Genomic DNA, 72,089 nt, shown 5'->3' on the forward strand with positions numbered 1-72,089 from the left:
CCTGCTGCAGGGACAGAGCCTTGATAATGTGAAAAATCCACCCCTCTTGCACCATTGCCTCCCCATGATATTAAGAAGCAAAGACTTTAATGCTCAGATGTATTTTGAATGTGGTGTGGATGCAAAATACAAGGAAAGTACCACAGCTTAATAGCTGATGTACAAGAAGGTACTTGGGGATTTTGCTGTATAATTGAACAATCCAGCTAGGCATCAAGTCACTATCAGATCCCAATATAATAACTTGTTTATGAAAATGCCTTTTCCTGAACATTAAGAAAAGCAAGTGAAATGCAAATCTCTCTTTTAGTACGTTCTTAGCACGGATTATGTTACGGCATGCATGTCTCCTGAAATGAATTGCATTGCTTTCCAATATGGATTTGTTTGACAAGTAAAATGACATCATATGCCCACTAGGATTTTGTTTAAAATGAAATCTATATTGCAGCTTTAATGAAGCATGAGTTTTGCTGAATTAACAACATGGAAACAGCAACCATGCAGCCGTTTTATTTGGTTTTTCACATTCTTTCAGGGTAGCAAAGTCCTATTGTGCACTATAGGGATACTGTAGGCTTGTTGTCTACTTGCATACTTGATGCTAACTCTGTTAGGCCTGGTCTACACTGTAGCAGAAGGTCAACCTAAGCTATGCAACCTCAGCTACATTAATTGTGTAGCTGGAGTTGACCTATCTTAAATCACCATCTGCACAGCGGGAGGTCAATGGGAGCAAATGCTCCTGTTGGCTTCCCTTATTCCTTGTGAGGAGCAGGAATACTGAAAGCAATGCAAGTGACCTCTTAGTTTGATTTAGTATGTCTTCACTAGACCTGCTAAATTGAACCCAGAAGATTGACCATAGCAGTGTCGATCTTTTCCTTAGTGTAGACTTTGTTCACGTGGGTCTCAGTTCAGCAACATGAATAAGCACATACTTGAAGCATTAGAGCAATCTCTTTAACCTCCACAGGACTACTTGTGCTTACAGGTAAGCATAGGCGTACGTGCTTAGCTCAGTTAGGACCCTGAGCCCTACAAAAAACAGTAGTTGTAAAAAGAGGGGAAAGGCATGTTTGCATGGCTAGCCTATTTTCCTTTTTTAACCAAAAATATTTCCATTACATAGTTTTCAAAGGCTTCCTCCCTGCAGTTGTTCTTTCACGTTAATTTGTGCAGTGGCTTGAAGTTCTGGACAGTGTAAGTCAGAATGAAGTATTGTGCAAAAATATGGGTGACCGAGGAAATGTCTGCATAGAAAATACTCACGTTTCACTCATTTTGATATATTTCTGGTGGTGTTTTGTTTTGTAGTTTTCAAAATAAGTGTATGACTGAGAAGGTGTGCTGGGCACCCATCATCCTGGGCACGTTAAAACTAGGGTAATTACATGCTGTCTGCCTAAATCCTTCTGTAATGTCAGGGCATGACCACAGAACTGCATTCCAGAGCAGTGTTCCCTGTACACTGTGTGCTTCTGTGGCCACTCAGGAGAGAGTTAAATGCTACCCAGCTGGTTAGCAGAGTGCCTACAACTAGATTTTTTTGTTTCTACTGGTGGTGCACATTCACACATGCATTGGTGCACATAACAAATTTATTCTGCACGTGGATGGAAAAGATTAGAGGGATTACTGCTCCAGAGACCACTGCAATTGGGTAGTAGTTGGAGTAATCTCCATATATTTAAGTAATGAGACATGAAGACCCTTCTGTCACTATTTGTGGAACTCTTCTCAGACTGGATGCCTGAGGGAGCGGGGGGGGGGGGGGGGGGGGGGGGGTTGCTGCGCTCTCAGGGCCTGTGGCACACAAATGGCTTGGGCTGGCCCTGTACTTGAGTTTCCAATATGGGCACCTCTCAAGCAGCAAACTTCACTTTCTTCAGCAGAATTCTCCTAAAGGAAGATATTTACAGTACAATTTCTTATTGCAATTTTCTCCTTTTATTCCATGTTCTAAAATGCCAAACATGGGTCCAGCTTGCATAAAGCAAAATGATTCTTCTGCACTTGCTTTCTCTAGTTATTTGATAGTCCTTTAACTATTCCTGCTTTACAGCACGATCACCTTTATTACTAATGATAGACTATTGAAGTGAGTATTAGTCATGTCAGAGAGTTAAAAACATGAAAGGGAGTTATCCCAATGAATGATTGTACATGTTGAGTTCATTTTCATCCTCTAGAAAAGGAGCCTGAGATGTTACTTGACAAGTATCTTTAAAAAATAAAAACAGATTTCAGAAATATCCCACACTAGGGCCACTTTCCATAGTCTGCCCTGACACAAATGTATCTTTATTTATATGTATTTTTCCTTCTTGAATGGCCAGTAGGCTTATCTAGCAAGGGAGACAGCTGCTCCAGAGCTGAGACAGACATTTTCTATTACCACGGCAAATTGGAGAAACTGGTGTTGTACCAGAATGTACTAAAACATGCCAAAATGAAGACATGTTTCTAAAGACAGTCAAGTGATTTTGCTGGACCAAGAAAAATGCTCAAAAGAAAGACTTGCTGGCAAATGCAAAACTAGAAAAAGACAATGGCTGTATGAACAAGAGACACAGATGGATAGTCTCACATAAAATTTCTGTATTATTTGGGGGAACCTAGCATTAGCAGCAACAATCTTATTCTGTATTTACATTTCAAATGCTATATGTTGCTTGTAAATTACTGCTAGGAGAAGTCAGCCTTTCCTTGAGTCTTTATTCACCTGCTGAATACCTGCTAAATAATTGATGCATTGCATACATAATGAAACTATATATTTTAGAAAGGCACATCTGTCTGTCTATTCATCTGCGAGTCCATTTGTTCAAGAACTTCTTCTAAACAAGAAGTAGGATCACCACATTTGGTACACAGCTTCCTCTTATCATAACTTCAAGCAAACCTGACACTTTGGTTGTGTCAGGAAGATGGGATGTGCCTGGAGTGGGATTGCTTCTCATCAAACCATAGAGGAAAGAGACAGAATCACCAAGCAGGTGCCAGAGGCTGGCTGGAGATGCATCTCCCCACCCCGAGCTGGGACTGCCCCAGCTCTGAGTCACTTGTTCCCTGGGTTCGCTTTAGGGAGGGCAGGGGGATGAAGCTCCCCCACCTGTGATTTGTACGGGGACATTGCTAGCTGCTCCGCTTCATCAGGGAGCGAGGGGAAAGCGCAGTTTGTTGAATTTCTCACTCTGCCTGGGGAGCACAAGAGGCAGATGAACCTGGACCAGTCCCAGCCAGGGCACATACACCCATCCCCTGGCTGTGCCCACTGCAGCTGCAGCAGCCATGGAAAGGCACTTCTCACTTGGCCCTAAGCTGCTGCTGTAAGAGAGGGCTGGGGTTATCCTCTCTCCCTGGAGCAGCCTGCGTACAGACCCCCTCATCCCCAGCCCCACCCCAGAGTAATGATTTAAATGAAATATGCACGTTTTCATTTTATTTTGTAAAAAACAAAAATTGAGTTGAGGACCTGAGAGAATGTGTCTGTTTGATTGAGAACTCCTCCTAAATGGTAAGAGCTAGGACCACTGAATTTGGTATGCAGCTTCCTCTTATATCTTAAAGCAATGTAAGGGTTTGGTTGTGCCAGGAAAACAGGATGTGCCTGGAAAAGGCTTGCTTTGGTGGTCCTAGCTCTTACTCTTTAGGAGGCATTCTTGATCAAAAACTCTCTAAAATATATTTAGGTTGAACCTCTCAAACCTGGGACCATGGATGTTCCTGGATCAAAGAGTCTCAGGAGTGGGAACCAGCCAGGAGTCCTGCAGGGGGCTGGGAAGCCCGTTCTGGGCCAACAGGGGCTGGGCTGGGCACAGGCTAGGCAGCCCCAGCCCAGCGAGGTCTGGGTGGCAGCAGGTCTGGTGGTGGTCTGGGTGATCCTGGCCAGGAGCCTCAGGGAACCCCTGGTAGCAGCGGGGCCAGAAGCAGGGTGAGGAGTCCAGACTCCAGAGACCCGTGGCTGGGCTAGCATCAGTGGCAGAGTGAGGAGCTGAGGAGCCCAGGAACAGAGCCAGTGGCGAGCAGGGAAGCATTGACCTCCCTGGTTTGGGACTCCTCAGGTCCTGAGAGTGCTGGACCAGGGAGGTCCAACCTATAGTAGATTAAATAGAAAACTCAAATTACATACATGAAGTAGACAGAAAAGAGAAATGCAGAAAAAAAATGTGCAATTGCTGTTGTTTCAAAAAAATAATGGTATGTGTGGTACATTTTTAAAACCTAAATTAAATGTAATAAAACATAATTGAGTTATAGGCCCGACCAATGCCACATTAATCTGGTAAGGCCTCATACAGAGTGTCAAAGACATTTCCAACTGAATGTATAATCATTCCTTCCAAGATTTCCAAGACTTCCTAATTCATAGGCATTTTGACTTAGTGCATTGACCTTTTCCTAGTGTCATTATCAAATGCACAGAAACTGCTCCCCTCTATCAACAACCTGTTCCTGACATGAAATATATTTGTAAATCTATGAGGAAACAAGGATAGAGCAATTCTTTAGTGCAATAAATTTTGTATTAAGTGAAAATGTTATGAGGCAGCAAGAATCAGATAATTTCATCCATTTTCAAATGACAAGTTCATCCTACCACATGTTCATACTCTGTTTTAACTTAATTATTAAAAGGTTCCCTACATTTCACATAATAAAAGAGAGCTGCACAGGGCCAACATCTGCTCTCAGTTATACTAGTGAAAACTCCAATTGATATATTAAGTCACTATTGAAATTAAGAACTTTTTTGGGGAAAACAACTTTCTGACATCACGTTAAGTAGGGAAGGCCATGCCTTGAGAGTTAAGTGTGGGTAGAATTTGGCCAAAATCTCTAAGATAAAGTTACTGTCTGAGGGTCTGGCTCATACTGCCACTGAAGTCAACAATAACCATTCCATTGTCTTTTAAGAGTATGGGGGTACGTCTAGACTACAGGCTTTTGTCGACAGAAGTTGTCGACAGATACTGTCGACAAAGCTTCTGTCGACAAAGAGCATCTAGACTACATTCAGTTCTGTCGACAAAGCAAGCTGCTTTGTCGACATGGTAGTGTAGATGCAAAGGACAGTTTACATGCAATAACACCTTCTGTCGACAGAACTCTGTCGACAGAAGGCGTTATGCCTCGTAAAATGAGGTTTACCAGCGTCGACAAAACTGCTGAGTTCTGTCGACATAATGTCGACAGAACTCAGCGGTAGTGTAGACGCAGGTATAGTTTTGTCGACAAAAGTCCACTTTTGTCGACAAAACTCTGTAGTCTAGACACACCCTGGGTCTGGCCCAAGTCTCTTTACACCTATGGCTTACCTCCATATCACTGTTCTCTGCCAAGCCAAAAACACAGGGGCTACGTTTACACTGGCATGATTTTCCGAAAATGCTTTTAACGGAAAAGTGTTCCGTTAAAAGCATTTTCGGAAAACAGCGTCTAGATTGGCAGAACACTTTTCCGCAAAAGCACTTTTTGAGGAAAAGCGTCCATGACCAATCTAGACGCGCTTTTCTGCAAAAAAGCCCCGATCGCCATCTTCGCGATCGGGGCTTTTTTGCGGAAAAGAAATCTCTGCTGTCTACACTGGCCCTTTTGCGCAAGTTTTTCGGAAAAAGACTTTTGCCCAAACGGGAGCAGCATAGTTTTTCCGCAAAAGCACTGACAATCTTACATGAGATCGTCAGTGCTTTTGCGGAAATTCAAGTGGCCAGTGTAACAGCTGGCAAGTTTTTCCGCAAAAGCAGATGATTTTGTGGAAAAACTTGCCAGTCTAGACACAGCCAGGGAGAAATCCTGGCCTCGCTGCAGTCAAAGGAAGTTTCCCGCTATCTTCAGCGTGGTCAGAATTTTACCTGTGCTTTGCAAATTAGGCAGAGGAATTTAAACAGGCCCTAATGTTAATATTCTATCGTATTTTCCGTTTTCAATGAAATCTTCTTTGACATAATGACCCCAGTTACTTTTTAGCAAGAGATGGGAGGGAAAAAAATCAATAAATATTAGAGTAGAAAAATGTTTCTAATTGAAATGAAACAAGGTTAATGACAGGATTTTTGGGTTAACAGGACATCTCATGTCCTTGATATACACAAACGCAATACAAAGACCAGCTTCATACACAGCAGTTCACTGATCCTTTTGCACAAAATAGTAACTGTAGCCTTGGCTGAATAAACCCACAGACTGAGAGCTGAGGTTGTGTTAGTTGCAGCAGGATTATTGTCTCCATCCCTCTCTATAGGCTTCTCCCTTAGGCGATGTCTACACCAGTGTTTCTCATCCTTTTTTTACAAAGTACCTGTCCAGGGCTATGCCCTGTCAGGGGTGTCGGCCCCCTCTTACTGGGTCTACGCAGTACCCCCAAAGTCCCAACGTAAAAGTCCGGGCCCCTCTATCAGGGGTTATACGGTATACAACGTCTCAAGGCAAAAGTTCAGGCCCCTCTACCAGGGTATATACGGTATAAGAGGCCTATTCCTCCTGGGAAGCCTCTCCTGGCCCCAGCCTTGGTTCTCGGGGGGGGGGGGGGGGCCTGTGTGGTAGGGGGACCTGGGCCCTCCCTCTCCACCAGGTCCCAGCCCAGGGCCCTTTAGGCAGGGTCTGTGGCTCCTGCCGGCTCGGCGGGGAATCCGGCCGATACACACCGAGCCACAATTTGCAGCCCTTGCCCTGGGCTGCTTCCTACACTCCCCGGTTCCCCTGGGGCCCCTTCGCCTCTGAGGCAGTACCTGCCGGGGTTGTGGACGCGCTCCAGGTGTCCTGGGTCGGCGGCTGCTTTCTCCGTGTCAGGTACCAGCGGCACCTCTGGTCCCAGCTGTTGCAGGTCCAACCTGGTCTCCTCCCTCACCCTGCAGCCTCTCCAACTGCAGGGCTCCTTCTGCCTTTATACCCGGCCGCTGCTGGGAGCATGCCCAGCAGGGTTGGAGGGGCGGGACTTCCTCTGCCAGCTGGGCCTGGGCTACCCCCTGTTCCTCAGTGCGGGGCCTGTCCGCCCTGTCACAGTACCCCTTTGTAAAAAAAAATAAAAAATAAAGTACCCTCAGTACCTACAATTTTCAGACACACAAAATCTTTTTCTACCATTGCAACACATTTGTTTAAACAACGTGATGGTAACTGGTTGGAAGAAATTGCCTATAGGCAATAAACTTGCCATCGTATTTATGATTGTGCAAAAAGGATAAATAAAAAAAATTAGATGAACATCATATAAATCCAATTTTTTTTATTCATACATATACATACATAGGTGTATATTTTTATACAAACATCAATGAACAGTGGGACCATGCCCTTCCCATAGAGCCAGGCACCCTCCAGCCCACCCCCCTCTAAATCCAATGCCCTTTCCCTCCCCCAGAGCCAGGCACCCCAAGGCACCCCCTAGCCCCCCTGCTCCTCCTGCAGAGTGATATGTATTTACACTAAAAATGTAAATTATCTAGCAACAGTAACTGATATGGGCACAATACTATCAGATCAAAAACATTTCATGGACTCAAAACTTGGTTACCCAAATTGCATACTTCAAACTAGCCCAAATTTGGGCACACAAACTAGAATCCTGACACAGTGACCTGGAACCCCCTGTGGGGAAGGAGCAGAGCAGTTGGGTGCTCGGAGGGGCTCTGCAGCCTGGCAGGAGCTCCAGGACCCACAGGAACTAGTCCCAGAGGGCAGGCACTGCTTCACAGGCTATTCCCCCCCTGTGCCGGCCGGAGCTGGCATCCCTGGCCCAGGCCTGCACCTGCTGTTCCGCGGAGCCTCTCAGCCCTGCTCCAATGGTCTGGGGCCAGTGGCTGAGGCCCGTCCCAAAGTGCACGGGCAACAGAGGAGCATGGGGAGCTCGCCAGGGGTGCCACTGCTGCTGCATGGGGCAGCAGCCAGCCAGACCCCACCCTATCCTCCACCCCTTGGGACCCAGGTGGTGGGTGGGATCCAGCCTCTGCTCCGCCGGCTTCTGACCCCAGTCCGGGTGCTGAACTGTGCAGCAGGGGCAGCAGTGATTCCCAAGCCAAGGGTGCTGGGCTTCCAGCAGGCCTTTGAAGTGCCCATTCCCGTATCCCAGCCCTAAGGAGCAAGTAGCCACCAATGCTGAGCTAGCCATGTGGGGCTGTGCACTCCGATCCCATTCCAGCGCCCCACTAGCATGGCACCCGGGGACAACTGCCCCCCCCCCGGCCCCACTCGCTATGCCACTGCCGCAGAGCCAGGCACCCCCAGGGCAGCCCCCCCCCCCACTCCCCAATGCCTGGGTCTTACCAGAGCTGTTGCCATCGCCACTGCTGCAGCCACACGCTTCTCCCTTCAGGCACTGAGGCGCCTGCGCGGAACAGCTGTTAACATCTGGGCTTGAACATTCAATTTTACAGGCACGTGTATTGAAGTGCTCCCCCCCCCCCCAGATTTCTCTCATGTACCCCTAAGGATTGAGACACATGGGTTGAGAAACACTGGTCCACACAGCAGAATTATTTCAGGATAACTGTTGTTATTCCGAAATAACCTAGTCCGTGTCTACGCGACAAGCAGTTATTTAGACATAGTAGTGAAATAATGTCAAGCTGGAGGGCTTCTTACTCTGACTCATGGTAACCCTCATTTTACAAGGAGTAAGGGAAGTTGGAGGAAGAGTGCTCTTTCTCGGGCTTCCAATTGTGTGGACAGCGCCAAAAACCAAAATAAGCTATTTTGACATAAGGTACTCAAGTGGCATAGCTCAAGTTGCATAGCTTATTTCGACTTTAGCACTGCTGTGTAGACGTGCCCTTAGGTAACGATGAGGGGCCAGATCCAAATGAGCATAGCTGGCAGAAATCAATTAAACTTTACCAGTATATGCCAGCTGAAGATCTGGCCTAGTGTTTTTTGATTCTATCATGTTCGAAAGCGGAAAGGCTGGGATTTCCAAGGAGAAACAATAATGGAGACAGAAATATGATCCATACTGCACAGCTAGATCCCACTGTTCTGCAGGGGGGGGAGGATGGTCAGAAGTGATGCTCTGAGTGATGTCCTGACCTGGTTGACTTCAGTGATATCAAACGTAAGCCTAAAGGAAGAATTACAAGGCAAGAAATGTTTGTGTCTAAACAAAACTTTCCCTTTCAGCACTTTCATGGCCCTATTTCCCTTTGCCTTTTGTTGTTCTTCTAGCTCACATAACTTCAGTTTTATGCCACCACACCAGGGAATAAGAAGCTGAGGCAAGAATTTCTCTGTTGCTAGCAAATGGCTTAAAAAAATTCTTAGCGTGGCAGCAAATCAGAGCCGTGAGATTATAATAGCAGGTGCAGAGAGATTTGAATATTCACAAGATGTAATAGAGGAATATCAGTTCTCTAATTATGCAGATCCCTGCACTCTGATTGGCTAACAATTAGGGCTGTCAATTGACCTGTGTTAATGCCTGTGATTAACACAGAACAGGCTTAACGTGTTAATTTTTTTAATGCATTAATTGCAGGCATTAATGCCACACTGCCCCTTTGAAGTGCCACTCCAGTGCTTCAAAGGAGCAGCACAAGGGGAGCTGGGGATCAACTGGAGTCCCCTGCTGATCCCCAGCTCTGCTGTTGCAAAGCCCCTTTGAAGCACCAGAGTGGCACTTCAAAGGGGCATTGCAATGCACTGCCCCCTTGGAAACACGTTACGTGGAGCCTGGGGTCAGCTGGGAACTCCACCTGATCCCGGGCTCCATGCAGCGCTGCCTCGTTGAAATGCTGCTGCAGTGTTTCAAAGGGGAGGCGCATGCGATTAATCGAGTGATTAATTGTGATTAAATTTGTTTAATCACTTGACAGCCCTACTAACAATGATTGTGTGGACCTTGTGTGACAGAAATCTACACATGGAAAAGTTATCTACTGCAAATTTGAGACAGTCTGTCTGCCTGTTCAAGAACTCCTCCTAATAGGACCACCAAATTCGGTATACAACTTCCCCTTATCATACGTTAAAGAAGTTAAGGATTTGGTTGTGCCAGAAAAATGGGATGTGCCTGGAGTGGGATTGCTTCTCATAAAACCAAACAGAAAAGAGACAGAATCACCAAACAGGTGAAAGGTGCTGGCGGTGGGGGGGGGGGGGGGGGGGAAGGGGAGGGCACTCCTCTTGCCATCTGGGACTCTCTAGCCCTGAGCCTCCCATCTCCCAGGCGCTATTTAGGGATGGTGGGGGAAGGCTAACCCCCCCCCCATTCATACAAGGACATTGTTAGTGGTTCCCCAATGTCAGGGAGGGAGGGGAAAGTGCACAGTTTGCTACATTCCTCACTCTGTCTGGGGAGTGCAAGGGGAAGACGAACCTGGACCTGTCCCAGCTGGGGGACTGCACCCCTCCCCTGGTTGTACTCACTGGAGTTGCAGTGGCCATGGAGAGGCACTTCTCACCTGGCCCCAAACTGCTGTGGTGACAAAGGGCTGGGGTAGTCCTCTCATTCCGGGGCAGCCTGCCTACTGAACCCCTTATTCCCTGCCCCTCCCCAGAACAATGATTGAAATGAAGCATGGGCATTTTCATTTTATTTTCCAAAAAACAAAAATGAATTGAGTTAAGGATCTAAGAAATGCCCTGTAAATCTCCTAGTTGACAAATAATCATGGAATGATTAGGCAGTACATATAACCATGGCCAGGGAGCAGGGAATCACATAAATGGGAGAAAATTGTGCTGACATTATCAGTAACTAACTGTTGGGCATCCCTAAACTCTGAGTGGCTGAGACACTTCCTTTTTAGCACAATATCAGCTCCATTTGAGCTAATATGAATACGTTATTAGTACTCTGTTGGGCCTATGGTGACTTAGATAGCACAATTATTGCTTGTGACTGAGAAAAATGCCATAGAGCTATATCAACAAAACCATCACCCTTTCTTTCATTACCAGAATGCATTAAGCAACTAGCAGGGTCTTTTTAAAAACCCTTTTCCACCACTAGATCAGCAGAAATGAATCATGCTAAGTGTATTCCGCACAGCGGATTGAGTTTTTATTTGTAAATTCCTGTGTCGAGATCAGCAAAAGTTACGGACATAAATCATGGTTTGAATCAGCATCTCTTGACGATTTTCTTAAACATGGAAATTGCTGGTACATTTTTCACTAAGGCAACTTAAAATGATTCCATGTATTCTGAAGTCCTCGGTTAAAATCTATAATCTATTAAAGACTGTCTGTTTACGCAAGACATGGCTGACCCTGTACCGGCTGTTCGTTGATGAGTGGCTCGCTACTCACTTCCATTGGTTCACACATAAGGATGTGTCACTCGAGTGAATTTGGAATGAATTAGGACTGTACATTATTGCCATGATTAGCTGTGTTTGTTACTCAACAGCTGTCCGGATAGTAACCCTGCCCCCCAAGAGTACAGTTCCCAATTGTTTGATAACTGATCCAAGAATGTCGAGGTCCTGCTGTACTCTGATCCAGTGGCCCATAGCAGATGCTCACTGGCTGTCTATCTCAGTATCTCTATCCCCACTCCCGTCATCCAGTGATCTAAGGCACCAGGGCACTGAGCCCTGCATTTCATCCTTTCTTTTCTTTTATCTTCAGCTAAAATAGATTCTGTCCCCTTCATTATGCCTAGGGCTACTGAAACACTTTTGACATACACCTGGGATAAATTTGGCTCTGTAACATTACCAGCACCAGAGGAGTTATGCCTGAGGTGAATTAGGCCCATTGTTACTGGAATTAGTCACAGTTAGGGTGGTATCAGGAAGCCCCAGTAGTGATTTGGGCTCTATTGCCTTAGGCCAGTGATGGGCAACTTGCGGCCTGTGGGCTGAATGCAGCCCATCAGGGTTCTTTGTGTGGCCCACGAGACATGTGTTTAATGTTGCCCATGCTCAGGGTTGCCAAATTCCGCTGGTTTCCATTCATCCATGTAAGTTTTTTTCCTATCGGTATTACTATAGTGATATGCACTTAAAGCAAGGGCACTTGAAGTGAGGTGCATGCTGATTGGTCACAACGTTGACTAAGAGAGCCATGCACTCACTGTGCATCCAATCAAAGTGCTGCTCTGGTTCGATTGGTGCACTCCACCAATTCTAGGTAGGCAAGCATAGTTAGAAAAACTATCCTCTCCCAGAAGATCATCTTACTTAAGACAATCTTGTGGCCCTCTTAGAGGGAGGGCCACTCAGGGGGCCCACTTACTACCCAAGGTTGCCCAGCGCTGTGTTAGGCACTGTACAAACACTGAGGGAAAGACACTGCTCTAAAGAATGTATTTTCTATCTAAACAGACAAATGGTGGAATAACTGGCAGGGAACAGAGGCCCAGAGACATTGTGATCAGGGCTGGCTCAAGCCATTCCTGTGCCCCGGACAATGGGCGTGCGATGCATGCATGGCTCTGCCCCTGGGTGCACGGCGCACGCGCTGCCCCACCCCCTCAGTACGCTGCGCACCTTACCGCTGCCATCAGGCACCGCGCGCCCGGGGCCAGGGGCTACGCGGCGCCCCTTAGAGCTGCCATCAGGCACCCCCCATAAGTTGGCTCCCCAGGCAGCTGCCAGGCTAGTATTTCCCCCCTGTAATCTAGTCTTGATTGTGATTTGCCCCAAACCTTAGTCCATGGCCCAGCCTTTAGTACCTTAATACAAAATATCTTCTTTCCACCTCTCCACTTCTAACTTTCCCATCTATGGATGACTTACTTCTATCCACTAGTGCTTTCCAGTAGAGGCAACAAACAATGTAATTGTCACTGACATGTTTCCTGCCCTGAGGAAACACATGAGGTAGATGTTCTAGTGTTCAGGAGTTTGCTTTAAATGGCTCTTTGCCCATGTATTTGCTTCTCTGGAGACTGCTGTGACTTACTGCATTGTTAAGCTATGGTATTGAGCAAACAAGTAAGGTGGCCATTATGGTGTTGAGTCTTTTTAACTGTACTCTACAGTTAGTGTAAAGCATAATTCAGTTTAACAGGTGCACAATCACCTGCCAGGCATCTGATACATTTCAGTTGTTTGACATTCCATCCAATTTCTTTGAATCCCAAATGATCAGATAACATCTGTTAAACCTCTTGGAATATTGCACAAGCACATGTGACCACTGAATTACTTCTGGCTATTAAAGCCCTTCAGAAGAAGGAATAAATCACAACATATCTTTTGAATAACCATCTTTGTTCTTGGAAAAACGTTCCCCCGTATTTTCTTATCTCTTTAAACTGCAGAAATGGAAACATGCTTAATGTATTATTCGTTTCCAACTCTAGACCATTCATTATTTGAAATGCCAGCTCTGTGGACCTTTCTGATTTCTAAAAATGTTTACAAATATTAATTAAACCTATGAAATCAGCTCACTTAATTTTTTGCTGAGCATAAGCTATACTAAACTATTGAGCTAACTACAGGTAATTTCAACTAATCTAAGCACTGATAAAATTCTTCAGCAGCTTCAAAACTTCATGTTGTATCATGTGAAACTCATGTGGTAATATTTGTGCCCATGCCAGGTCTCTGTTGTCCACCAGTAAGTGCCTCATTAGCCAGAGGTCAAGAACTGACGTTTGAACCTATTGCACACAGAAGGAATGTCTACCTTGGAAACTGTAGGTGAAATAACATAAAAAGAAACTGAAAAGCTTCTGTGTACCAGCTCATCGTATGGTATTTTAGTAGAGCTACAGATATCTTTCTCCCTGTGTATGCTTATCAATAGTATGGGTTCTTTTTTAACAGGAATCTATTATGTTCTTTAATGACTTACCATTTTAAGGAATTAAATGTACACTAAGTGGGAGAGAACACTAAGCTCTGTTTTGCTGACCAATCATTTGCCATAATGCAAATCGCACTATAATATTAGCTTTGCAATAGGACTGAGGCCCCAAACTGAATTAATGTATGCGCATACATTTTCAGTGTAGTAATAATTTGTAGTCTCTTAAAAGTAGTCTCAAATTTGTAGTCTCAAAAAATGAACTATAGGAAAGGCTTATTGAAAGTCAACAGCAATAATTCATTATGAGGTCAAGGAAAGAAGAGCTGTAGCTCAGATTACTTGCTTCATTCTTTTCCTCCCTCTCTATGATTTGTTTCATTGCGCTGTAGGAAGCCAGATCAAAAGATTTTCAACATAAATAGATATTTAGTTGCCACTTAAAACAGAGTTTATTGCAAACCTTTTCCACAGAGATTGGCTTCCCCACCCCTGACATTTTTCTTAATATATGCAGGTTCTTTAGGTAGTATTTGTGAGTTTGCCTGTCCCATGATGGGCATTTTGCATTTTTTTCACTGACAGTAAGACAAAGGGAAAAAACCCTAAGCTAATGTCTAGTGTTTATATCAACAGTGAGGTAAAATCCTGCCCTGTCCAGAGAGGCAGAACCGGGTTTATGCACCACTTACGGGCGCAAAATAGGGCATGAGAACTACTGCCAACTTTTACAATATCCATATCTAGATCACCCTTCACTTCTGCCTAGGGACTGACATAAACCAAGATTACTTTTGGAACCTTTGGTGCTTGCTAGTGGCTCCCATAATCATGGTTCATGCTGGAAAATGGTGATCTCTGATTCCAGGAAAAACAAGCAAAAAAACCGGGGGACTTACCAATTGGAAAAGCATGAATTTGACTTGCATGGAGATGGTCTGCTTCTCTCTCTTGAGTGTTTGAGTCAAGGAGTGGCAATGGAATGTTTACATAGTAGTCTACCACGAGCTAGAGGGAGTCCATAATTCCTATAATGATTCTAAGCAACCAAGCTGGTTTTACTGTTAAGACTCCAGTAATATTGTAATATTTAACTTTCTATCCTGCAAAGACAACAAAGGTTATGTCTAGACTGCAGGCTTCTTTTAGAAGAACCTTTCTTCGGAAGATATCTTCCGAAAAAAACTTCTTCTGAAAGACAGCATCCACACACACAAGCACATTGAAAAGTGATCTGCTTTTTCAAAAGATAGCGTCCACACTGAATGGACGCTATCTCACATTTAAGCTGTGATTACTATGGACAGAGTGGCCACCGGGGCACCTGTGCTTTTTCCTCTTTCCTCTTCCTTTGAAAGAATTCACTCTTCCCAGTCCACACACACCTTTTTCTGAAAGAACTCTTTCGGAAAAAGGCTTATTCCTCGTAGAAAGAGGATTACCAACGCCAGAAAAACCCCTCTGTTCTTTCAATTTACTTTCAGAAGAACACGATTGCAGTGTGGACGTAACTCAGGTTTTGTCGGAAAAACAGCCATTTTTGTCCTCTGTGTGAATTTAATGAGCTGCTGTCACCTGAGCACATGAAAGGGCAGGATCTGGCCTTATGGTTCAGTGCTTTCCTTGTGACTCTTTTAAGTTATAAAGGGATATTCAGAAAGGCTATGTCTACACTGCAACACTATTTTGGGATACCGGAGTATCCCAAAATACTTATCCTGCATCTTCACAGCAAGCTTGTTATTTCGGGCTCACTATTCCAACATCCCTGTAAACCTCATTCCATGAGGAGTAAGGGACATTTTGGAATAGTGGATTATTTTGAAATTTGGCACTGTGTAGACAGCGCCAGATTACGAAACAAGCTAAATCGAAATAGATACGCAATTTGAGTAGCTCAAATTGCATATCTTATTTCAAACTACGGTGCAGTGTAGACATAGCCAAAAAATATATCTGAAACAAAATCTGTGTTTTGCACTCAAAAGAGTACAAAAGCCATAAGATGTCCTTGGCACGGACACACTGCTCCCACACTACATGAGAACCAGTGGCACTCTTAAAACCTGATAGCTACAATAGGTCTCATAGCATAACGCCCTCTGCACTGCACAATTATTTCAGAATAAGCTATTCCGGAAGAAATAATCTGAAATGGCTTATTTCAAAAGAGCACGTCTACACTACAGGGAAGCCTGGAAATTAGTCCAAGGCAGGCTCCCCTAAAGTGGATTCACAACTTCAATTTAGAGCCCCAGGAACCACTGGGGAGTAGTTACTCTGAATGGCCTGGGGGAAGAGCTATTTTGAAATAGCAGCAGCAGAGCATCCACACTACTGCTATTCCAAAAGGGTACGTCTACACTAGTTCGAACTAGGGAGGCTAATGAGGGCGACCGAAATTGCAAATGAAGTGCGGGATTTAAATATGGAATGAGGTTTAACTGGTAATTCGAAGTAAGGGGTTTATTTTGGAATCGTCCTTCTCTGCCGCATGTAGACGTGGGCAGTTCTTCTGGGCTAGTCAATTTCCAAAATGGCAACCACCCGGAAACATGCTAATGAAGCGCAGGATATTTAAATCACGCATTTCATTTGCAATTTCGGACACCCTCATTAGCCTCCCTTGTTCGAACTAGGGGCCTAGTGTAGACATACCCCAATAGTTATTTTGGAAGAGGCATTATTCTTCATGGAATGAGGTTTATAAACGTCGAAATAAGGGCATATTTACACTGCACTGTTATTTCAGAATAATTATCATTATTCTGAAATAACAATGCAAGCGTTTACATGACAATTCTGTTATTTTAAAATAATATCAAAATAACAGGCAGCTTATTCCAAGTTCTGTAAACCTCATTCCATGAGGAATAACTTTTCTGAAATTGCTATTTTGAAATAGCTGCAGTGTGGACGCTTCACTACTGCTATTTTGAAATAGCTCTTCACTGGGACCATTCAAAGTGACTACTCCCCAGTGTTTCCTGGGGCTCTAAATCGAGATAGTGTGTCCACATTAGGGCAGCTTGCCTCGGACTAATTTTGAGACTTCCCTGTAGATGCTCTATTTCAGAATATATCTTCCGGAATAGCTTATTCTGAAATAAGTGAGCAGTGTAGACATACCCTCAGCTGCCCAGTATTATGAAATTATTTCAAAAAAATAGTAGCCCAAAGTCTGTGACTCTGTAACGCTGAAATGCTGGCTGTTCCCTCTGGGCGGCGCTGTTGCCTCCTGGTGTGGCACTCAGCTGAATTCTGCGCCGCTCAGCCGGGCTGCCACGGGAGAGCAAGCGGCACAAGCGGTTGTTTGGGCGCCACGGTCCCCATGCAGCACCTCCAGGCTGCATGGGGAGCGTGGGGCCCAAATGGCCGCTTGCTCCCCTGCGGTGGCCTGGCTAAGCGGCACAGAAGTCAGCCGAGCGCCACCGTGGGAGGCGAAGGGGGGCGGATCGGTGACGTGTGGAGTGACAGCAGCTCCAGGCCCCGCCCCCGGCCATGAACGTCACCGCTCCACCCCCCTTCGCCTCCTGCCATGACGCTCGGCTGACTTCTGCGCCACTCAGTCAGGCCGCTGCGTGGGAGCAAGTGGCGCGAGCAACCGTTTGGGCTCTGTGCTCCCCTTGCAGCACGGGGAACGTGGAGCCCAAACTGCCATTTGGGCTCCGCAGTCCTCCGAGTGAGAGGCAAGAGGGGGAGGAGAAGAGAAAGAGAGAGACAGAGAGAGAGGCAGGAGGTAGAGGAGAGCTGAGAGAGAGAGGGGGAGGCAGGAGGAGGAGGAGAAAGAGAGAGAGAGAGAGATGGAGGGAGAGACCGGAGGCTCAGGAGAGATCGTCGTGGAGGAGAGACCTGAAAATCCCGTCTTATGATGGGCTAATTGGCTAGTTTCAAAATAAAGGGCTAGCTGTGTGGACGCTCGCATAGTTATTTTGGAGTAATGGATGTTATTCCGAATTAACACTGTTGTGTAGACGTATCCCTAATGGGGATTTAAAACAATGTAGGCCCCCTCATACATCCTTCCACTATATGCAGTGTGGGCAACTTTTGTGATTATTATCATGAGGTTTGTGATATTTGATATGTTTCTTAAAGCTGCAACCCCTGGATTCATGAGATTGTGTGAGAATCTGAACTTGTATTTTTTAAAATATGGCTTTAGCCATTGTGGTTATGGAGAGAAAACATGGACACAGGACCTGGTTTCTCACTAATGAAGAACAATAAAATGATCCTGGAGTTATTTTATAACAGTATGATGATTTTTCAAATAAATCTTATATTTTTAAATAGTGGATGCAGCTCTGTGCGGTGCAGCTTCATGATCTGCAGGGGTCACACAGAGAGAACCTGGGATTCTTCACCTCTTGCTCTCCCATTCACTTCCCTTCCATGGCAATTCTGCTCCCTTTTGGGCTGTGCATAAGCACTGGAAGGAAGGGGAAGGGTTTGCCCCATTAGAATAGGTGAACTCATGCCCTTTATTTCTTCTAATGTTGAAGTGAGGTATTTCAGGTCTGATTTTCCAGGGTGTTAATCAACACCTTCAAGATACTGTACACTCTCTACTCTGTGATTTCTTTGGGAGTTGAGGGTCCTCAGCATCTGCAGGATTAGGCTGTGAATGAGTTGCAAAAATGGGAATGTAAATAGATACATTTCGCCAAGCCAATAACTGCCATCCTGCACCAGGCTTGTAAGACAATGTTTTTGTAATGGATCTCTAAGGTGTTTTTCTGGAGACCATGCTGCTACCAGGCTAAGCTAATTTGGAAATAACCTTCAAAGAGGGCATTCCTTTAAAGAGGAGGCAGCCAAGATCTTACGTTATGTTTTAATTTCAGTTTTGTCAGGTATCTTTTGAAGTTCCTCTTTCTAATCTTTGGTGCTAGAAAATCATCAATGTAATGCAGCACTGTCTTTTATCTTTTTAAAGCCAGGTGATCTTGAACTTCCAGGTTTTATTAACAAGTCCAGCAGCAATGAATTAAATCTCTATAGCAATCCTAAACAAAATTGCCTGCTGATGCAGTGTCATTATAACTGTGTTGGTCCCAGGACATTAGAAGAACAATATGGGTGAGGTAATATCTTTCATTGGACCAACATCTGTTGGTAACAGAGATGAGCTTTTGAGCTTACACAAAGTTCTTCTTCAAGTACTGATATGTAAGTATTTATAAGCTACAGGTACGCATTAATACTTACAAAAGACAATGTCTGCATACATGTACATGGGGAGCAGATACCAAAATGTTAATTATGGGATTGTTAAAATAGTTGATGATATGCCATCAGTCAGTCATGAAATAACCTATCAAATGAAATATTATTAGAGTCATATAGCTAATCTCCTATAAACCCTGGAAATTTTATGCAAAGGTGCTATTATTTTAAATTAATTTTTCATCATCTTTTGCCATCTTATTATTTCACAAGTGAGAAATCCATTAAAAATCCTGCCAAAAAGTATATAGAATGTTTAGTTATCTAGCATTGAGACATTCACACCATGGGAGCACCTTGCTGTCCCCGGGAAAAAAGGGAAAAGTGCCATTGTGATAAAATATTATTTATCTATTTCATTAAGACTTAGGACACTTGTGATGTTCACATTTATTTTGTGTTATATTTAAATGAACCAAAAGGCAACATTGTACAATAATTTTATAAAAGAAAATCAATTGTTACATGTTACATTAACCAAATGCCCCATTTAAAAAAAAAGAAAATCCTATAAACTTATTCAGGGACAGATCCTGTTCTCTCTCTCTCTCTCTCTCTCTCTCCTTACTCACATGCGTAATCCAGCTGACTTCAGCGGGACTCTTCTGCCTGAGTAAGGGGAGCAGGATTATCCCCTTCCCTCCCAAATATAATTTCCCTTACTTACAGTTTCATTTCATAATGTATATAACAATTTTATTTATAAGGCATAAATATGAAAAACAGCTCAATATGCTCATCATTATTTTAATTGAGTAACACTGTCTAGTACACGTTATTCAATTACACCAAGGATTACCATGTACCTATATTTTTAATTTTTGTAATACAAAAGTCTATCATATAGTATACAGTATATAATAGTCTGGTAACTGGTTCACAAAGTTGGCCACAATATTCTTGCAAGTTAGTATGGTCAAAATTTCACCTAATGTATATTCTCTATGTAGGACTGTACGGATCCATCCGCCATGAATTGCTGTACTTACAGAATCAGAAGCTGGGTAAAACCTGCTAGGGCTCATTGCATTATGTTAACTATTTTAAGACAGTAGGTCTTAGCCAGATTTGTAACAGTGCTGGTAATACAGATACAAATGCCTTGGTTTCTAAATTATCACTTTTTATAATATGAATCTCTAAAGGCTAGGTGACACCCAATGAAAAATGCAGCCTTCTGTTAACATTCTGCCTCCATCTCTGTAGCATCTTATTGCAAGGAGAAAGCTTGATATTAGAAAAGCACCTAAACCAGAAAATTTGGAAATGCACTCCTGCAAAATGCAGGATCCAAGATTAAGATTAGGGGCTGACCTTTATAGGATATACATGGATGTGACACCCAAGCATATATAAGAAGTTAATTGGCTTTTTTTTGCTGAAAGATCAATGATGGGTGATGGTGCTTCTCTGCAAATAAAACAGCTCATGAACAGTTCTCCAACAAGAAGAAAGACTGATGCAAATTTTAAATGGTATCTATGCTTCTCCTACCATTCACTTTTTCATTCTCTTTTATTCAAACACCAAAGGTAAAGGTGAGTGACTATCCACCAGCATTGAGCAATGTGAATGTAGCACATCTGCATAACCATGTTGGGAACTGTTTCTAAATAAATCAAAGTATCCTATTTCTGGGTACTCATTGTGAAAAGTTCCCTTTTTTTATATAGGAAGGGCAGGAGCACGTTACTTCCTGAAAAGATCTTTTAAAATTTCTCTATAGTCCTGTTTGACTCAAGATAAATATTGTATAAGTATTTGTTTTATTTAGGGATAACAAAAATAGTTAATAAGTTAAATAAACTACTTATGCTATAATTTGAGTCTTTGTTAACCTGTAGCCCAGATTCAGGCTAAAGCACTAAGTCAATGTTTCTAGCAGGACATGCTGACGGAGTGGACTGCTTGCTGTACAATTGAATCACAATGTTATTCTTTATATTCATTATTAATACTGAAGCTAAATAACCCCTATGTAGAATGTATTGCATTAATAGCAAGTTACCACTAGTGCTGAAAAACTGTGCCCTTAATATAAGTGCTCAGTAGCCTGCTATTTGGTAAGCACTGAAACTGTAAAGAAGGCATGTTGAAAATAACCTACATTGGTTACCTACTATATTGTGATTTCATGTTATGGATTAAAAATATCAAAATTAAACAATTCTATTAATCTACATTCTAAAAGGCACGAAGACTTGTGACAAAATTATAACTGTTCAGATTACATTCACAAGAACCATAACAGAGTAATAGGCATCACTTGGATTTGCTAGTTCACTTGGCTGGAAGGAGTGAAATCAAGACATTTTCACTGTCTGTGGCAGTAAAGAATGCCCTTCTGTCAGGGAGCTTTTGCCAGGTCTTTACAAATGTTATTCCTGTGTAAGACACTGAAACCCCTGTTGATTGCTTTAAAACATAATCTTTTTGGTCTGTAGCACATGGCACTTCACCTAAGTCCTCGATAATAAAACGGGTCTCAGGGCAAGACCAAGTAATAAAGAGCCCTCCTTGAATCTGAACATATGAATGAGTTCCTTTCATGATCACACAATGTGCTTTCTATCAAATGATCAAGGAATACATACAAAACAAATAAAATACATTCATGTTTGTTCACATTGCAGGGAGCTTTAATATTTTCATTGGCTCCCTAATGAAATGCATATAGAACATTCCCCTCTATACAGTGCAACAGAAAAGTATCCATATCTTCATTAAATGCCACATGGCTGAGACAACATTCCTCTTATGCCTGCATCCTCAGCGGTTTCCAATCTTGTAAAATGGTATATTGATTTTTAAAGGGGAAAAACCCCACTTCTAAAAATGCACCAGATTTGAATTGATCATAGCTCTGCCAGGTGTTTTGTTACTTAAAAGAATACTCTTAAAAATGTATCTTTGTCATTTACTCTAGTTGCCAGGATATCTCAGCACATTCTTCCCCAGCAAATGGTTACAATTTTGCCACAAGGTGTTTAAAAGACAGAATGAGATATCTGGAATTTATGTACACAGTTGGAATTTATGTGGCTGCCACGGAGTCATGATTTCATAGTACAAATGGGAACTACAATGACCAGGATAACGGTACAAGCTGCAGCCGCAATCAGGGCAGCTATTTTGCAGACCTTTGCTCTTCTGAACTCAGCTTCTTTGCGTTTTAATAAGGAATCATAGCCTGGAGTATAAATATCTTCCATCCAGTATTCTAAGTTGTTTGGATTTAAAGATTCTTGAGTCTAAAAGTCAAAAGGAAAACAAATTAATTCTCTGGGCTGTCTCAAAATAATTCAGACTGGACTGAAGCTTTCCAAAGTTGGTATGAATGTACTGTAGAAATAAAGTCAGGTTATGCTGCTGTCCCATTGTCACAATCTTTCCTGTTCCCAATTTCATGAACTCACTGAAACAGATAACATATTCACAAGTCAGAACAACACTGTTGCTCTAAAGTCTCTTGTTTATTACTGGCTTCCTGGAAACTTCGTTGGGTGTAAGCAAAACTTCTTTAATCCATTGATTAATGGAAGTGCTCATTAGTCCATTACCATTTGTGAGATTATTAAAACCTACTTTATGGGAAAATGTTTCTTAAGAAGCTCATAAAATCCGAGATAATGCTAACCTCATTGCTAGGACCTGCATGACATGAGAAGTCTCCTCATCTTCCTCATACAATTTGTTGCATGGTATTCTCTAGGGATGAATAATACATTGTACATAAGGGTCCAAGTATGATAGGAGGTTTTTGTGTGTGTTTATTTTAGAAAGACACATCCATCTTAATGTACCACACAGGGATGTTAAGATCTCACATTTTTCTCTTGTCCTTTAAAGCCAAATGATCCCCTTTACAGATAGAAACCCACAGAGAGTACCAAACCAAGACAAAAGTTACCACAGAAACTCCAGCATACAGAAATGTCTAGACTTAGGCTATCTATCATGGGAATCTTCAGAACCATGGCAAATCCTATCTATCTATATCTATATCTATATCTATATCTATATCTATATCTATATCTATATCTATATCTATATCTATATCTATATCTATATACTGCAACTGTCAGAGGAGAAATTTGATACAACTTTGATACAAATACATGGCTCTTCCATGCTATCATGCAGGGCAGAGTGCCTACCCTCCAGCTTTTACCTTTTCTGCTCAGTTACAGCCTCCAAAATTATGTAGATGCCCAACCGTACTTATGCTTGCTCAAGATTTCCACAGACTTGGTGGTGAGGGAAGGAGGAAAAATGGGCATGCCACATACATTCTACTCCCACACATCACAACTGCATGATCAGCATTCATGGATGCTTTTCTGTGCCCCAGTATGTGATCCTCAGAGCACAACCTGTATGTTTCATTGTCAGTGATATACTGTGTTCATTGCTGATGTTTTAATGGTTTGATTGCCGTTATGTTTCACACTATTCTAATAGTACCTTTACAAACTACTAGACTTTGCCACTGAACCATTCAGGGTCCATCTACACTACAAGCCCATACCAAGCCCATTCCAGCAGATTTGGATTCGCGGAGCTTGGGCTTCAGGGCTGTTTCTTTGCAACATAGATGCCCGGGCTTGGACTGTGGGTATCTGCTTGGACTGCAGCGTACACATGCTCAGAGTTTCTTCTAAATGCAATCTGATTAAAGGAAAAGGTGAGAGCTAGCACTGACTGGAACACAAAAAACAGGTTCGTGAAAAATTGCAAAATTCTGTGTTTCCATTTTGCAGGGTTCAGAATGGAACAATGGATATGGATATCGAGAGCCATATCCATATGGATATATTGTGTGTGTGTGTGTATGTAATGAACAAATCCGAATTTCTTTTTTCCCTTTCCTTTCCTTTTTGCCAGTGAGTGCAATGAAATGAATGATGTCCAGGTTTTTTGGTGGCACCAACTTAGTCATTTTTCTTTTTGCTATACTGTAATTTTCCAAAGTTGAGGAAGTTTTGCAAAGTTACAGAGTGGCAAAAGGAAAAAGGGAGAAGCCCTACACATTATTCCTTCTATAACACATAACCATAAAAAGGAATAAAGAGGGCAAAGGCAGGAAGGTGAAAACACAACACATTTCATCATTTGAAATTTAAACATTTGATGAAAAATCAAACAAAAATGAAAGCTTTTTATAAAAGTTTTAGATTTTGAAAAAGGCCTCTCTTGTTTGATAAATATATAAATAAATATATTATTTTCAAATTTCGAGTGTGATCACCATGGTATATTTGTACTCCATTATAGGCCTGATCCAAAGCTCACTGAATTTAATAGAAAGACTCAACCTAATCTCAGTGGACTTTGGATCAATCCGTTCATTGGCTAATTCAGGTATTGTAGCTAGTGTCTGGAAACTTTCTCCTCTCATTTACTTTATGCAGGGTACATCTACACTTGCACCCTAGTTCGAGCTAGGGATGCAAATGTAGGTGAACAAAATTGCTAATGAACTGGGGATTTAAATAGCCCACGCTTCATTAGCATGATCTCGCCGGCGCATTACGCCTTACTCCGCTCAACAGCTGTTCCGAAAGTGAAAGAGTCTCCGGGATGCGTTAGTTCGAACCAAACCACTTGGTTTGAACTAACGTTACTCCTCATTTTTTACTGTTGAGTGGAGTAACGCGCCAGCGAGATCATGCTAATGAAGGACGGGCTATTTAAATCCACGCTTCATTTGCAATTTTGGTCGCCTACATTTGCATCCCTAGCTTGAACTAGGGTGTAAGTGTAGACCTACCCTCAATGAGTTACTCGGTCTGTGGAAAAAGTGATTTTACAGCAGCTATAGCAACAATTAGACAATTAAAATCAAGTAACAGTTAACATTATTAATGGAGATCTATCTGTCAATGCCGCTCTGCCAAAAATCAGACTATTGGTGCAGTTTGAGTTTGTGTCGTTGCACATGCATACTATATTGCTCTGCTCTGCCTATTTCATTCTTCTTAACATGTAGGATATTGAAAAATGAATGTGGCTTCAGAAAGTAGGATTCTTGTCTATTCCTATAACCTGGCTCCTCATGAGGCTACCAGAGCAGTGGGATTGCATGTATACCAAACATATATTTCTCATTGTAGTCTGAAAACAATGTCTTGAGTGGTCACGCAAGTGAGGATATTAAAGAGTACTGAAGCCTTCATTTTATAGAGAGAAGAGGACTGACACATTTATAAGGCTCTAAAAGGCATGTTACACTAAAACAAAACTGTGCTGGATATTCAAGGCAACTAATTTTGGACCTACCAACCTTGATATTGACCTGTCACTGACCTTAAGAGGAGGAGGCACTAGGAAAAAAGCCCATTACTGTTAATCAGCTCTCCTTTCCATTTCATTGCCAGCCATAAGAATGTTCATTAGAACATAATGTATTTACATTCGGTTCTAATAAAGTCAGCCGCAGGGAAGAAAACACACATCAGTGTGTATTTGTTTCCTTACAATTGTCAGTAAGCTTCATTACCGGGTCTAGACATGGGCTTTGCAGGGCAGACAGAGTAATCTGACAGTTCTTTTTTGGAGATGGAGGAGCATGTTATTGCTATTGCAGCGTGGAAATACAAAGTACACGTGACTGTCAAAATATAGTGGCTGCTATCTCTGGTATGCTAAGATCACTTAATTAGCCTTAAAATAGCCAGAGACAGCTGGTAGACAACTCTCTTTGTATAGGGGAAACTCTCTGATTGCAGAGTAAGGTCCTATGCCAGTTGACACTGCCCCTCCCTCATCTGGCACATTTCAGGGATAATTTGGGGGTGAGTGTTTGGTGCTGGGGGAGTTCCACTGTGCCTGCCACTGCGAGCATAAAGCCTATTATGCCACTACTATGGCCAGTGGTGAAAATTTAGTGACCCTCTGCTGTTTTAAATTACACAGGGGCCAGGCAGCCAATGATCACAGAAACAAAAACAACTCCCCATGACCATCATTCTGTAAAATGAGAGCTGTCTAACTCTTGATGTCAGACTGTGTAAGGTACATGAAGTGGTGGCATTCTTAGCCCTCCATATGGGGAAGCAATCCACATTTTGGACTAAAAAATGTTTATCACATGCGTTTGACTCACATAAGAAGTCAGCTTGGATTTCATGAAATGGTCTGAATGGTATTTTATACATTTCTCTATGAAACTAGAGTTCAAACATTTTCTTGCTAATTACATTTCAGTCATTTTTAATGGGAGGTAGGATCAAAATTTGGAGCCAGATTTAGAATATCTCGAATTTTGAGAATTCTTAGTTCTGTAGTTTTGCTTCAGTCTGCTATGAAGTTAGGGATTATTTGCCTTGCGGATTTAGATTTCAAACACCCCCAGGATCTGAGAATGTTTAAATCCATGTTTAGATTTTGGACCCATGACCTTTAATAATTCACCCTGCTCTTTTTGGTTCATATACACAAGTCTAGAGTTCATGCCAGTAGTTCTCTAGCAAGATATATGATGCAGTCTTCATGCATCGCAGATATTGCTAGAGGACAAGAAGCAATGGGCTTAAATTGCAGCAAGGGAGGTTTAGATCGGACATTAGGAAAAACTTCCTAACTGTCAGGATGGTTAAACACAGGAATAAATTGCATAGGGAGACTGTGGAACCTCCAGCACTGGAGATATTTAAGAGCAGGTTAGATAGACCTCTGTCAGGGATGATGTAGATGGTGCTTGGTCCTGCCATGAGGGCAGAGGACTGGATTTGATGACCTCTGGAGGTCCCTTCCAGTCTAGTATTCTATTTTCATACTTCAGAAGCTATGACAATAATGTTCAATAGAAAAAGAGTTTTCAAATGTCTTTCTTAATTATTTTTAGTGAATGTCATGCTCGTGAAGGCTGGACTGACAGCCCTACATGCTTGTTCCCTGTGTACAATATGCACAGAACAAATACAATAGAAGCAGAAGCAACAGCAACTTCTCTGTTCCACTGTATCTTACTAATGCACATCAAAACTGACCTAGAATAACCAATATTTGGGGGATAAATGCTCAGTTCACTCTTTGTGTCCATTCATTCTTTAGCCCTTCTTGTGAGACTACTAATGAGGTTTGAATGGTGGTGACGGTGGTTTTATAGACAACTGTGAGGATTCCATCTGCTAGGAAATCGACAGAGGCCACCAACTATTTCAAAGGTCACAGAACAGTGGTTGAATGTTAACAGTTGTTCATCACCACTGACCTGGGGTGGATCTTGACCCAGCAATCTAAAAGTTGAAGGCTCAACTTCCTGAGCTATCCAAATCCCCCATTAAATAAACATTCTGGTAAAGATCCTTCACAACTGTGTCACTAAAACGAAACAAACAGGACTCACTTGTAGATCCAAAGCTGCAAGCTTGCCTTTCTCTCCTGAGTTCCTGGTATATTCTTCTATGGTCCATGATGGCTGGGTACGTTTAACTTCAGCCAGTTCTGTCAGCCTCATGTCTGTGTAGAGTGGGTTGCTTTTCATCTGTGACTTGAGTGATGCTGGGTAGGGATGAGGACTAAAGACTTGTTCAATCAAGAAAGCATCCTTTGGTTGTTTAGAGAGTCTATGTGGCTGTGGGATTTCATACTGCCTGTCTGCCTGCAATGAGGTTCAAAAGAATTTCAGAAAAGAATTAGGAATGTGGGGGTTACATATGAGAGGCGAGAGAGATTTTTTTCACCTCTACAGCTCAAGGCTGCCTAAGCCAGTGGCTTTCAAACTTTTTTTCTCATGACCCAGATGAAGAAAATTGGTGATGCCCGTACCTCAACATAATTTAACTATAGTGTGGGCTCTGGGGTGGGGCTGAGGATGAGAGCTTTAGCTCTGGGGGTAGGGCAGGGCTGGAGCAGGTGGGGAATTACCAGTCAGCAGTGCAGCAGGAGTACTAAGGCAGGCTTCCTACATACCCTGGCACTGCCAACTACACTGTGCCCCAGAAGCAGCCAGAACAGGTTCTAGCCAATGGGAGTGCGGAGCTAGTGCTCAGGGCAGGAGCAGTGCATGAAGCCATGTGTGCTCTCTTCTCTCCTGTTCCCCCCAAGAGCCAAGCCTGTTGTCGGCCACTTCTGGGGCACAGCACAGTCTGCAGTGTCAGGACAGAGAGGTAGCCTGCCTTAGCACCCCCACTGATCACCCTGAAGTAACAAGGTCCTGGAGGTTTTTCGCCTTCCTCTGTAGCATGGGGCACGGGTCACTTGCGGGAGGATTCTCTGCATCTTGGGGTCTTTGAACCATCCTTTCAAGGACTTCAATATCTGAGATATAGGTGAGAGGATTATTCTAGCAGTGGGTGGGTGAGATTTTGTGGCCTGCATTGTGCAGGGGGTAAGACTTTATGATCATAATGGTCTCTTCTGACCTTAAAGTCTATGCGTCTATGGCTGTGTCTACACTGGCAAGTTTTCCGGAAAATCATCTGATTTTCCGGAAAAACTTGCCAGCTGTCTACACTGGCCACTTGAATTTCTGGAAAAGCACTGACGATCTAATGTAAAATCATCAGTGCTTTTCCAGAAAAACTATGCTGCTCCCGTTCGGGCAAAAGTCTTTTTCCGAAAGACTTTTGCCTGAAAGGGTCAGTGTAGACAGCATAGTTCTGTTTTCCGCAAAAAAGCCCCGATCGCGAAAATGGCGATCGGGGCTTTTTTGCGGAAAAGCACGTCTAGATTGGCCACGGACGCTTTTCCGGAAAAAGTGCTTTTCCGGAAAAGCATCCTGCCAATCTAGACACGCTTTTTCGAAAATGCTTTTAACAGAAAACTTTTCCGTTAAAAGCATTTCTGGAAAATCATGCCAGTGTAGACGTAGCCTATGAGTCTATGGGTATGTCTACACTCCCCCGCTAGTTCAAACTAGCGGGGTAATGTAGGCATACCGCACTTGCAAATGAAGCCCGGGATTTGAATTTCCCGGGCTTCATTTGCATAAGCGGGGAGCCGCCATTTTTAAAACCCCGCTGGTTCGAACCCCGTGCAGCGCGGCTACACGGGGTTCGAACTAGGTAGTTCGAACTAGGATTCCTATTCCGAACTACCGGTACACCTCACAACCCAAGCTCCTGGAACTCCTCCTATATCCCAGTTCCCTGCCCCAGGTCACAACTGCCTCCTTCACCCAAACTCCCTCCCAGACCCCACACCTCCTCCTGCACGCCAATTCCTTATCCCAAGCTCCCTTCTGCACCCAACGTCCATACCAGACCCCCCACCTCCTCCATTAATAAGGAAGAATGTGGCCCTTGACTACTTTCCAAATTCTTGGAGTAGCTCCCCATCAAAAATTATTGCCCACCTCTGACTTACAGGCTAGATACATTTCTCTGGGATGCTTTTGCTGTAGAGAAGACCAGCTGGTTTGGAAAGTCTTTGGATTAGAGGGCTGTTTGAAAGAGCACACGCTTACCAAAGGAACTTTGCTCCCTGCACTGACTGAAAGGGAAGCAATGCTTTCTATACCAGAACAGTCACCTTTATACCAGACGTTCCACTAAACCACTCTCCATTCTCCCCAGTAAGTCTCTTACACGTACACCCCAATTGCTCCAATAATTTCTCCTTCACAAGCTATAGCAATGAGTTTCTGACTTCTGAAGAAATTTTGCAAAACCCAGCAGCCTTGTCTATTGGGCCCTAATCTCTGTTAAATACAAATTGCATAGGGGGAGGAGCCAAGATTTAAACTGAGCAGCAATCTGAGGGGCTACTGAACCGGTGATAGAATTCCCAAAGGTGGGAGTGATTAATTGTTAGGAGGAAGGAACTGAGTCCTACTGGGTAACTGCAAAGGAATTGCTGCATTGTTGCACTCTAGGCAATGGAGACTTAATATACAAGTTACACGATGTGTAAATGACTGTGAAAGTCAGAGGTAAAAGGAAACGTAATCAGTTTGTATCTTAGGGTATGTCTACACTACCACGCTAGTTCGAACTAGCGGGGTAATGTATGCATACCGCACTTGCTAATGAAGCCCGGGATTTGAATTTCCCGGGCTTCATTAGCATAAGCGGGGAGCCGCCATTTTTAAATCCCCGCTGCTTCGAACCCCGTGCAGCGCGGCTACACGGGGCTCGAACTAGGTAGTTCGGACTAGGTTCCTATTCCGAACTACCGTTACTCCTCGTGAAACGAGGTGTACCGGTAGTTCGGAATAGGCACCCTAGTCCGAACTACCTAGTTCGAGCCCCGTGTAGCCGCGCTGCACGGGATTCGAAGCAGCGGGGATTTAAAAATGGCGGCTCCCCGCTTATGCTAATGAAGCCCGGGAAATTCAAATCCCGGGCTTCATTAGCAAGTGCGGTATGCATACATTACCCCGCTAGTTCGAACTAGCGGGGTAGTGTAGACATACCCTTAGTGAACACATACTAAGACTTCTTCTTTGGAGAGTCATAGCAAGTCACATCTTTAGCTGGTTATCTTTTAAATATTTATTTTTGATCAAAGATACTAATGTAGGCTTTTTACTAGATCCCTTTTAAATAAGGGAGCATTTCAGATTATCACAATTCTCCTTATGCTCTTTTTCACTTATTTAATTATTCTGGGTTCTTATACACCCTGGATCATGATATAAATGGCATTCTCTTATGAAGCTGTCATTCAAATCCGTCTGTTTCTAAAGAGCTGGTTACCTTTGGGAACAGCTTGACCATTTCATACTGTGCTATTGCTAAAAAAGTATAAGTAAGAAATCATTTAGTTATGATAGCTATAAAGACTGGTGTAATACAGCAAGCAGAGTACAGGTTGAACCTCTCTAGTCCAGCATCCTTGGGACCTGATCAGTGCCAAACCAGAGAATTTGCCAAACCATGGCATTATTGTCATTATTGTCTAGAAGCATTACCAACACTTCCACTACTTACTGGGCTCTTAGAAGACATTTAGGGGTAAATTAGATCTAAATAACAGCACAGAATGCTAAGATCCAGGGTGATGGCTGTAAAAAACTTCATGGGACCATGGGAAACTTGGCCACACCCATGATAAGTGGACATCCAGCTAACTAAAATCATGCTGGACCATGGATGTTGCCCATAGCAGAGAGTGCCAGACTAGAGAGGATCAAACTGTACTATCAAACCCTGACACTTCATATAGCATCAAAGATAGTCATAACTAGAGTGGTTATTTTTTTAATGATTAATACATGCGTTTATATAGAAATTACCTCTTTGGATTTCCTGTGCCAGTCCTTATTTTCAACACCACCTCTGTCTTTCATCTCCTCTTCCGTCATGCCAGCCTGATTGGTATATGAGATAGCTCTCCAGTCTCGAGGAGAATTGGAAATACTTGCTATTTTAGATTCGGTGGCACTGTTCTCCTCTGTCAATGACCGTGAGGACCGCCTGGTAAATAAACTTTTTTTCAAGGCTTTTACCCGAAGACTTTCGCTGTTACTTCCACTGGCATCAGAACAGCACCAGTCAGGGTTGTTCTCCAACTTGCCACCGTGAGTAGTGTTGTGACACTGAAATATCCTTGGAGAGGTGCTCTCATCTGACTGAACCTCACTTGTCAGGGAATTAAGATCTATTTGTACACTAACCTTTTCTGGCTGCTGAATTTTTTGATCCAACTTGTTTAGTTTTCCCAGGACTTGGGAGATTTCTTCCCTGACGCCCGACAGAGATTCTAGTTTCTTTTCTATTTCACCAATCCTGAGAACTAACTTGCAGACACTAGTTTTTAGTTCATCCTCTGTGTTGTTGATATCAGACCTGAGCTTATTACTAGAATTCCCATTTGTTATTTTAGTTAAATTGTGCTCAGGTGAGCTTTCACAGTCAGATTTACGCACCTGAGAAAGTGATCCTGTGCTGTTATAACAGGAAGACTGCATAACTCCTGTAGAATCACAGATGCTCATGTCATCCAGAAACCGGAAAATGTCACTTATGTCATCGCTCACAATTTCAGAGTCATCATCTGATTGCTTTAGACAATGTCTCTCTCCATACTTAGTTTGGCCTGGAGTACACAACTCCTTGCATTTTTTGTGTTCCAACCCTTGTTGCTCTGTTTGTGTCCCAACGCTGGTTGTTTTGTCAATGCTTAGCAACTGAACAGAAGTACAGTTAATGCTTTTATCCCTAAACTTTTTGATTGGCTCATGTTTCTCCATGTCTACAATGGAGGGAATTTCCTTGGGCTTGTGTCCATTTTGTTTCACGGCATAGTTAGCCTGCATAATCTGTGTTTGATCCTTGGGACTGAGATAGGTTTGGTGCCTGTCTGTTGCAGGAAAACTTGGTGACTGATTGTTTGCACTCTGATATCGCTGCTTCTCTTCAGCTTGCTTCCTATTGAAAAAGGATCTTTCAAAATCAGGTACTTCCTCTGTGTTTAAGCTCCAGCTTTTTGCTGGCCACGCAGTTTGTTTACTTGGTTTTCCTGCCCATCTTTTTGTATCTTGGGACCCAAGTATAGTGGTTGGGCCAAAGTATGTAGAAGCTTGGAGATCATCTAAGCTTTCATGCTTTACTCGTCTTTTGTCTGGCATAGGAGAATAAACTGGGTTCAAGTACTGACTGCTGTATGGCATTTCAAAACTATGGTTGAAGAAACCCTGTTTGGGGGTTTCTTTCCTGTTCTGAGGCTCTCCATGTCCATCTTCTGGCTTTTTATTGGGTGGCATTAAATTTGGAGATATAGTGATAAGATTGTGGAAATCTTCCTTGAATATATTCCTTTTCTGTACACATGACTGCAACACAAATGGCTCATCATTAGAAATAAAAGTCTCCTTTATAGCTGCACCGATAGGTAATGAGTCCTGGTCAGAGATTGATTCATTCTCAATGTTCATTGGGAAATATGTGCTCTGCATTTCGCAGGGCGGAGAGTTGACAATGGAATAAGATGCTAGTGCCTGCAGTCTATCGAGTGAGGCAGCACGGCCTTTCATTTCCTTATTAACTCCAAGCAAAAAGTTAGGTTCTGAAGTAGGTACAAATTGTTGACAATCTTTACAATCCACCTTCCTGCATTTGGAAGATCTTCTAACTGAATAGCCCCTGTTAAACTCTCTGTCTCTCAGGTCACAATTAGTCACACAGTCCACTACGCTGCATATTTCCGTGTCAGATCTGCAGGACTCAACTGATTCTTTCTTCCTCATTTTTTGTCGTGCAACAGGGAGTTTTTCCTTGGCCACTCCCCCATTCATTTGTATGAGGTTGAATATTGTTACGATATCTGCCGCAACCATGATTTTCTTTGATTGCTGATTGTTTACAGTGCATCTCATTTTGTCTTTGAACAAAGTTGCTGGGAAATTAGGATCCAGGCAAGCAGTGTAAAAGAGCACACTTCGAAGCTTGGCCAGCTGGGACAAATCAAATCTTGCACACAGTGACTTGCAGAGATCCTGATAAGAAACGGTGTTTTGCTTGGTATCCAACTCTTCCAGAATTTTCACCAGGAAGATTGAGGATTCCTGGTTGGTCTCCATGCTTGATGTGTGTTAAGTTTTCTTATTTAGCCTGAAAACGGTACTCCAACTCTGCAGTACACACAACAGAAAAAAAAAAAAAGATGGTTAGTCACCTGAAGATCAAATCCAGGGCATTCTTTCAACCATGAACAAAATTTGACTAACCAGCCATGCAAATTTAGGGCTAGGTTGTGCAACCTGTCCTCAGCTTGGTGAGTACCTACACGTACTCCCAAAGGTTGGGCTCCTGGCCCTGTTGAAGTAAATGGGAGTTTTGTCATTGAAGTCGGTTGGACCAGGATTTCACCCGAAAAATCTCATTGACATCAATGGGTATGCTCTTTTGTGAACGGTCACCAACATGAGTAAAAGTTGAACAATCTATCCCTAAAATAGCAACACAAGCTACACAGAGATGAGAAAGCTGCTGACAGAAAATCATAACATATTTGATAATGGACTTTATCAACATGGCTTAAGAACCTGTAAGAGGCAGTTGAAAGGTTCAGATGTGACTATAATTCCAGTACTTCACTCTTAAACCAAAGACCAGACACCATGTTACCTGAAGCAAAGATGGTTCCACAACCTTAACCCAGCAACACTCAGGAAAACTCAGGTAAACAAGCTCTGACATGTTGGAAGGAACTATCTGGACAGTTTACTTGAGCAAATAATTCCTGACACTGAATTGTGTATTTTTATCAGCTCTTTTGGTGCTTTGCAGAAACGGGTTTTCCCACCTTTGAGACTCAATGACTATGAATTTAAGATTATACCATCACACTTGCAAACCTAGGAAAAGATCACTTCAGGAAAAAAAACATGGAATAACTTCAGAAAGGGGAAGAAATGGTTTAAAAATATATTCCCACTAAATCTTGAAATCCATCCAGGAAATGAGAGATGGCTGACTGCCAATCAGCTTAGATTTGAAGACTGGACTATTTCAAGGGTAGAGAATGTCCTTTATTGTGACATACTACTAGAGAAACATAGGGAATGGAGCCCCATTTGCCATCCCTAAATGGCAGGTGAGCAGTAGAGAGTGAAAAGGAAGTGGACACTTATATGGACAACCAGAATAACCAGAGTTATAGTAGATAAAACTTACAAGCATATTGGGAGGTATATGAAGCCTTGTGCTTTCAGGTCCTAAGCCAATTTCTAACTTAAAGGGGGAGCAGATTATTCTAAATCTGCCTACTCTTTGGTTTCATGCACCTTCTTCTGAATATTTTGTGCTGACATACCAGACTAGATGGACCATGGATGGGTCTGATCCAGTCTGGCAACTTCTATGTTTGGTCACTATCTTGTATTCTTATTTACAGGAACAGCAAAAATATTGATCCTTCCCCAAAGTGCTATAGTATTTCTCCATTCCCTCTCCTCTAGCCCATCCCTTAAAACTATTAACCATATAAACTGCTTTGTGCCTACCCAAATGGCAAAGCATCAAAGCTATGAAGTCAGGTTTGTGGTATTTTTCTGTTAAATTATCTATAAGAAAGTCATCTCCCAGTCAGAACTGTCAGGACTTTTGAGTGCTGCTCTGGAACATGAAATTCCTTTTCAGTATCGTAGCCTTTCATCTTGAACTATTACACACTACTGATTGCTATCAGCATCAGAAGCCAGGGTATGTCAGCATAAGTAGCAAATGCTGCAATGGCATCTTCCAAAGGAAGAGTCTACCAGATTGCCTTTATGAATCAAGTCTACATTCCAACTTGTTTGTTGATTTAATTATCACCTTCCAGCTGGCCCCATATGCTGAAAATAGGGCAGGTGCAATACATGTCAGCTGTCCTGCTGAATGTAAATCTTATTTTCAGAGACCAATAGGCCTCAGGATTCTCCCAGGCTTCTAATGTTTATATGTTTGCTTTTCTGAGCTGGGTGGCAAAGACCGACATTTTTATATTTCTCAGTGCTACAAGAAATATGCCAGGATCCATCTACAGCACAAATGAAGTGTGTTTGTGTGTGAGAGTGTGTGTGTGTGTGTGTGTGTAGGAATACCTGCATTTGCTTTCATTTAGCTGGTGTGGGTAACAATGGAAGTGAAGAAGTGGCAGTGTGGGTTATGTCATGGTCTAGCTATCCCGCAAGCTTGCCAGGGACATTGGGTTCCTGGCCCATGCTCAGGACCATACTGAGTGCTAGCTACAAGTGCACTTTCATATGGGTGCAGATGAACCCTTTTGGCTACAGGAGTACGTCCCTTTGCTCTTCATGAGTGTGTGCTCCATGGCAAAACCTCTTCAGCAACTCTTCTCTTTATTCCTCTGATGGGTCATCCTTAGAAAGTCAGACTTTTGTGAAGTGCTGTGCGGGGCCCAAAGAATTCACGTGGAGAGTTTATTTCACATGTAACAGTTGAGGTGAGGGGAGAGAAGGTAATCTCCAATGGAAAGCTGCCTTTTCAAGAGGCCATGAGGACACCTGGCGTTGAAAGTCAAATATGGCCACGCTGCAAATCCGCCATCGCTACCAAGAGACTTGAAATGTGCCATTTTCACCACCAACGCACAAAATGCCAGCACCTTCAAGAACTTTGCAGCATTTCTGAAGCATCATGTGGATATGTATTTTCACATTTAAATACACAGAATACACCCCCTGTTATGCTACTGCCTTGTCGCCATGCAGGCCCCTGCTACAGATTCATTTCCCTCCCAATGCATAAAAGTAGTGAGTTACTAATAATAAGGTGCTTGAAAGTCCCACTCTACTTACTCCTCTAGCCTTCTGAATATATCCCATATACTCTGTATTGACTGAGGCAAGGTATTCAGGGTAGAGATTTGTATATTTGTCGGGAGCTACACGGCACAAAGCTGGCACTTTATTATTATTAGAATAGCACCAAGGTACTGGTTTCCTCAATACAGATGACCAAAGCCAAAATTTGGTTCACCAACCCATCCTTCGGTACATACGCAAAGGCAGTGTATCCTAGTGCATACAGCAGCTGACTGGGCCCACAACACCTCTGTACTATTCCCCTCTTGGGTGATGTGGGGCAAGCCAATTTACCCCTGTAACGATAGTGGCTCATTTGTAAAGTGCTTTAGATAAACTGACAAAACGTACTGTAAGTAATGTGTTGTTAATAAAATCAAAGTTTGGCCTGGTTTTCATACCTCCACTGAGTTCTCAGTGCTTAGCACCTCTGATTATCCGGATACTTTTTGCAAGGTTAGTACAGATTAGCTTAGCTTTAGACATTCAAATAATAACATTCTGCCTAAAAGAGAGGTTGCAAAATCTGACTGAGGCTTTCCATAAATGTGCACTGTCTAGGAGCTAGAACATGTCCTCCTTACAGCCATATGAATAGCCTTCTAGCGTATTCTGGAACGATTTTTCATATAGTCTGAGATAATAAAATCAGGCAAAAGAATTTGGGAACAAACCACATCTCTATTTGGTGTTCATGTTTTAATAGCATGTTAGCTAATGTGTGGTCTTTGTTAAAGCAGAACCCACCAGTAACTGTGTGTAGCACCTAAGAGATATTTTTTTTGGAATGACACCCAGAAAGCTGTCAGATCCAAGTAACCAAGCATTTGTTCACATATTGTCTTAGTTGTTCATTCATTCTGTCTCAAGACAGAATGTAGAATACAATTGTATAATATATAATATGTATATCTTTATGTGTGTGTGTACTGTATAATTGTATAAGATAGACATGCAGCTATTTAAAGGATCCAAAATATGTATGAGAAGATATTTTAGACTGGTGCTCAAGGGTTATGAATCAGTTAAGCCTCTCTGGTGAATCTATGTGTATGGTGGGTCAAGAGGTAGATTGGTTTGGTAGTTTATTTTCTGTCATATGGCCTCTGACCAGATGGGCTACTTAACATTTAATCTTCTATTATTTGATCACATTAACTCTGGGAGAGTGACTTTGACCTAGAGAGCTTTCTCTCCTAAAAGTCAGTTTTCTCAACTCTAATAGCACAACTATCCCATTGTATAGATACATATAGTACCATATGGAACTATTGGTCAACGGGGGCTGAATCTCAGTATGTTAAGATGAGCTCCAGGCTTATCACAAATTAATCCTTTCTTACCCTACACAGAGAAGCACTGAACATTTCTCCCCTGTTAATGTGAGGAAAAGTGTAGCTCATTATTTTAAGTGTTGAAGGCAAATCTTTGAGTATTAACGTTCCATCTTCCATTCCCAAGACTACTTTCTATTCCACAGTGGGCGCAGTCTGCCTATTTTCTAGTTTTGTTGGGACTTAATTCCTCCATGTGATTTCTCTCCTCTGACTTCTGCCCTTCTGGGAAATCCGTATACATTGGTCTTTGTCCTTCCTATTAGAGGAGCCAGAATATATTTCTCTTCTTCCTCATCTCTCAAATAAGTACTCAAACTCAGATGTTGCTGACTTAACTACAATGGAAATTCAAAGTTTAAAGTTGATTGTTATACCAGAACCATTGCTGTTTCTACAACTATATTCAGCAGCACTTGCACATGTAAACAAATCTGCCCTCTGTTACGCCTGTAAAAGCCCATGTCCATTGTGTCAGTGCTTGACTGTGGCAGACACATCTCATATGAGGCTTGACATAGGGTCCCACCACTGTACTTTCATGAATAATTTTCAGATAGGAGGGTTCCTTAGCTGAGCCTGAATTATGCTCACTTACTGACAATCCAGACATTCTTTTCCAGCTATTTCCTTCCTTCTTATTTGTGTTCCTGACATTTGCTCTGCCCCTTTTCCACAATCCACAGCAGGTGCAGCTAATACACAGATGCAGTTGCTATAGTCATCATTTTCCTCTGCTTTTGATTTGCTGATAGAAAAACAGCCCTCTTTGATTTTGTATAGTGACTAATGGGCCACTCTATAATACTACTGCAGAGGTGATAGATCAATAGAAAGATAGAGGGAGTAATTGTTACAAAAATTCACACACATTGAGCTAGTTCCTGCAGTGCTGGAGAATATTAATTCAACCCCCACCCCTTCCCACTATGCTGTTTTACTGTTAGTCTGAACTCATAAATCTTCAGTTTGTCCAAGTGGTGCCGGATCTAACACATACTAGAAGGGCCTGCACCCAGAATGCTGAAGAGGAAAGTAAACTGGGTTTTTTTTTCCTCTTGTGCTCACAAACCCATCTTTGGTCACAGCTTTCAGAAACCTTACAGCACAAAGCACCTCAAGCTGCTTTTTCAGCTCCTACCCCTACACATGCTCTGGGGATCTGATACCTAGAAAACAGTACTACAACAGTTAGTTGCTCCTTTCCTCCATCCACTCACAAGACCAAGACCTGCTCACAACCAGCCTCTGACACATTGGTCTCATCTAGACTGTCACCTTGCGATTTCAGCAGCTAAGCTGACTCCCAACCATTCAGGACAGGTATGAAATTCTCTTCTGGAAGTGTGCTTAGCAGAGTGATTTTTATTCATTCCTCAAGATCCCTAAGGGGGGTGAAAGCCATACAGCCTGGGGAGAAGCTAAAGCTGTATTGCTTGGAGAGAGTTGTATTCACTAGCTTTTTTGACCAGAGTTTACTGCAATTCTGCATAAAATAAAACATGTTTGCGTAGACTACGATACACGGAGCATCCTCGCCACAAATCTAAGCTGGGGCTGGCTTTGTTTTGTTTTTTAGATGAGCTTGGAAAGAAGTTGCTGATTTCTTCACTCTGCTGTATGAAACAAGCCTTACAACCTACTCCATTTACAAACCTGGTTTCCCAAAGGAAGCAGATTGTGCTGTTTTTATGGATGTTGTACAACACTCGGCACTTAGTCAACCCCTGCAAAATTCAGCGCCTGCTGAAGCCTACCAGTGCATAAATTAAGTTTGAGCTTGCAAATATAGCCAGCATTTTCTCTTGGCTGTGTCACAGCTCAAGTTGAACAATGTTTGCCATTTGATACAGGATTTTCCTTATACAATAATGCTCAGCTTCACACTTACATTGCTCAGTTATGTAACTGAAACCCTGCGCTCAGTGTGACAAGGAAAAGTGCAAATTATCGTTAAAAAAATGGAATGAACTCCTTGATGTATGGCTGGTTGTGTTTATCATTCATCAATCATTGACAGCATCCACACATGTAGAATTACTGTCCTGTCAATAACAAATTAAAACTCCTCCAAGTTAATTTTTTTTCTGGTGATTTGCGCCCCCCAAGGCACCCTTGCAAACAGGGACAGACATGGAAATAGCCTATCAAGTTAAAAATGAGCCCCAGAACAATTCACACTGTCTGTGGCCCGTCTGGGTTTGGCTTGTACGTTTTGCAAGGCTCAGAGATGACAAGCCGACTTTGCACAAATTGGTTTGCAAGTCCAGTGACGTCCACTTCTCTAGCCCGGAGTCTAGTTCTTGTCCCTCTTCACACACACACCCACACACACACACAAAAATCCCCTTCTATTTCCAATCCTGAGCTCTCCTAGCTAGAGACAGGGGCACCTGGCAAAAGGCAGAGTGGTGGGAAGAATAATCCCGCCATGTGTCAATAGACTGATTTGTAACGGGTTCAAAGTGAAGTGGTCCCCAAAGTCAGCTTGAACACTGGGACTCTCTTTCCCTTACAAGGATGCCTAAAATGCTACAGGGACACCGCAGGGCTCCTCGGCTTGTTATTTAGACTAAGGGCTTCATAAGCCGTTGATCCCAAGCAGGAGAACGGAGGCGGGGGGATAAAAGTAGGCCCTGGGGGCTACCCCCTGAAACCTTCGCCCCCACTTGGAAACATCTCTCCTGCTCCAAGAAATGAGAGCTGGGTACCTCTCAGCTGGAAATAGCCGGGATCAGCCTGGCTGGGCAATATGGTGCTGGGGGTGGGGGGAGGGGCTCGGTCTTTGGGCCCCTTCTTCTTCCTGTCAAGTCGCTTTCCCCTCCATCCCCGGCAGATGATCCCCCCCCCCCCCCGTCCTGGCAGCACGCCCCATAGCGCCCAGGACGCCCCCCTCGGCCCCGCTCTGCCAAGCAGCCCCCGCCGGCCGGCGCCTCGCTTACCTTGAAGTTGCCACCTGTCTTTTGTTCGGGGGGGGGGGGGGTGTTTTCCGTTCACGTCAGGCTCGTCTGCTGCCGCAGAGACTTTCCAGCGGGGAGGAGGAGGAGGAGCAGCTTCAGCTGGGGGCCACCGCGGGGTCTCATGGTGCCAGGCTGAGATCGCCAAGGGGGCGGCGGGTTGGCACTGGGGGGGGGGGGACGCCCTGGCCAAGCCCCCAGCCCCGTGGACGGCGCTCCACTGCGGGCAGCTCCGGGCGCGGCGGCTGCCTTTGTGCGGAAGACGTCAGCGGCTCAGGACCGTCCCCAGCGAGCCGAGCCCGGGAGCCGGAGCATCGCAGGCAGGCAAGTGGGGAGACGCAGCTCCGCTTCCCTTCGCCGGAGAGCCGCCCCCTTCCCCCCTCCCCTTCACTCCCTCCCCCAGCTCAGCCCGGCGAGCGGGTCCGGGCTGGGGCAGAAACCCTCCGCCAAGGAAGCGCCCGGCTGAGCCGGAACAAAGCCGGCAGCGCCGCTGCTTGCTCCAGGGGATGCAGCGCCCTGGCTGCTGCCCGCACGGCGACCGACTGAGCCCCTGCCCGGGGCGCTTGTCCGCACAGACGCGCGCGCCCTGGCTCCCTTGCACGGTGCGGGGGGCTGGTGTGTGCGCGCGGGAATCCTCGTTAGTCTGGCTACACCCGGCTCCCTGGGCAGCCCCCCGGGAGCTGCAGCCAGCCGGGATGTCAGCGCGTGTCGTCAGCTCGTCCGGCGCCCGCCGCCCTCCTTGCGGGCACACGGGCTCCGGAGCCTGCTGGCAGCCCCTGGAGTTTTCATTGGCGCCCAGGATGCATGGAGGGGCTGGCACGTGACCGGCCGGATTCCGCCACCCATGTGCTGGGCCGGCGGAACGGATTCCCAAGTCGGCTCCTGGGCTTGAGGCCAGTGGAGCTCCCTGTACACCGCCCTGCTGGGGGCAGCCCCGCCGAAACCTCCGCAGCTGCCACCCAACGGCCTTTGGAAAAGTGCCACGAACCAGAGACAGTCACGGGGCTCTTGCTCCCCTGTCCACCAGGCTGTGCTGAACCAACAGAGAAAACCCCTCCCAAAGCGCAGTGACTTGCTACAGACCCGTGTCCTTTAGCACACCCGCCTCATCTTTGACGGTGAGTGCAGCTGCTCGCTTGGACCCAACTTTTGCTGGTTTCTCAAATCAGTGACTATAGCAAAAAAAAAAAAAAAAAAAAAAAATGAGTCAGCAGTGAATAGTTCCACTTCTAGGGCATCGGGAAGCAGACGGTGCATTTGCATTGTAAAGAACGACCTATTGTGGGGGCTCATTCACCCATCACTCACAGGGGTGGAAATTTCACTTAACTTCATTAATGTAAATCCTCCACTATCCAATAAAATATATTATCCCACACCCCCTTGTTTCACTAACATCCTGGGACCCAAGTGTCTTTCCATCGCAACATTGCATTGCACAAGTGTAATTATTTCCACCAAGTGCAAAGGATGTAAGCTAAATTTTCTTGTTTCCCTGTCAGAGTGATCAACAGAAGGACTTACTAAAAAGAGGACCAATTTTTGCAGTCCCTTGAGCTGTGGTTCCCAAACTTCTTATGAAGGCGGCCACCAACTGCATTTTGATTTTTGTTTTGTTTTGTGACCTACCGTTACATATCAGCATCCTGCACCTTGGTTACTGCCCCTATGGGGTGAGTATGGGGGCTGGCTTGCTTTCCAGCATCCCCACATGGGGCATCCCCTCCCCACTGGGTACATTTTCTTTAGCCAGGCCTATTATGGGTTAATCTGGCCCTGTATGTAGTGACACATCTAGAATCTTCCTGAATTCCACTGGTGATTTGGGACCCACCATTTGGGAAACACTGCCCTAGCAAACCCTGATAATAATAGTGCAAAAGTCATTGTGCTTAGAGCATATTTCTGGGAATCAACAGTTCTTGGTTTTATATCCAACTCTGACACTTTGTGTGACCTGGGAGAAATCATTAACCTCTGCAAACAGCATCCTTATCTGTCACATGAGGATCATTATTATTTATTTGCACTGCAGTCATGAACTAGGATTCCCATTGTGGTAGGTGTGGGACAAACCCAGAACAAAAAGTCTGTCCCTGTCCCAAAGAACTCCCAGTCAAAATGGATATTACAACTAGGCTAGTGCTTACACACAAAGGTACATATGAGACCTTGGATGAAACACTTTGCATAGAAGTGAAAGGTCAGTTATCTTTGTCATGGAATCTCAGCTAACCATAGAACCCAGACAATCAGATCTGGTTTTATCAGAAGGAATGCAAGTTGAGTAAAATTCTAATAATTAAAGAAGGAGCCTTTTTTTATGGCAATGTGTTAAAACATTTTCCATCCTTACTGCCTTTTATTTGGAAACTAGAAGACTGAACTTCCCATTGCCTGACACACAGAGACACACCATTAAAAGGGATCTGCATAGAGAGAAGATTTTACCGATGTTTTTGGACAATCCGGTGTTAAATTACTAATTCAATATATGGTGATTTAATCTTTGTTTTCATCATTCTGTTTTCCAAATACTAAGAATGCTATGGTCTCTGGTCGGAAGCTGTCTTTCCATTGCCTCTGGCCTTTAAATCAGGCATATATACATATGATATCTACAAAGATGATTAGGCACAATGAAATGAACAATGTTTTGCCTGCCCCTGCTCTAATGGTTGGAAGACTTCCTGTTCACCAGCAATATTAATACATACAGTGAAATATACCTAGGGTCCAAACACACATCTCTGTATCCCACATTGACATCCGCTAGAAATTAAGGACCATGTTTTCAGAAAAATGTAAGTCTGAGAGTTCAGGGCTGGATTTACTGTAGATGTGCAAACCTCCAACTCTCACACTGACTCACATGGATTGGACGAAAAGGGGCTGCACACCTAAGTGAGGCATATGCAAAACTGAACACACATTTGCCATGCAGCCTTGAAAAACTGGCCCTACACTTGATTGTGCAATGAGACCATATAAGAATCTATTCAGCCACTGGGATATTTGGGACAAGCATCCTGTCAATAGAAAATTATCAGGGGAGAAACTTTAAAAGGATGTAGCCAGTCCCTTTGGCTCATGCGGAACACCTGAGAACTTCTATCCTGTATTGAATGAACGTCAATAGGGCAAATGCTCTCCATTTCCATGCTTCAGGAAATAGAAGAGGTGAAGACTGAAGAACCAGTGTCTTACGCAAGACATTTCATGTACTGAAGCAATCATTTATCAAATTAAAAAATAAGAGTTCATCCATCTGAAGCTGTTTAGTAATGTGCATGGGGGAGGAGGGGCTTAGTAAATGGTCTCACTTTTTTTACTACAACTTGTAGATTCACAATCCCAACTAGGAGATAGCTGAAAAGGGAGAAGGTGGCATTTGATGCCTTTAGACGAAAGTGCCAGGTTGCCGCAGAATCTACATGATCCACATAACATCAAAGGCACCCTCACAATTGTAGCTGTCAGGGCTGGTCCATGGGGTAGCAGAAGGCTCAAATGAAAAAAAGGTTTTTCAGTTATATTGCAGTACGCATTTTGGTTTGTAATTTGTACTCACTTTAATCATGGCTACTCTCAGCCTTAGCCTAACAGGACTCTTGTCAATTTATCATGTTGCATAGATTGTAATTTTTTGCAAGACTCTGGGAACACACTGATAAGATTAATCACAATTTAGCATGACCTACAGTTCCCATTAAGAGCATTGCTGTGATTCATGTGAGGGTTTATTTTTGTTACATGTCGTTCAGTACCCTGTATTACTTGTCTATTGAAAACTGTAGCTGTGTTATCAAACAGCCAACAATAAAATCTTTGTCTAAATTTGCAGAGTGTGAGAGAGTACAAAGCTTTAATGGGAAGGGTCTAAATAAAGAACTATATCTGCAGTGCCTTTCCTCAGATAGGGTAGAGGAAGATACTTCAAGTGATGCCTTGTATCCAATAATTGTGCATGGTGGTGGCACACACAAGCAATTCTAAATCCGGTATTTTGTATCATCACTGTCTAAAACTGAAGTTCTGGCCTTAAGATGTCCCCTGGCAGGTTCTCTGAGCTACAGATTTTCACCATGTTTCTTTTTCCTTCTAAATTACATGCTTTGCAAGTGAGAGTATTTTTCTCTCAACCACTCCAGCGTCTGTCAATTTGCTCTCCCCGAAGAGAATGCAACAGAGATAGAGGTTGTACTCTGAATACAGGCTAATGCTTGAAGAAATTCTGGATACCTTTCTTGTGTTTCTAGCCAGTAGTATTCCAAAAAGGGACACTTAATCGTAGACTTCAAATACATTGGGCTCAGCCTTTGCACCAGTTGGTTTTAAATGCTTTAAAAATGCTTTGAACTTATAAATGCAATATGATAATTTTAAAAATTCCTGGCAGGAGGAGGAAGGGGGTAATGTTCTCAATTCCAGCATGGTCCTCCTAGAACCCATGGGGAAACGGAAGTACGGGGGGGGGGGGGTGTCACTTGGTGGCTGTGTTATAGACCCAGAGGAGGAGGAATTAGTGGGAAAGTCCCAGTTCTGTGCTGCAATTCTGCATTTTGAAGCATCTAACATCTCAGGAATAAACTCCATTTTAGCTCATTGTGTGTTTAAAGGTTTGTAATTATTCTCATTTTCCTCCCTTAATGCTCTAACTTCTAAGAGAACAAATAAATGGTCAGTTGTCAGATGGAGAGAGCTAACTAGTGGTGTTCCCCAAGGGTCCGTACTGGGACCAATCCTATTCAACATATTCATAAATGATCTAGAGGAAAGGTAAAGAGTGAGGTGGCAACATTTGCACATAATACAAATGTTGCTCAAGATAATTAAGTCCAAAGCAGACTGTGAAGAATTTCCAAAAGATCTCACAAAACTAGGTGACTGGGCAACAAAATGATAGATGAACTTTAATGCTGATGAATTCAAAGTAATGCATATAAGACTGTGACTTTTCAGCTTGGAAAAGAGGAGACTCGGGAATATGATAAAGGTCTATAAAACATGACTGGTGTGGAGAAAATAAATAAGGAAAAGTTACTTACTTGTTCCTGTAACACAAGACTGGTTGTCTCCAAATGGAATTAATAGGTAGCAAGTTTGAAACAAACAAAAGGAAGAATTTCATCACACAATGCACAGTCAACCTGTAGGATTCCTGCCAGAAGTGAGGGCCAAGACTATAACAGAGTTCAAAAAAGAGCTAGATAAATTTTTGAGGATAGGTCCATCAATGGCTATGAGCCAGGATGGGTAGGAATGGTGTCCTTAGCCTCTGTTTGTCAGAAACTGAGAGTGAACAGGGGATTGATTAGATGCACACCTTGAGGTTGGGTTTAATACACCTTTATTCCATGCGTTTTAAATGAGCATGTTATTTTACAGCTGATTCCATTTTTTAACAAAGGAGGACTTCCAAGAGGTATTTTCTTTGAATATTCTCATAATATAATAAGGAAAGGGGAGGGCATTTCCAATATTTATATAATTAAATGTTACTTCTTATTATTGTGCAACAGCTGTTACATTGATATTAATTAATATTAACAGCCATATTTGCATAAATGTCCTTCAAATTTATACATGCTGCTTTTCACAGAACAAAAATCTCTTTGCTGGATTTTGGCCTAATGTTAGGCTGTATTTGATGTACAGACAGGCATAGTCAGGTGAGAAAGGTGCAAAGGTTTTTATGTAAAAGACATTAAGGACCTGATCTTGCTCACCTGGGGCCTTATTTTCCACAGCCTTTTGTGTAGTTGTTTCCAATCTGTACAAAGTGAATATAAAACACTCTGAGATCTGAGCTCCCCTCTCTTACATCAATGGTGGCATTTTGCAATCATAGTGCCCATACTTAGCACAAGTGGAAATGAGTCCAACAAGGCCAGAAAAATGAGGCCCTTCAACTTCATTGGGAGCCAGAGTGGAATAGTGAAGAGTGTTGAGGACAGGATATGACAGAGAGAATCTGCTTTATTCAGCATCATTGCAAACCCTCCAAAACACTCCTCATTAGCTTTCTTGCCTGAAGTGCTCTGGTTCCATCTCATTGTTGATCACCTTTTTCAGCCCAAGGAGCATTGTTTTTTCATTGTCTTATACAATTTTTAAAAACTTTCCCACATCATCAGCACCACTGAACTAATATTGGCAGCAGTTTCATAAGGCTTGATACTGCACGCTAACTTCAATTATATTGCCAGATACGTTCTGTGTGTATTTGTGATACTGTGGCACTTTGAGGGTTCAACCCAGACAAGTAAGAGCTGTGTCACTGCTAGCCTGGAACCCAATTGCAGCCTAAACCCTTGTCTATACTAACTCCTGCCATCGATATAACCTATGTCATTTCAGATACATAAATAGTGTTGCTGAAGTTGACTTATTTACTGTGGTGTCTAGTGTGCAGTAAGGTCAGCAGGGACTGCTCTCCCATCGACATCAGCTATACTTCTTGCCCTAGTGGAGTCCTGGCATCAACGGAAGAGTAATCAAAGATTGATTTGTCGCATCTAAGCAGGCATGATAAATCAATGGCCAGTGGATCGATCAGTGTAGTGTTGATCCCTCCTTGCAAGGTGAGTCCAACAATCCCCCAGTTCCAAACTTCCACAAAACTGACTGCCCTGTGGTGAGTGTCCAGACTTCTCACAGACTATGTCTGCACTACAGAGGTTTTTTTGAAAAGTGGATATGATTTCAAGAGCCCTGGCCCCTTCGGTCCCTCAAGTGTTGGATGTCAAAATGGCTTTTTTCCCTCTGTCTGAATCTTCCCAGAGTTCATTGACTCTGCTTCAAGAGTCCGGAAGGCTGTCAGGATTGTTAGGAGACCATCTTTCCCTACTTGGTCTGCTGATGGCTTTGGTTACATTGCATGTAAAATGTGTCTTCATTGACTCTACCTGAGGACAGGCAGGTCAGACCAAGGAAAAACAGTTCTTTTCTCTAGGGCAAACTGACTTATGCATCGTTTGCCGAACACATTTTCGTTCTAGCACACATCCATCACTGTGCATACACCCCAAACATACCTCACACACAAACATTAATGATCAAGTAGTTATTAGATTTGCAGTGACATATCACATGCCAGCTGTTGAATATATTTGGGACAGCAGTGTGTTAGGTGCATAGGTTCTGGAATTAGAGATGTTGAGTGTGCTGCAGCACCATCTGACTTGAAGTAGTTTCCAGCATATACAGAGCTTACAGTTTGGTTCAATGGTTCTCAGCACCCTCACTATACAAATTGTTCCAGCGCTTCTGGGTAGGTCTCATGATGCTGTTAGGCCGGTGTAGAATTGCTGATACAGGGTAGTGAATCACCCCTGGGGCCCTATGTCACAAGTACCACACAGTGAGTTAGCCTCCAATCCTACAAAGACATATGGAAGTGCCCACTAGTCCCACTGACTCCAAAGAGACTGCTCAAAGATAAGCTCTTGAGTACGCCTTTGCAGAGCCTTTATTTATTTATTTGAATTTCTTTCAATCTCAAGGCACATTTATACAACTTTAAAAAAAAATCGAACAGCCATTTGCAGTTCTATCCCAGGAGCCCGCCCAGGACCCGATTAAATTAGCTGTAAAACCTTGTGCCACCTCTTGAGAATTTTCTTTTACTTTGTTGTATAAGAGAAAGGTTGAATCATCCAGCAAAGAGTGACAGATGCTATTATTCTTAAATGCAATGTTGTTGTAGCTGTGTTAGGGCCAGGGCATAATAGAGATGAGGGGAGTGAGGTAACAACTTTTATTGGACCAGCTTCTGTAGGAGAGAGAGAGAGAGACAAGCTTTTGAGCTACACAGAGTTCTTCTTTGGGTCTGGGAAACGTAGGTTATGTCTACCCTGTCCACATTATAGTGCTGCTGCAGTGGCACCAATACCACAAAGCTGTGCTGTGGGCAGTGTAGTCACTTTTTATCACTCGGCGAGATCTCTCCTGGCGATAAAAAACCACCCCAAACAAGGGGTGCTACCTTTATTGTTGAGAGCCCAGCTCCTGGCAATAAATTACTATCAACAGCCTCCACAGGTCCCTCAACAAGGTGGGGGATATGGCTCTGTGCTCCCACAAGCGGCGGGGCCTCAGGTATAAGGGGCAGCCAACCCACCATGTCTCCCAGAACATGCTACACTCTCCCCGCCAGCCCTAAAAGCCGCATGGCATGGTGCTTCAGCAACGATTTAAAGAGCCGAGGCTCCAGCCACAACCAATGCACAGTAGCAGCAGCAGTGGCAGGGAACCCTGGGTCCCTTTGAATCACCAGGCCATAGGGCAACTGCCCTCCCCCTCTCCTCCCCCCCCCCCACACACATCCCATCAGCAGGCCTGACAGGAACACTTGAGTGCTAAAACTTTTATCACTCAGGAGGATGACTAAAGTTTTAGCGCTGAAAATGGCAGTGTAGAGACAGCCTGGCTCTGAGTGTTGCAGCTAAATACAGGCTGGAATAGATTATTTAGCACAAGTCATTGACATATATTCAAGGGACCATTCTAGGTGAAGTGGCCTGTTAACACTGTGAATAGTCATAGGGAAGAAAGAACGGGGGTGGGGTTGGGGGAAGAAGAAGCTGGTGGGGTGGGCAGGTTGTTTGTGAGTCACAACTCGTTCTAATAAACCATAAATCCAGTGTCTGTTCAGTCCAGGATGTTTAGGGTCTAGCAAAATTATGAATTTACACTCCCAGGCTTGTCTTTTGAAAGTGCTGTGCAGGTTTCCATTGAGGATGAGTACTCAGCACCTTGTCTGTCTCACCTATGGATATTGGTCCAGTAAAAAAATATTTCCTTTCCCGCCTTGTCTCTCTGTTGTTCTTAAACATTAGTTGCATTGTGGCAGCACTTGGGGGGGGCTCAGTCATAGACCAGAACCCCACAGCACTAGGCACTGAACACATGCAGAACAAAGAGACAATTACTGCCCTAGAGCGTTCACAATGTAAGTAAAAGTAAGTTTTGACATTTGCTAGCTTGCCAGAATGGCTACTCACAATGTTTCAGTGCACACTTGTAGGATATTCAGGAAGCTGGGAACAAAAGCAAGGCCCTGTATTAAAAGTCCAGTTGGTTACTGCTTTATTGAACAAGAGAAGGGGGTTGTCAGACTATATCAGAGGTTCTCCACTCTCAAAACAAATGTTTGAGGTTCAGGTAGAAGCTTCCACTTCAACAACTCGGCCAGTCTCCTATTTTTCTTGAGCCTTGCCTATCTCAGAAGGTGAGTACTCAGACTTGCTGCAAGGATCATATTGTTAAGCAGCTCTTTGCAATATGCAACCTGCAGCTTGATATTTTTTATCAGATGCATCATATTTGCACTTCCTCTGAAATATCTGTAGGGTACCAATATTGTTAACAAGGCTTTTGTGGCTGGCATGCATAAGACCATCCCCTGGAAAGATGCGTCTTGGAGTTGGCAAAAGCAATCAGTGAGTGAGTGATAATGGGCACAAGTTCTTGGCTTTTTGGCATAGTACTGCTTGAAAAAAATCAATCTATTGAATGATATCCTCCCCTACCAGATGTGCTGATTGAATAATATGCCAAATTCTTGAAAGTACTGTACTTCATGCCAGCTCTAGGCTGGATTGAATTTTTTCCTCAATATGTTTATAAACAAAGCAGGATATAATTGTAAAGTGAGATGAATAACAAAAAACATTTTTGATAACATCGGTATAAAAAGAACAAGTTTTCTTCTGCCGTATTGACTCTCCTTTGTATTTATTTCCATACTCAGCAGATTATTGGCACGACTGTCTGTAGAAAGCAAACCACGATGTTGCTGGAGTGAGTATTTGTAAGAATGGAAATTAAAATTAACACATGCAAAAATTTGACCCAAAAGGTATTGTAGTCTGATCCAATCAGGACAGCGAATCATTATAATGTGACTTGTCTGACCAATCACAACTTACCCCGCACAGCTCAAATTCTGAATATTGGTGATCAGTCCTTCTATAAATAAGCCCTACATGGGACTTAATTTTTGTACCCACAGTTAACTGAGTACAAAGGATAGGATTTAATCACTTTGTTGCCAGGTACAATCAGATTACATCAGCATCATATCACAGTTAACAGGTGGGCACACAAATACTGCTGCAATTAATTACAGATGAAAAATTGAAACTACCAAATTAGGATCTGTCTTTCCAATCCAGCCCTTGTGAGGGAGTGAGAGCCTAGCAGAATCCTGAAAAGCTGCCCAGACAGAGTAATGCTCTTTCACGTTTATCTGTTTAGACGTTGCTTTATATGTTTAGACATTCGCTTCTCCTTAGACTGATGGGTAAAATCAGTGGGTAGGGTGACAGGTAACCACTCGCCTACTCTGCAAGATTTATTTGATCACAGCTGAACAACAGGCTGTATAAAATCTTGAGAGTCAGTGCCACAGATGTAACTGTTACTTGTTTGCTCTTTGGAGGGTATTGCCTTCTATAGTGGGGACTGGAGAGAGAAGATATTTCAAAGTGGTGCAAAGTAGACATTGATTTCAGGTGAATTTGCGGTGCAATTTGTCTCCCAGTGGCTTCTCATATCCAACTCCTACATGTCAAGATCTTCTAAAAGAAAAAAGAAAAATAACTCTCCACTGAAAGTTGAAATGTGAAGGAAGCATCCACTTTCAGACACATCTTCCATGCCACAGATGAAATGTTCATCATCCCCAACACCTTCACCTTTCCCATAATTATCTGCCCTATGGGTGTGATCCAAAGTCTGTTAAAATCAATACAAGTCTTTCCACTGACTTCAGTGACATTAAGATCAAGCCCGATGGCCATCAACCATTTAAGGAGGATTGGATCACAGCCCCTTCAGATCCTGTTAATGCCACTTATAAATCAGCTACCATGGATGGGATCACACCTAAGAAATATGAGGCTCATTATGTCAGCTACAACAGAGCCAGAGCGAGGGAGAGTCACCTGAGGACCCAAACCCATGTTGCTGCATTACAGCCATGTAAAGGAGCTAAATGGTTGTCAAAGAACCTGTGGTCTCCTAGAACCTCCCAAACATCTCAACTTTTTCCTGTGCTATTTTCTCTCTCTCTCTCTCTCTCTCTCTATATATATATATATATATATACAAAATTCCTGTGGGACAACAAAAGTGAGGTCATCACGTCACAGTGTCCACAGGCTGGGAGGCTATGCATGGGCAGGTAAAACCCCACCCCCAGTGTCGCCCCTTCCGCCCCAGGCCTCGTCCCTGGAACCAATCTCCACCCACTGCCAGCCTGGTCCTGTGGAGAGCCAGGCCTGGGGTGCTGCAGACCAGCCTTCCCCAGCCACCGGAGACAGAGCTGGGCCTGTGATGGTGGGAGAGAAAGGCTGGTGAGGCCAGGACCAGTGGGGGGGGGGGGAGGAGAAAGGGCCATGGCTGGGGCAGGGAGGGAGGAGAAGGGGCCTGGGCTGGCAGGGCCGGGGGCGGGGGGAAGACAGGCCCAGGCTGGCGCAGTCACAGCCTAGCCCTCCCTGCAAGAGGGACATTGGTGAGCGTAGAGAGCAGGGGAAGGAGCCCCCTAATAATTATTTATTGGGAACATTTTATGAACATAAGAATGGTCATACTGGGTCAGACCAAAAGTCCATTTAGCTCAGGGCCTTCCAATAGTGACCAATGGCAGGTGCTCCCAGAAGGAATGAACAGAATAGGTAATCATCAAGAGATCCACCACCAGTCACCTATTCCTCGCTTCTGACAAACAGAGGCTAGGACACTTTTCCTGCTCATCCTGGTTAATAGCCATTAATGGAGCTGTCCTCCATGAATTTATCTAGCTCTTTTTTGAACTGTGTTGAAGACTGGGCCTTCACAACATCCTCTGGCAAGGAGTTCCACGGGTTGACTGTGTGTTGTGTGAATAAATACTTTCTTTGGTTTGTTTTAAACCTGTTACTTATCAATTTCATTTGGTGACTCTTAGTTCTTATGTTAAAGAAACAAGTAAATAAGTCTTTATTCACTTTTTTCACACCATTCATGATTTTAAAGACCTCTATCGCATCCCTCCTTAGTCATCCCTTTTCCAAGCTGAAAAGTTACAGTTTTCTTAATCTCTCTTCTTATGGAATTACTTTAATATGCTCATCAAGAGTCCTAGATTTTAAGGCCAAAAGGGACCTTTAGATCATTATCTGATCCCATGTATAACTGAGGTCATAGAATTTCATCCAGTTATACCAGTGTTGAACACAACAATTTCTATGTGACTAAAGCATATTGTGACAGATGTGCACACCTGAGACTGGGCCAAAATGGGTTAATACCCTGTGAGCAGAGAAGGCCCTACCACCCAGTCATACTAGGCATGCACCAAGTGCTGAGTTGGTATAAAAGGGAACAATTCCGCTCAATCTGGGCCGGATGCTGGAGAGGAAGGACCTGCACAGGGACTCCATAGATGGACCAGCCACAGATCCTGACAGCAGGAACCGGAGAACCAGGAGACTGGAACGGGCCTCCAGACCCGGTGGAGCCCCAGGGAGTGACTTGGGCTATAGAGCCAAAGGACCCTGAAGCCTCATGGCTCTCCACGACACCAGAAATGGTAGAAAGTGACCTAGCAATGGTGTGTGATGGTATCTCCCACCTCCAAGTGAGCTCAGTGTGTTGCTGTGGGATTCTCTGCCAAGCTAGTGGTGGACCACTCCATCACTGACATCCACTGGATGCAGGTGGGCTCAGGCCCCCCTGATAGGGTTGCTGTCCCACCCCCTTCTTCCAACAACCGCTCCCTTGTTATTGCCCATTAGGTCATGCTGCCCTACAGCCAAGGGCTGCTCCACAGACTATAGTCATTAGGATGTCCTGCCCTGCAGTGAAGGACTGGCTTGGGTCACTGACAGGCGGGGAACGGAAACAGCAGTGTCCACACACCCCTGTGAATCCCCTTCTTGGGATGGGGTGTGGACACAACACCACACATATATTCCAACAAGGAACCAGTGGATCCATCACTTTCCTTGGTGGTTTGTTCTAATGGTTAAGTACTCTTCTGGTTAAATGTGAGATACATTTACCACAGAATGCCCCAAATCTTCAAACTACTAGATCCATTTCATTGATGGGGTCTGTGATGGGGCATTCACCCCACACCAGCAAGGAAGGGGTTAAAAGCAGCACTTGGAGAGAGGCTCTAGGGAGCAGCTAATCGGGGCCCAGAATGCTCATGTAAAAGTGAGCTCAAGGGAGAGGACTGGGTTCCTAGAGGACTGCAGGAAAGTAGCACCTTGGGCAGGGCAGCTGAGGACCAGGGGAACTAGAAAGAGCACCTGACTGTCTGCTAGGACTTGCAGGTTCAGCACTATGAGAAGAGGGTGAAGACTGTGCTGGGGCCATGGGGAAGTGGCCTGAGAGTTTCAGCAGCACTGGTGGAGAAGTTAAAGAGAGGCAACAGCAGATGCTAATACAAGGCCCCGGACTGGGACCTGGAATAGTGAGAGGGCCTGGGTCTCCCCAACTTGCCATTGGGGAAGTGACAGTACTGGAAGATCCGCTCCCCCCAGAAGGGGGGAAATGGACAGTGACACGGGTAAAGGGCTATGTCATGAAGGCTATGTTTACACTACAAGATTATTTCAAAATATGTTATTTTGAAGTAATAACTCCTGAAATAACTCTTTCAAAATAAGCTTATTCCTCTTCACAAGCAGGAGTTATTATTTTGAAATAACAGGCTTGGTAGTATGGACGCTTGCCTTGTTATTTCAAAATAACTCCCCAGCGTAGATGTGCCCAAAGAAGCCGCTGCAGTGCTAGGACAGAAAAGGCTCTGCAGACATGACAAGGATGGGTGAGGCACCACAAAGAGGAAGCATGCTGGCTGAGCAAGCTAATCCCTATGCCAGCTAAGGGGAGACACCATGACTGGCCCTAACAACTTAAGGACTCATTACTACTCAGTGTTCTCTCAGAGCTACAACTGCAAAATGAGAGCATCACATGATAGCACTGAAAAAGTTTTGGGAGCATTCTGCAACTGCTGGCTTTAATGCCAGTCTCCTTCCCAACTGATTTCAGCCTGGCCTTTAAGATGAGGAGGAAATGTCTCTGCAAATGAACAATGAGCAGGTGAATATGATAACTTCTTATTTGCAAATGGGCTGAGATATATAGAGCCAGGTATTTATTCCCCCATCTCCTCTTCTTGGAGAAGTAAGTTCTGACTGAAGGAAGGAATCCCAAGAATATCAAGGATTTAGCAGCAGACTGAAATTTGCCTGAAGTTTTATTTGATATTTTCCCCCGGGGTTCCCTTTGTTGTTGTTTTGGACTCTTTGGGATCTCGTCTTCTCTCTGCATTGTCAGGAAAGCTCACCATGCTGTTGTAGCACAAGGAGAGCTGGATTCCAGACCCAGCTCTGCTCCGAACCTCCTATCTGACCACTCAAACACAGGTCTCTACACCTCAGTCCTCCCATCTATATAAATGTGAACAATGATACTATGATGGGGTAGACTAGATCCTGAGGTCCCCTGCTGGAGGCTTTGTGGTCCTGCTACACCCCACTCCAGAAAAGGCAGTAGAGAGGCCCTCCAAACAGGCTAGAATGACTTCTGGGGAAGCAGCCAATTTGGGGCCAGGAAAGCCATATAAAAGGGACTGCAGAAGAGTGCTGTAGCTAGTTGCTGTGCAGTGCTCAAGGAGTGAAGACTGGCCTGCTGGAAGAAAGGAAGAGTAGCAGTGCCATGGACAGCTGGGTATGGAGAACTCTTGGCAAACAAGACGGAACCCTGAGGTAAAGGCAAAGATAGCACAGGGCTGGAGGGAAGTAGCCCAGGAAATCAGAGCAGCATTGTAATGGACATAGCAGACAGGGTCCCTGGGATGATGCCTGGAGTAAGGGTGGAAATGGGCCCTCCTCTCCAGGCCTCCATTAGCCACTGGGAGAAGTAACCCAGACACTGAGGCACCCCAGAGACAGGGGAAGTGGATTATATTGATCCAGCCAAAGGGTTGGAACCAGAAGGACCCTGAAAGGGTGAAGATGCTGCCTCAAGGAAGGAAGCCCCGGATAGGGTGGGGGAGGGGGATAAAATGTAAACACATCAAGTCATTACAGAGGGCACTGAGAGAGTCAGTGTTAGACTTGTACCTTAAAGGAGGGGTGTTTATTTTGGCACACAGACTGTGTAGGACTCTTTGTAATTGTCTTTACAACCTGTTAAATATGAACAGGTTCCCACCTCTCTGGGTATTTTCAGACATGTGCTTTGGTGGTTATAATGTATTGATAGATACTGGGCCAGATTCTCAGTTAGAGTCCAGGTCCTTTGTGTCTTTGAGATGATGCATAGGAGTTGGGGTCTGCCCATAATTGACCAGCTGGGAATTCCCTCAGTTGGGACACAAGGTGGCTTAGCTGCTGTAAAACCTGCAAAGTAGGATCCACCTATGTTAATTATCTTCTGCCAGCGTAGAGGGCAGGAAGAGGCAAGGCAGACATCTATTTTAGCACACTGCTGTTCAGCTGGCATGGGACCTTGTATTATTACCATCATCTAGAGCAGTCACTTGGCTGCTCTAAGTCAGACTGGGAATCATGCAAATTGGCCTTCAGAATCAGGAAGCCATCATTAGTTTTCTGACATCTTCCCCCCCCCCCCCTCCCGCCCCCACACTAACATATGAGGTGCTGCAGGAGAAACCCTGCCCCATCTCTATATCATTGGGTGGGTCTCTCATGTGCCTGCCAATCTTCATAATTTAAAATCAACAAGGAGTCCTGTGGCACCTTAGAAACTAACAGATGTATTAGAGAATAAACTTTCATGGGCAAAACCCACTTCATCAGATAAACTGGAACATAGTTTAGAGGCATGGGTATTTACAAGGACATCACTACCCCTGTTATCAGTGGAACTTTCTTCCACCTGTATCTATGTTGAATTTAATTACACTTGAAAGGTTTGCTCCCCAGTGGGGTTATTTCAAGTTCTTACAACTCTTCCTATAATATCTGGAGAATTATATGCCCTTTGAAGAGACAACATGGCGAAGTATATAGCTCTTCCATAATTGCTTTATCAATAGGGATCTTGTATAACCATCTTTTGGATGACAGCTTTGACACAAAATGTTCAAACACCTTGGCTGGAAATAAATGGCATTTAATGAGCTCATTGTCATCCAATTCTGTACAAAGAATGGAAGAATTCCCCTACTTTCTTTTGGATTTGACCTGCTTGTGTGTGACTAAATTTAAGTCTCATCCTGCAATGTTCTCCATATGGGCATCGGGGGATACCAGCATGTAGCTGATTGCAGGATCAAGGCCATGGTCACTACAAGGAACAAAATATTACTCCTGATAGGTGATACTCAATGGGCATCACTTCAAATTGGTAATGTTCTACTGGGGTTGGCTGTGCGTGGAAAGAGCCATAGCTCCACCCTCTTCCATTTGTTCATGTGGCAATGAGTTCCACAGGCCAATTATTCAATGGTGTGAGAAGTTTGGGAGTTAGTTATAGCCCCATCGCCTTCCTCCTTTTTGGCCTAACTAAGCAGGAAGACAACATTCCTTATGTTGCCTTGAGCACAAAAGCTGCTACTCTGCTAACCTCCATGTGGACTGCACTAGAGAGGACAGTTCCCTTCTTGCCTGACCACACTACATAGCCAGGCACAATTTACCAGTGAATTTGCAATTGTGTATTAGAGACAGATTTTTAAATATTATAACTGAATGCAGAGCTTGTGAAAGGAATCAGAATTACTGCCTTGGAGATCTAAGTTCTCCATCAGCAGCACAGACATCAACTGTGCAAACTTCCCCATATCATTGAACAACTGACCTGTGGAACTCATTGCTACAATATAATAACCAAGGCCACAAGTTTGCTAGTGAAAGTCAATGGGAGTTAGGCACTTTAGCTTACTGGGCATGCTCCGGCTGCACTAGTATAAGAGAGCTGCTCAGTTCAGTTGAGGCTAGCGGCCGGAGGGGAAGGAGCTCAGGTTGGAGCTCTTAAAGAGTCCCTGTAGCAGCAACAGCCCCAGAAGCAGCAACCATGGCGGCAGCAGCCACAGCCTCAGCAGTAGCCCCAGTCAGTGAGGTCGTCGGGGAGGCACCAACTCGCTGAACAACACCCCGAGGATGACACTGCACACTGAGAACAGTAGGAAGGAGCCCAGGGCGGAGGATTGTCCTCCAGGAGCTCGGCCTGCTTCGGCTGGAATCCCAGCTGAGCAGGCAGTGGAATCCTCCACTGCCAACAGGGCCCTGGGCTGGAACCTGGTGGAGTGGGAGAGCCCAGGTCCCCCTACCTTCCACACCCCACAGTAACTCCGCTCCTAGGCTCTTTGGGAGGATTCCCTTTGCACTAGGCCTGCTGGGCCATCCATACCCTGAGGAAGGGAAGTGTGTTTAGGGACTAAGCTGATGGGGCTGTATTTACCCTAGTAGAGGGAACTGTACTTTGGGACTACCAGCAGGGGGTGTCCTGGGGGACAAGGTCCCCCCTTGACACTCCCCTACGCCTTGGAGTTGGTAGTAACAATTCCACTATTATCCTCAATAAGACCAGGTTTATCCAGGTTAGAGGAGAGAGAGAGAGAGAAAAATCAAAGTGAGTGGTGTAAGCACATATCCAGTGTCAGGCCTGGCTAAGAGCCTCACTCACATAGTGGCATCTTGTAGTTCTAGTGATTTAGGAAATTTTTACAACACGAGTCTGTCTTTGTCAGACACTTTCTCTCCTGCCATGGTTTCAATTACCTTCTTATTCTTAGAGGTGGAATCCAAAAATCAGAGGCCTGTTTGTGGGTCACTGGAAATCAGTAAGTAGCAGCATAGACTGGGTCCATGAACCATCTAGACTGGTATCCTATCAGTAGCCTTGGCCAGTAGCAGATGTTTCAGAGAGAAGTACAGGAAAATTATAGGAGAAAAGCTCCACTTTAACTCCCCCAAAGTTAGAAGTTGGCTTAAACCCATGAAGCATTTGAATGGTTTATTGGCCAGATTTACAACGGTATTTAGGGTCTTAAAGATGACGATAGGAACCTGATAGGACTGACAAAAGTGCCTATGTGAGTAAGGTACATAAGAACGGCCGTACTGGGTCAGACCAAAGGTCCATCTAGCCCAGTAGCCTCTCTGCCGACAGTGGCCAGCACCAGGTGCCCCAGAGAGGGTGGACCGAAGACAATGATCAAGCGATTTGTCTCCTGCCATCCTTCTCCAGCCTCTGACAAACAGAGGCCAGGGACACCAATTCTATCCCCTGGCTAATAGCCTTTTATGGACCTAACCTCCATAGAATCATAGGACTGGAAGGAACCTCGAGAGGTCATCGAGTCCAGCCCCCCACCCTCAAGGCAGGACCAAGCTCCGTCTACACCATCCCTGACAGATGTCTATCTAACCTGTTCTTAAATATCTCCAGAGAGGGAGATTCCACCACCTCCCTTGGCAATTTATTCCAATATTTGACCACCCTGACAGTTAGGAATTTTTTCCTAATGTCCAATCTAAACCTGAGCTCCTTCCCCTCCGGCCGCTAGCCTCAACTGAACTGAGCAGCTCTGTTATACTAGTGCAGCCGGAGCATGCCCAGTAAGCTAAAGGGGGAGTAGCCTCCCCTGCCCTCCAGCTTGGTTAGCCCCCTCCTGAAGTGTGCAGGGTGGATACGCCCCATCACAGGGAACCTAGACTGCCTTGCCTTGACAATAAATGGTGATGTCTGCCTTGTACACAGTGCGGATCCCTAAAAAGCAAAACCCAGACCTTCCTCAAGTCTGGTGCACATGAGCATGCAGGCACGGTTTGGGAGGGAGAAGCTGAGAGGCAGGAATATTTTGAGTAGCAATGCAGATTAAGCATGGTACGCGAGACCACGTCAAGAACACAGGACAAGAAACCTTGTACTGGTACTTCTGTTTCTGATAGGCAAAAATTACAGAGGCAGCCACACAGCTGTCAACTACGCACATAGCAGCAACATCCTAAGTGACAGGATGTACTCCAGATAGGGTAGTGGGCATTTTATGTATCATACACAGTAGGTAATCAATTGGTAAATATTATTAGAATTACCAAGTCTCGCTTTGTTCTTACTAAGCCATTTTATAGCAATCGTTGGGAGGGAATGGGTAGGATTGACCCACAGGTACTGCTCGATGTAACTAGAAGTAGACCCTTCACATGGTGACCCAGTGCATGGCATTCCAATGCATGGGAAGAAAAGAAACCATGATCTCCTGCCTGGTACTGTAGGTAGCATACCGGTAAAGTGTAAGTGAACTAGGCTCGATTATTGTATTATAGTAGATCTTTTATTAATTGCTTTTGCATTGCTTTGTACTGTATTAATGGCTTTAAAATGTATAGTATTTAAGATTTAAATCGTATAGTTATTGTTTTTAAGGCTTGTAAAACTTAAACAACTACATTAGCTGCTTAAAGCTTGCAATAAATAAGAAAGAGTGTCCTGGTTTCCCTTGGATCTAAAATAAATCGAACCATTCAACACAAGGTAAAAGTTCTCTGAGCTGCTCTCGGAGAAGAGAAGCTGCTGGGATCTGGGGAGAGAAGTGGAAGGAACACAGAAGCAGGGTGGGCATTAAAAGGGTCCTAACTGGAGAAGTGCTTAGAGCAGCCATTCCCAACTGCCAGTCTGCAGACCTGTGCTGGGCTGTGAACTGCTGGCTGCCGGGCCGCAGTACACTGCCAGGCCATGCCCATGCCTTGATTGGCTCCATGGAATTCTGGAGCAAGGCCCAGTCTGCCTAGAAACCCCCCTTCTCTCCCCAGGATTGTCTGTTCTGCCTGTGCCCAGCACTGCGTTGGCTTCTCTGTATGATGCTGCCGCCTTGCTGCAGGGGATGCTGCCTGAGCCTGGGGCGGGAACGCTTCCAAGGGCAGGGGCTACAGTGTGGCGGATTGCTTGCTTGGACCCAGCAGCAGCAGGCAGGGGCTCTGGTATCCAGGGCTGGGCTTGTCCCCTGCATCAGGAAACAACTCACACGAGTTGTACAGATAGTTCGGAATGGCTTGCTAGTTCGAACTGTCTAGCCCGTGCCGCGTGTAGCCGCGCGGCACGGGGTTCGAACAAGCCGGCATTTAAAAATGGCGCCGGCCGGCTTATGCAAATGAAGCCCGGGAAATTCAAATCCCGGGCTTCATTTGCAAGTGCGGTATGCCTACATTACCACCCTAGTTCGAACTAGGGTGGTAGTGTAGACATACCCTTGGTGACTTTGGGGCCAGGCCTTGGGCTGCATCCCGAGTCTCAGTGGAGCCTGTTGCTGGGCCTCCAGAGCCCAGGCTGCAGCCAGGAGGGGGAATTTCCAGCATGAACAGTCCTGCTGCTCCCCAGGAACCTCTGCCAGGGCTGGGGACAGAAGACACAGGGCAGGGGTTGTACAGAAAGAGATGGGGCAGATACTGTGGCAGCTTCCCTCCTCCTGGTTCAGGATGGGGGGGGAAGGCAGAGGTGACTGGTGGTAGCACTTCGGAGCACCAGTTCCTATGCCCCTGACAAAATTTCAGTTGGTAAATAGGGTGCCCCACATGCCCCTGCCCCTCTACGGGCACCAGTCACCCTTGGGGGAGGCGTGGCCCTCCCAGCAGCCAGAGGGGAATTCTTTCTGTGAATTTGTTTCGTTTTGTAGATATCTGCAAACTCTGATCCATTATGACCTGTATTGTGCGCGTGCAGATGCCATGTAAAATAACACATGACCTCTTAAAATGAATTGCCATAATGAATAGGCAAATAAAATGTTGCCAGTCCGCCAAAAGTTTGAATGGGTTTGCAGGTCCATGGTATAAAAAAGGTTGGCAACCCCTGCTTTAGAAGCATGAAGTAACTAATCCAGTAGGGTGCCACAAACTTGTCTACAGTTTGCTGATGGCCTGAGAGGAGTTTGCGAGGTCACAAGGAGCAGAATGAACACGGGGACCTCTTTCTCTGAACATATGTCACTATGTACTGACTTTGATAGAGGCTTTTGTAAGGGGGATCACTAGCCGCAAGAAGCGGAGCCAAGAGGCAACCATTCATTTTGTATGAGAGACCACATAACAAATGCCATTCAATATAGGCTTTTCTGAACTCAGGCATTTTGGACTCAGCACCCAAAAGGCACTGACACCCATTCAGCCAGTCCATCTGGATATTATTTGTTTTGGCTCCAATGGCCAACAGCACAATGTGGATTCATAATGATCAAATAAACACTACCAAAAATGTCCCAAAGAGCAATACTGTAGGGCTGTGTCTACATTGGCATGATCTTGCGCCAAAGTGGCTGCTTTTGCACAAAAACATGCTGCCTGTCTACACTGGCGGGGAGTTCTTGTGCAAGTACACTGACGTTCTAAAGTGTGAAATCAGTGCTTCTTGCACAAGAACTATGATGCTCCCGCTCAGGAATAAGCACTTTTGCGCAACTGTTCTTGCGCCAGGGTCAGTGTAGACAAGCAACATGAATTTCTTGCGCAAGAAAGCCTGATGGCTAAAATGTCCATCGGAGCTTTCTTGCGCAAGAGAGCATCTACACTGGCATGGTGCATCTGACATAGTGGGTCTGCCCACGAAAGCTTATGCTCCAACACTTCAGTTAGTCTATAAAGTGCCACAGGACTCCTCGCCACTTTTACACTGGCACAGATGCTCTAGCGCAAAAGCACATCTCTTGCGCAAAGGCACATGCCAGTGTAGACGCTCTCTTGTGCAAATACTTTAACACAAGAACACTTGCGTTAAAGAGTATTTGCGCAAGATCATGCCAATATAGACACAGCCTAGTGGCTTTTCTGTCAATTCTGAAGTGAAATAGATAAAACAACTGCAAACAGTAATTTTTCCCTTTGACTGTTCCCTAAACTAAATGAACCAGGAAGTAGAACCACTTGGCATAACAACAGCATGACTGTTTTTGAAGAGGTCTTAATCTCCATTAATTATATTTCTCATCTAATTATATTTCTTGCATTGCTTGAGAAAGTAACATCTATTGATTTACATCTACTTTGAGAAGAAGGTGTTACAGGAACAGCAGAAGGCTCATCAGGTCACTGTCAGCTAATATGGCCACACAGTAAGGAAGCGAACAATTAATAGGGATACTAACTGCTTGGCTTATCATTATCTAGGAAGTGTAATGTCCTCTGATGATCCAAATCAGTGTTTGGGTGCAGGCTCAGTATGTACAAACAACACCTAGTCTCCCCAAGCTATTGGGCAAGGCATTCTAAGGCAGCTAATTTTAAGGGTTTTTTTCAGAAAATTGAACTTAAAGCCTGCAACCATGTTTTCTATTTAGTGAAATGTGCAATGTCTTATTTATCATGAGTCAATAGATGACTAACTCACCCAGCACATTCATAAAAGCCTTAGTTTGTATTTGTTGTTCACATTCTGAGGCATTATACATCAAAAAGTCAACACTTCCCAGCTAATTCAATTATAATGCAGTCATCTATCACACTAGTTCAGTTGTTGCCTCTCAGTTTTTGAAGAACGATGCAAGTCGAGTCAGTGTGTACACATTGGATACTCCACTTTAATTACAAGCTGCCTTAGTGATACAAAACTGCTCCATGCTGGCTCATTGCAAACCCTGCTGCAAGCATTCTCCTCTGTGTGCTTTTGTATAATACCTCCCATTCTTGTTTGTTAAGGTGGCAGTGTGTGCAACCATTGAAACTTCATCTTATACTGATATCTTATATAGAAGCTATGCTGTAGTTTAGGAAGCAACAGGCACGGCAGATGTTATATTTGCCTTCAGTGTTATAAAAGGCCTGATAAGTCTGAACTTATTTTCTAGCCTTATTAAACTCGTATCCGCACAAGATGATATAGTCTGGACTCCAGCCCCATGTTTACTGGACGTAACACCTGCTGCTGCTATTTTTTAAATCATTCTGAATGAAGCCCTTTGAGCCCTACATTTCAGGAATGTTTTTTTTTTTTTGAGGTTCCCCTATTTTCTGAAAAATTATAAGCCAACATGCCCTTTTTACAGCACCATTCATATGAGAAGTTCAAGCACTTTACAAAAGTACAGTTTTTTACTACAGTCCAATGATGCTCATTCCTGGAAAACTGAGGCACAAGAAAGCTGATGGCCCTTGTTCTGCACTGTGGATGTTAGTAATTGTTACTCAGTTGAGCTGTTTTGTTTACAAGGCTGTGACTTAAGGGACTAGTTCAAGGTCATGCAGCAAATTAGTGGCAGAGCCAAGAATAGACCCCATATCTCCTGACTCGGCATGTCCTTATTCTAATCACTCAACCACACTGCCTCCCTGTGGGTTACCACAGCAATCTGGGAAGTTGTTTTTTAGGTTAAAGTGGTTCTAAAGCTTTCAGCACAGCAAATTATCACTGAATGCTAAAAATCTCCTTCCTTTGTCAGACAATGTATTAAATCTTTTTTTTCTCTTCCCAGCAATGCTTTTTCTCTGGACAATCACATCATTTTCTGGGGTATTTTTCCATTATTGGGACAGAGTTGATTGTGACACATGAGTAATGCAGGGTTTTCATTTACATGTGCATTACAATATGTGGTAAAATTTGATGCATAACTCCTGAGATGTGCATTAAATTTCTTGAACATCACAAGACGGGTAGCCTTTTCTGATCAGCTGGTAATGAATGAGACAACCTTATAAGCGCTGAGTTTGGGGTCTATTGCCATTTCAGGGAATGGGGTAACATGATTCTCATTACAGTACTCTTATTTTTAATCTTGCATGATAACTCTCTGCTGCATACCTAAATGAGATTGCATACTCCTAAATGTGGATAGGAAATGTAGTCCTTTAGTCTGAACAATAACAATTAATTTCTGCATTGCTTCCTACTGTTTGTATCCTCTTTCGGGTTGATATTACCATTTCTGTCATTAAGTTTGTTTTTATTTGCACTAGCTGAGCCATTTCCTTTCATACAAACCAGATCTCTAACCCAAGAATAAACCAAGAGTAACATATATTTTTGCCAGTTAATGAATTTGCATCTGACATTTCTAACTGTATGGTGCTTTATGCAGATCATGATATTTCTATGCAAAAGCCTACTGTGTTTCAGAAAACATAATTAATTTTCAGTTGAAACCCTCCAGATTTCTTATGTATCACAGCAGATTTTTATTTGTGAAATGAACAAACACCTGGAAAATGAATATATCCATTAAAACACCTACTGTGGGTATCAATGTGCATTCTACATAAAGAAAAGAGAAAATGGACAGAATATCTGTTTTGCATACTTTGATAGTACCCTGACACGACACACATGGTACAAGATGGGCTATTTGGTTAATGATTAAATATGCTAAATGCATAGGGTCTGAGGCTGATGTGTCAGAACGGTAGAGAATCCTAAAGATCCAAAGTGTCTGGACTTTCCTTGTAGATCTAATGGTAGAAGGAAAGCAGTGAGCAAAGTGGAAATTACATGCCATATATTGGTCTCAATTTGTGTGGGCTGTGCCGGTTGGCCAGAACTGAAGTCAGCGTATGGCAGTAAACAAAATACAAAGAAAATCTGTTAGTCAGATATTTGTTATTATCTTGCGTTGCTCAGTTTGGTGATACTAAGGCAGCTAACATTGGACCCTAAAATGCACAGGTTGAGATTTTTAAAAATGCCCATTATTGGCCCAGTTCTATTCCCATTGACATGGGCAAAACTCCCATTTACTTCAGAGAACGGGCAGCCCTTTTCACAGTTCCACCCTAGAATGCCCAGCTCACTGTCAGAACACTAAAAGTTGACTTTCTCATGGGATAAAATTGAACCTGATTAAAGGATCTGTCCAAGAGAAGATTTGCTATTGATGTAAGTGGGAACCAGGATCTGACCCACAGGGAAACTGAACGCAGAAGTTCATTTGAGAATGAAGCTGAAAGCAAGTATAACAAATCCAGGTCCTCATTATTTTCCCCAATACACTGCAAAGTGAAAAGCTCAGTGTGGTTGTATTGTGAAAAAAATGACTTTGGTATAATGGGAATCCATATTATAGAAAACAAGGGTGTGTGATGTGAGTGAGATTGCTTTGGGGATTACTGGCTCTTTCTTCTCTCCCCCTGGAATGATATAAAGATTCTCTTAAAAGAAAAAAAGTCAGCACCTTAAAGGAAAAGTAATGTGATTTTTTTTTTTTAGAACAAATATAGATCTGTCTAAAATGATAATTAGATTGATGTATTTAAAGTTTAAACAGGGCCCAATACACATGGCACTGTTTATTTGCAAAGGATTTGTGGGAGCAAGGGCTCCTATTGTTCTGTGTTTCACAAGGAACAAAAAAATTGTTTTTTATTAAGCAAGAAGTTTTTAGGAGTCTTGTTATCAGAACCTGTTACTATATTTGGGTCACCTGTCTCCTTCTGCCTCCCACATGTTTTCTCATAAGATGCTCCACCAACTCCAGGCATGCCTATGAGGAAAACCAGCATTACCAGTTTTCCCATTGTGATTAAACCTGCCATTAGCAAACTCTCTCAGTCCACTTTATGAGAAATAAGAGCTTTCTGCCTCACAGACGCATACCCTCATTTTTTTTAGACTATTTGACTGAAAGTAGTAAACAGAACTTCCAGCTGCCAGCCCATTTCTAGACAGAGCATTTGTGGTACTGTACACACACATGTCACAAATTGTTTGTTATATGGCTGAGCTTGTCAACTCTTAATTCCTCACATGTGTAGGATTGTTCCTCTCTCTCCATTAAGATGCATCTCCTATAAACAGACCAAAAGTGCACAGATCTAAACTGCACAAAGAAAGTCACTGCTATCATTGTCGTTTTCTCCAGATGGACTTTGGCCCTTCTAAAAGAGGACATTGTTGCATTTGCTAGTGAAGTCAAGGCACTTTGCTGCCTCTCTAGCCACTCCCAGATTTCTAAACTACTGTATTAGCTGCAGTATAACATTTTCAAAAACACCTCTCTCCCATTTTTATGAGACTTCGGCACTTATGAGTCCCATGCAATTTAGGCTTCTAACTCCTATTGCAGGCTAGTTCTTTGTTATATGGACTCATGCATGCTAATGGCTGGCTACATCAAAACCAATTCAACTTGTGCCCTGACAAACTATCTCCTGGAAACATCCAGTAATAAATTGTAAGCATGGCATTTTGTTTTTTACGACAGCTCACTAGAATAGCTCTAGCTGCTTTCCCTATCTCACCCAAGTGTAGCCCTTCTTCCGAGAGGAAGGATGTCTCAGTAGCTTGTGATGTCTATAAAAAGATTTCTTTACAAACTGATTGATAGAAACCATTAGAGATTATTAGCTCCCAGATAAAATGAAACTGAGGGACTACTCACAATTTATTAACATAAACAAGTTAGTTTCTGCAAAGCTATTGTTACTAATGGAGTACCATGCACACACCCAGTGCCTTACTCTTCATAAGAGACATGGGCCCAGACCCTCAGCTGATGTAAACTGATGTAAACTGAGTTTTGGAAAAGCGGACACGTTTTTTCAGTATCCCTGTAAACCTCGTTTTACGAGGAAGAAGGGATGTTCTGAAAGAGGGTTTTTTCCCCCGAAATTTGGCCCCATGTAGATGGGCCAAATTTCAGAAAAGCCTCTTTCAGAAGTAAATTGGAAAAAGATACACAATTTGTGTCCTGCAAATAGCATTTCTTTTTCTGATTTATCTTTGTAGCGTAGACTTAGCCTGACACAGCTCAATGGATCTACACCCATGGTTCAAGTTGCATATTTACATTTGATTTAGACTGTAACAGACACACAGAGAACAGGCACGGGGACAGGGATGGCTTTGAAGACACACTATCTGTGTGGTAGGCGTCACAAAGGATGTGGGATTTGAAGGAGGAAAGGGGAAGCACTTGGAAGAAAAGAACTAGAGGGTGTTTGAAGCTTTAATAGGACAGCACAAGAGAGGGAATTATGAGATTGTGAGAAGGAGACACAAGAACCCTTACCAAAGAGGATGAAGTAGAGCATAGCATAGGAAGAAGGGACAGCAGAAATGTAAGCAGCTAGGAAACTATAAATATTTGCTGCACTGTCTTCCTATGGACACTATAGACTCAAAGACAGTGAAGGGGTTAGTAAAACCTTGAAATGAATGGTGGGTTAGGTGGTTCTTACAAAGGTTCTCTGTCTTGTGTAAACATTTCGCAAGGATGAAGAAACAGCTGTTAAATTGAGAGACGAGATACAATATGAAAGCAACATTAGAGAATTCATCTGGGTTTGCAATATGATGTTGGAACAATTTTTGTTCTTAAATGTATAATGTGTCTAAAAGATCTCTCAAAAGAAGCATATTATTTTGGAGAAGAGTTGTTTGCAATTTTTTAGTAAGAGATTAGACATGATCAAAGCAGTGTGGCACACACAAAAATAATTGAAAACCAATCGTGAATTATATTGGTGACTATCACATGGGGCTGAAGGAGGCTTTTTTTAGTAAGCTAAAGCATTAATTTAAACATCTTTTTTACTCTCTACTATACATTTGAGAGAGTTTCAGTGAGTGAGTGGGTCTGTCTGTCTGTTCAAGAACCCACCTAAACAGTAAGAGCTAGGACCACCAAATTTGGTATGCAGCTTTTTCTTATCATAACTTCAAGCAAGGTAAGGGTAAGTCTACACTGCAGCGTTTTTCCAGGAAAACAGCAATTTTTCTGGAAAAATAATACTTATGTCCACACTGCTATTGCGTTCTTATGAAAGAAAGTCAGAAGAACGGAGGGGTTTTTCCGACAGCAGTAAACCTCTTTATTTGAGGAAGAAGACTTTTTCCAAAAAAGGCCTTCAGGAAATAACACAGGTGCCCTGGTGGCCACTCCATCCAAACTAATCAGAACTCTATAGTTCCTGTCTCCTGCCAGCTCTGAAAGCTGCAGGCACCTGACACAAGCCTTGTGGCAGGAAGCCAGGCTGGGAGCTGCACCTCACTGCACGGCTCTCACTGCCACACAACTTTGGACTGATGGCCCAGCCTTAAGCCCCGCCGAGGCCTCCTGGCCCTCACAGGGAGCAACACCAGGGCTCCCAGGACCCAGCCAGGGACACCAAATGGCATGCACCCTCCTGGTCTGGAGTGGAGATCCTGTCCCTCCTCGACCTGTGGTGGGAGGAAGAGACCCTGCAGGATCTCTGCTCCTGGTGAAGAAATGCCGACATCTATGGCCAGATGGCCAAGGCTCTGGCAGAGAGGGGACGTCCCCCCCAGGACTCTTGAGCAAGTCAGACATAAGATGAAGGATTTCTGCCAGGGCTAGGGATTGCAGCTCTCACTCCAGGGCAGAACCCCACTCCTGCCCCTATTTCCAGGAGCTCGAGACGCCTGTCATCATCTGCTTGGAGCTCCCTGCCAACGAGGAGGACGAGGAAGAGGACACAGCCAGTACAGTCACCCAGTAGCCCAGGCTCTGGAGATCTCCCAGGCATCCTCTGATGGTGGGGAGGGATCATCAGTTGAGTGCTCTGTTTGTCACACACAGGGCGGGGGAGGCGGGTGCAAAGGGGATGGGGTACGATCGTCACTCAGCCTGCTCGGGCTGGACATTGTGCTGCAGTCCATGCACATGGAACCATGTGCAGCGCCAGAACCAAGTTGATGGCCCTCACAACCTGCAGAAGCCCATTGATTTTTAAGGCTGAAAGGGAGCATTATACAATCTAATCTGTCCTCACGTATAACACAAGCCAAAGAATTTCATCCACTTACTCTGCTATTGAGCCTATTAGTCTGTATATCTTTCAGAAAGTTATCCAGTCTTGAAGACTTCAAGTTATGAAGAATCCACCACCACATGAAGGCCCATTTCTAGACATATTCAGCTGTATTTTGTGTGCCTGGCTCCATTATCTGCTGTTTTATTTCAGTAGGTTACAAAATTATTGGTTCCTTTGTACTCTACCATGGATTGGAGACATTATATTTATGTGAATTTTACTTTTGGCACTGGTGTCTTGTTATATACTTCCACTGATTAGTCAGAACTAGCAGATTTACCCAGTATTCCTCAGGTCCTTAACTCAATTATATATTTTTTAAATAAAAGGAAAATGTACAGGAGTTATTTAAATGATTGTATTTTTCAAAAATACAGTGTGTTCTCGTTCTCTCTCTCTGAGTACGTCTACACTTGCTCCCTAGTTCAAACTAGGGGTGCAAATGTAGCCGACCGAAATTGCTAATGAAGCGGGGATTTAAATATCCCATGCTTCATTAGCATAATTTCGCCCACGTGCTATTCCACTCACCAGCTGATTCGAACCAGGAACTGCGCTCTGGGTCACGTTAGTTCGAATCAAGCCCCTTGGTTCGAACTAATGTTACTCCTCATTTTTTGGGAGTAAAAATGCATCCTGGAGCGCACTTCCTGGTTCGAATCAGATGGCAAGTGGAATAGCGTGCGGGAGAGATTATGCTAATGAAGCACAGGACACTTAAATCCCCATTTCATTAAAAATTTTGGTCGGCTACATTTGCATCCCTAGTTCAAACTAGGGAGCAAGTGTAGACGTACCCTCTCTCTCTCTCTTTTTTTTTTAAATAAATTTTTAAATGGGAATTCCATCAAGTGTATTTTTTTTCTTCATCCCATAAACTTTTATCATTTGCTATATTTTAACAAAAAATGGCTATAGTCACTTTGGTTCCAACAACATTTTCTTCTAGTTTTCAAACCTTAAGCATTGCTTTACCTGTGTCAAAACAGCACTACTCCAAGTTTCTCTATTTTATCTCTTTTCTGAAAGGTTCTGTTCCAGGTTCATCCTATTTTTCTGGCTTATCTAGATTCAGTCTCATTTAACATTCACTCAGTTATTCCAGTTTGAGGACTGTACTTGATTTGGTGATTGTCTTCTTTCTATTTGGTTTTATGAGAAGCAATCCCATTCTAGTCACATCATGTTTTATTGGCACAACCAAACCCTTACATTGCCTTATGATAAGAGGAAGCTGTATACCAAATTTGGTGGGCCTAGCTCTTACCATTTAAGAGGATGTCTTGATCAAATAGACAAACTCTCTAAAATATATAGTAGATGTTTGTGATATGAAGCTTTGCTAGATTCAAAGACTTCACAAAGATGAAGGCATGTCCTCAATAATATCCCTCAGAAGCAATGCCATTTGAAGTTAATGAAAAAGTTACTAAGTGACTCAGGGCTGCAAATGAATGTTGGCATGCTAACGCTTCAGAATAAAGTCCAAATTGAGAGGTGAGTAACTTACATCTTCTTCCAGTCCCTATAGTAAATAATTCATACTAATTTAGACGCCATTATAAGGCACATTCAGAGGTGATGAGCAAGACTGTGTAAATGATGTATTGCTAAGCTGGTGAGAATATAAGGGAGCCTATTTATAAGAGTTTGAGTGTCATTTATTTGATTAAAAGTATCATTGACACCATCTTAAACCTCAATTTTTGCCTATAAACTCTCAGCAAAAGAGGTAGGGTGGGAAAAAAGGGTTCATGGCTTGACCACTGCTACAATTTGGTGATCTTCAGTAGACCCGCCGACGGGGAGGGCAAAGAGGGTAGCTGCTTCTGAGACCAGTGATCCAAAGTGGCCAGAGCCTTGACTTTTTTAAATCACCATCATGCGGCACACTCCTGACAGTGCTAAGGGCTGGAGGAGTGGGGGGCAGTGTGGTGTGATCTGGGTGGCGTTGAGGGCTAGCTGCTCCTAACCCCATCCTTTCTGCCTGAGGCTCCACCCACCCCTTATGGGAGCATGGAGCTGCTCCTCCCACCTTGCCCAGGGGCCCAGCAATTCTGTCAGCACCACTGATCCTGAGTCAGACACCAGAACAGCCTTCATGAGACACAGGCAATGGGGCATACATTACAGTGCCCCTGAGTTGCCTTTAAATGGCCCCTGGGGCCAAACCAGCCCTGGTGCATATGTCTACCCTGAAGCAGCAAGTGAGTCTTCCATTCTGGGTAGATACACTCATGCTAACAGGGCTTAAGCTAGCATGTTCAAAATAGCTGTATGGACATTGAGGCACCAGCAAAGACTCTGTCTCAACACCCAAGTGCAAGCCTAGAGGATGGAGTGGGCTTGCACTTGAGTGGCTAGGAAAAATCTTCTATCTGGGCTGGGAGGTTTTCTCCCAAGTGCAGTGCGGACATACCCATTGGTGCTGGAATCAGGGATGCTGAGGGTGCTGCAGCACCCTCTAGCTTGAAGTGGTTACTAACATGCAGGGCTTACAGTTTGGTTCAATGGCTCTCAGCTCCCCCACTATACACATTGTTCCAGCCCCTCTGGACATAATGCTAGTGGCCCCAGGATAAGGGAGTTGCAAACACAGTGGCTTGATAAGAGAATCTGGCCCCTAGGCTGCTTTCTGAATTTGGCCTTATAAAGCATCTGTGCCTTACTTAGCAACTGTTTAAATAAAAGATGTTCAGTCCCAGGCCCTTGATCAGATGCTAACAACTCTAAGAGCCTTCTCAGTGGGGAAAAATTGAATTTGGATTACAAAAAATTGCAAATTATCAGCCATTTTAACCTCATTTTGTCCTGTTAACGGAATGTCCTGTGTGATTTCTATGCTAAAAGGAGTAGAACGTCAAAGACATTGATCTTGGCTCTGGCTTGGTTTTTACAGGTTTTGGATCTACTCCATCTTGGCACCATGTTACTGATTTTTATTAGA

The 72,089-nt window shown here is 43.8% G+C and overlaps 1 protein-coding gene across 1 annotated transcript; it reads right to left on the minus strand.

The window, feature by feature from the left end:
- Positions 1 to 19,658: 19,658 nt before the first annotated feature.
- Positions 19,659 to 41,473, minus strand: MINAR1 (membrane integral NOTCH2 associated receptor 1). Its single transcript, XM_075897096.2, has 4 exons — positions 40,401 to 41,473; positions 31,109 to 33,445; positions 27,278 to 27,532; positions 19,659 to 22,178 (listed from the first exon to the last, which is right to left on the minus strand). Exons 2-4 carry the CDS (start codon positions 33,392 to 33,394, stop codon positions 21,981 to 21,983), a joined length of 2,739 nt encoding a protein of 912 aa, XP_075753211.2. The 5' UTR covers positions 33,395 to 33,445; positions 40,401 to 41,473; the 3' UTR covers positions 19,659 to 21,980.
- Positions 41,474 to 72,089: the final 30,616 nt, after the last annotated feature.

The sequence above is a fragment of the Pelodiscus sinensis genome, chromosome 14, assembly GCF_052426305.1.
Source record: "Pelodiscus sinensis isolate ZL-2025 chromosome 14, ASM5242630v1, whole genome shotgun sequence".
NCBI lineage: Eukaryota > Metazoa > Chordata > Testudines > Trionychidae > Pelodiscus > Pelodiscus sinensis.

Bases quoted from the DNA above. Each gene is read 5' to 3' on its own strand.
- MINAR1 (XM_075897096.2), bottom strand. From the start codon at position 33,394: ATGGAGACCAACCAGGAATCCTCAATCTTCCTGGTGAAAATTCTGGAA. The intron at 27,533-31,108 runs GTAATTTCTATA...ACCTCATTGCAG, and splicing joins GGCACAGGAAATCCAAAGAG to GCAGACAGGCAGTATGAAAT. The intron at 22,179-27,277 runs GTGAGTCCTGTT...TTTGACTTTTAG, and splicing joins TTGCAGCTTTGGATCTACAA to ACTCAAGAATCTTTAAATCC.